The sequence below is a fragment of the Periophthalmus magnuspinnatus genome, chromosome 17 (genome assembly GCF_009829125.3).
Source record: "Periophthalmus magnuspinnatus isolate fPerMag1 chromosome 17, fPerMag1.2.pri, whole genome shotgun sequence".
In the NCBI taxonomy this organism is placed as follows: Eukaryota; Metazoa; Chordata; class Actinopteri; order Gobiiformes; family Gobiidae; genus Periophthalmus; species Periophthalmus magnuspinnatus.
In genome coordinates this window covers 10,716,785-10,771,368 of record NC_047142.1, presented here as the reverse complement: position 1 = coordinate 10,771,368, position 54,584 = coordinate 10,716,785, and the positions used below count along the sequence as shown (strand labels likewise).

The following is a 54,584-nucleotide window of genomic DNA, read 5'->3' as shown; positions in this document are numbered from 1 at the left end:
AATTTCTATTATTCATTATTGACACTTTGTATCTGATGTAATCCACATTCCCTGGGTGTGTGATGCTAACTGTAAGCACTGCTCTGTCTGAAGTTCTGTTACTCAAATTAGACTTTAATCTAAGCTTTATTTAAACACCATCTGACCATAAGGAACTGACTTAATTGGAACTACAACAGTTGAGCTGATTTGTGCTGTTAAACAAGTCCCTCTAGCATAAAATTACATTCCCAAGCTAGCTAGCATTAGACAACTGTTTTTCACTCTCACCTTTTTGTTGAAAGTCAAACACCTAAACAGCACCATAAATGCTCATATTGATCACAGGCTCTTGAAAATGTGTTGTTTAAATCTATTTTGCATTTTTTCATAAGTTTTCAGATTTAGCTTAAAACTTGTCTGGCAGTGTTTGCTAATGTGTCACCATAGGAACTGCTGAACATCTCACCATAGACATACATGTAGATGTGATGTGTGATGTCATTGCAAAGTATTAATTACCTATTGATCTGCATTGACTGGTCATGAACTGGTGTATTATTCATTTGTGAAAAAAACCCAAAGCTGTTAGTCAGTGGGATCTGACTTGGGCTGATTTCTGGAGTTTTTATAGTCATCTCATCTCCAAATATTCTCGGCATTTGTCCAAAGACCTACAAAGAAAATATGATTCACAAGTACTTTGATTTACTTACATTTTGCACATAACATCTTTACCTTTTTACTTAGGTTTAGAGTGAGCCTGTTTTGAGGCTGGACCACAGCTGATGGGGTAGGCCACACGCTGGGCATTTCAGTCTTAATCTTAGATACAGTTGACCTAAACAGACAACCAAATAATATATACCCATAAACACAGGTGGATAATACTCGGTTACATTTACTTGAGTAACTTCATAAAGTACTTTTCAGAGTACTTTTCTAGCAGCATACTTGTACTACTACTTGAGTAATATCTTTATTGAAGTAACAGTACTCTTACTTGAGTAAAAGTTGTGGTTACTCTTCCCACTGTGAGTAAGTCTACAAGTGATAAAAGCTTTATGTCGACAATATGAAATGATTTGAACATTTGTGTTTCTTGCACCGGTCCTTCAGATATAATGTAGTTTCTCATTTTTGGGTTTGGTTTTTTTTTGGAAAATACCAGATTTTGTGCAGGGTTTAGTTTTGTCCTTCCAATTATATCTGTGTAATCCCTCAGTCATCCAGGTGTGATCCATAGAAAAAGAAAAAATCAAATCTGTCAACTAGACAAAAAGTTGTGTAGGAGTGAAGACGCTGCTCATCCAAGCCGCTTCTTCAGTTGTGGTCAGATTACTGGTGGACACTGCCTTATAAGTGTCAAGTCTGACTCAGGCACAGTTCACATTTAGTGTTGTTCAATAGACCTCGTTCACAAACAGAAACTGTAAACAACAGGTGTGTTAGTTTCAGTGTAGTTAGCTACTCCCTTCAGATAGATATAAGGCAGTGTCCAGCATGAATCTGACAAGAACTGAAGAAGCGGCTTGGATGAGCATCGAAACATATTCACTCCTGCAACTTTTTGTCCAGTTGACAGATTTGAATTTTTCTTTTACTATCCTTCTACTATCCTGTCATTTACATGACAAATATTATTTTGAAATAACATTAGTCTTACTTGAGTAGAGCTTTTGGCTACTGTACCCGCCTCTGCTCATAAACAGTTGGTACTTAATTTATAATTTTTTTTTTTTACCTCATTGGTGTTCCATAAGATGACACACAGGGCACTGACGGAGCAACAAAACCTTGACAAACATGTATTTCATAAATGATAAGTAATACAATAATTTAAAAATGTTTATTAGTATGTACAACTATGAAAATTACCTGTCTTGTTGTACTGTACAGATGGGGCACAACCTAATGTTTCGCTGGCATTGACTAAGTTCTCTTCATCAAAGTCATCCCACTCATTTCCAAGGTCAAAGTTAATATTTGGAATTTGAGAACTTTGTTGATAGTATGGCTCCTGGCTGGGACCTGTTTTCGGCCATCTTGAGGTACTGGGTGTAGGAATGTAGGACTGACCCATGGTGACTCCTGGTTTTGAAGCAAAGCCCAAGGATTAAGGTTTAAGGTGCACTATGTAACTTCTGCTTGTCTCCATGGAGATATTGTTTTGCTTGGAATTGTTCACAGTATGGCATTACATTTATCTGGCTTGGATTTTTCTTCCATTACAGGTGTTTTTATTGCTCAAACATACCTTCAAAACATGCATTCTTACTGTGAGAGAGGGCAATTAATGCCATACTGTGGAACAGACAAAGCAATAAAATATCCATGGAGATAAGCAGGTGGCCGAATCTCCATCAGAAAAGTTACACTGTGCACCTTTTAAACAAGATTTAAATGACAACAAAATGGGTTAAAAGTGGCCTTCAATAATTTAAGCACCAAGTAAGACCAACTCTATGAAAACATATGATTTTGCAGGTAAACTATGCAGGGTGCAAGGACTTGAGAGCAGACTTTGCTTACAATACCACAGGCTCACAACTATTTATCTCACAAGTTTGGAAAACATCCTTTTTGAACATTTCTAATGGCACAGCAAAAACATATGAAGTATATTTATTTTTCAGTGACATCTAGTGGTGAAAGCAAGAAGGTGTTTTTTCATGAGTGCCTTGTTTTCTTCCTGAGTAATGGTGTTTTTATTTCAGTTTTTTAGAGTACCTTTGTGGTAAGTTTCATAAATGGGGTCCAAAGCTTCAACTTCTTCATGATCTTATAAAACAATACAAAGGAACATTATTAAATATAGATAATAATTTATGTTTTGTTAAATAGACCATAGAAAGTTACTATTGCAATTGAGCACAATATGAACATTAGGCTTTCTATACCGTCATAAGAATCCTGTGCCTGTGTCAAATCTACAGTCTCAATGTAAGGTCCTGGTAGGACCTCATTGTAACTTCTTTGATATCTTGAATTTTGTAAAAGAAAAATTATAATAAAAAATGACAATGTAATATTAAGGACACTTTAAAGTAGAGACTTGAGATTTGTAATGTACCTTGGTACAATCTGCATTTTGTCTCTGGGTTCATAAGCAAACTCCTGCATTCTAGAGAGCGGCTCCTCGATCTCCATTTTCATCTGAGAAAAAGACATGCACAATTTACTAGCAACACATTTGCTTGGTCATAGCTCATTTCCATAATTCTTATTTGCCTGTGTCACCTTGAGGCGTTTGGCTGGAGTTTGGATTATTGTGTCATATCTGGTCTTTAGGTCATTCAAATATGAAGAAAACTCCCGGTTTGCACTTGTCTCTTTGGAATGGTTACTCCTATTTTACCTAAAAAAAAACAAAACATTTTTCCAAAACTGCATGGGAGTTCTTGGGATAATAAAAATGGAGCACAACAGTGACCACCCACCCCTGATAATATTCCCATTCATTTTCCACATAGACTTTCCAAAAAAATACAAATAAAGAATTTTGCATTTTACATTTTGACTATACATCATAATCTAACTTCACTTACAGCATTCGTGGGCACAGAGCTCCTTGTTCTTGCAAAGGTGGTTGCACTCTCTCTTAATGCCTAAATCTGTTGAAAATAATGCAAACAAAATTACGTTCAGCACTACTGTTGTTACAACAATACAATTTCAAACTCGATTTCAATACAAAGCAATAGACTGGATACAAATTCTGATACCACAATGCTAATAAAAATCACACTTTCTTTAGACAATAGAATGTGATTTTCAACATTAAATCATAGTACTTTCTTTTATATTTCCATGTGGTCTTATATCTGTGTAGTTCCTCAGTCATCCAGGTAGGTTCCACAGTGGTTCATGGGTGCATACTAGTCTATATGATCTGATACTTGTTCTGATACAGCTCAAGATCATTCTAAGCTATTCAGGAGGTTCATTTCTGTCCTGTTAATGTGACTTTTTAGTACCGATACCTGCTCAAATGGTATCGAGTTTTTATACTAGTTTTAGTATTGATTAGTATCTGATTTTTGATAATTTTATCAACTCTATTATAAAATCAGAATAAGACCCAGACAAACACAGTATAACCAGACCTTGTGAAACGACATCATATACTCTCTGCTCTCTGGGCTCTTTTTTAACTTGAGTATTTTGTGTATCGCTCGGATTAGAAACATTTCTGCTGGCTCCTCCTGAGTAAAACACACTGAACTTGTGCTGAATGTCCAATCCCACTGAAAAAAGAAGCAAATTCACATTTTTTACACAAACCAGGTAAATGATATGTGATGTAATTTTCATGGCTAAATCAAATTTTTTTTACACATTTACAGATTTGCATTGAACTAGAGACAAAGCAGATTACGAGTTTTGCACTAAAATAAAACTGCATAAAAATAGTATGCCTCGTCAATATGGAAATTTTGATTACACATATTTTCAAAGGGTAATTCAAATTGACCCTTGGGAGCGTTGAGCCATGTTATAATGCTGTTACCTCCCCAAAAACATACCTGGAGGTTTGTTTTTTGTTTCATTCACACATGTTTGAGTAAGCCTTTATTATATGTCTACATCTCCAAACCTCAAAATGCTCTGTTCCACCTTGTGATGTCACAAAGTGGTAGTTTTCAAGTTAATAGCTCCCTTTTACCTTTAGTTCAATAGAGATTGGCAATTCCATGGCTAAAATTATCCAAATGTTCTAGTATTGAGTTTAAAAACACAGAGGCGCACTTCCTGTATTACCACATGACTTCACAAGGGGTAACAGAGTGTTTTCCATTTGAAAACAGCCTAAATATGCAGCAACTGTGTGTTAAACTTGTGTGAATGAAACAAAACACAAGTCCAGGTATGTTTTTGATGAGAACACAACATTATAACAAAGATTGCAAACAGCGTAATATGGGCCCTTTAAACAAAGCCCCAACTGTTGAATTTGTATAATTTCTATTAAATCTTAGACATGGTTGTTCTGCTCTCAGTACCAACTTCTCAGTATAATTTTTTATCAAGGCATCTTCAAAACTATAACTAAAATAAATATAGAAAGAAGCAGTCTTTCAAACTTTGAAATGACGGATCCCAAAGATTCATTAGTCTTAAGTCTTATCACTTATTATTATACAGGTCTTACCATAATCAGAGCTAATGAGGTGCACACTAATCTCTTGTCCTTTTGAGGCTCTGCTTAGTTCAACCCGCTTCGACCATAATCCGCACTTTAACAGCATCAAATCCCTGAAAGACACAGTGGTGGAATTATGTTATTTAAAGTGGGACTTAACACCTACATGTCCCACACAATCGCATTTGAAATAGAGCTGCTAAACTGGACAGTGCCTGAGGACTAAAGGGGAGAGTGAGGGGGGGAGGAGGAGTGGGGTCTTGAGGTATAAGGAACAGTGTGATTGGTTTAACAGGTATGTACATTTCAAACTCCACCCCCTGCAGCCAGGTGTTTGTAATCTGAAACACCTGGCTGTAATCAGGGTACTCCTGTGTGATGTCACCAACTACTGAAAATTGCAGAGGCCACTGAAGGCAGCACACATTTTTTTGTTCAACAGAAACGACTGAATCAATTTCAAATTTGTAGGTGTTTTTATTTGATTTTTTTTTTTTTTTTTTACAAACAATGAACATGTTAAAAATAAATGCCTAGGCCATTTTAGGAGGTCTCAAACTAAAGATCCAGTTTAAAAATATAGTGGCAAGTAAAAGTATCTACTCTAAAATGTACTTAATGTGGAACTCAACAGTAAATCCACTATTTTCTTTGCTGCTAAACTGTGTATACTGTGTTTTAATAACATTGCCTAATGTTCCTAGTCATTTTTTTTTTTTAGCAATTTTAGTGCAAACTAAGTAAATTTGCAGCTTTGTGTTCAAAAACAGTAAAAAATGGCCACTGTAATTTCAAGTACTATGTGACACCAAGCAGGACTGACCTGAGCTGCAGGGGCAGAGTTTGAAGCGCTTACCTGTTAGACCAATCATACTATTCTTCATACCTCCAGACCCTGCCCCTCTTCCCCCTCTCACTCTTTTCTTTAGTCCTCCAGGTATTACACAGTTCAGAAGCTCTATCTGAAATGTAGTTGTGGGTGTTGTTTAGGTGTTTAGTCCCACTTTAAGTAAAGTACAAATACCTCAAAAAAAAAAAAAAAAAAAAAGTTGAGTACTTTTACTTTTGCAGTTTGTTACTCTCCACCACTTTAAGAACATTCATTACAAGTGGTTAATATGTTTTTGAACACCAATCTTACGTGACTTTCTGTAGGTAGACCACATTGTTGTCTGCGTCTCCGATGATGATAGATGTGTAATGTAGGTCAGAGGCAGTTCTTTTAGTTTGCAACTGGGAGAGATTTTTAAGTTGACTTTTACTACTATCTCAGCAGTGGTGGGGCTGTACCGGGGAGCTGCAGACCAAAGCAAAATAACATGACGCAATATGTGATAAATAAAACTAGTGAATAAAATGAAAGAAAATTGTGTTGTGCCTGTTCAATGGTAAGCTCGTATTTAGGAAGGTGAATGACAGCTTCTTTTATCTGGTTTCCAAAAGGAGGTGTCGGTTTAAGATCTAAAAAAAATACATTTTAAAGAGAAACAATTCTTATTAATATAAGTACCATATTTATTACGGAAGATACAGATATGTTTTGGTATTTCGGTATTATTTTAAATTGAATTTTGTCAACTCGAAATGGGGAAAATTGGGGAAAAGAACTCACCAGTTCTATCTCTCTGGCATTAGTGTCCTCTATTTTACTAAAAGTTGGTGAGCCCAGCGTTACCATAGCAGCGGGACAAACTTGGACCTAAAAACCATTGTATGCAAACTTTAAATGAACTCATAATAATCATAATGTATCTGCAAGTCACTGTGAGAATAAACTTGATCATTAGAAAAGTGAAAAGATATTACGAAGAATTGATATTTTGCAGTGACATCATGCTGGGGGTGTTCTGTATGTGTCTCTACAGAGGAATGTTCAGCAGTTATCAAATTATCACAGACTGAGAGCTTTTAAGATAAGTCTGAAAACTCCAGAAAAATACAAAATGCATTTAAACAACACATTTTCAGGAGGCTGTGATCAATACAAGGGTCCACAGTCCTGTTTAGATGTTTGATTTTAAACAACAAAAAGGTGAGAGTGACTAACTGAAAAACTATTGGCTAAAGCTAGCTAGCTCCTGACTGTAATGCTATTTGAGAGGGACTTGTTTAACAGCACAAATCATCTCACCTGTTGTACTTCCAGCTAGTTCAGTTCTTTCTGGTCAGATTGTGTTAAAACAAAGCTCAGAGTAAAGTCTAGCTTGAGTAATAACTTCAGAATAGTTATTATGGGAATGTGGATGACATCAACTGCAAAGTATCAATATGCTGGGCAATAAAGAATATATAACTCATTTGACTTACCTATTTTCTCTAGTTGTTTGGAGACAAAGGGCGAGGTCTCCCACAGTTTGGCTTTGAAACACTTGGACAGGATGAGAGCTCCGAGTACAGCAGTAAAACCTCTCTTCAGCTTCAGGCTTAGAAATTCACACAAACCTTTCGACCCAAAAATAGATTCATACCAAAAATCTGATCATATTTAAATAATTTTGTCAATTGCATCTAAAGGCCCTGGAGCACAATTTTTTGCAGAAACATTTGTCTTGCAGTACAGATATACTGTATAAGCAGCTCTTGAGGTCAAAAGTCTGTTGTTATTAGCATGCTAGTTGTTGCCGCGACAGCAAACCTCCTCTATGGTCTCTTAAGCTCATTGTGGTGAATAATTTGGATGTTAGGGATACATTAGGTAAGTGAGAAATAATGTGAAACAAAGGAGCTCATTGGTCACCTATGATTTACAAATAAAATCTAATATATGTCACCTCAGATTAACAGACTTTTGTGCTTTGCTCATTGATTATGCAGAAATCCACAATGTTTTTCAGCCCCATGATATTTTTTTCCCCTTTTTATTTCTGTTAAGGACAGACCATGCGGGTCCCCGATTGGCTAATACCCCATTTTCAATCATGCCCATTTGAAAATGGGGGGGGGGGGGGACTGTGACTGGACTCACATCTTTAAATTATTATTATTAAATTATTGAAGAAGTGTGTGTTCTGGATCCCAGGTAAGAGCTAACTAGTGATTATGCACTATTTGCACTACTTAGACCACTAATGTTAAACATACATCTCCCAATGCGTAGTCCGTTTCTGAAGATCTTTGCTGTATCCTGGGTCAGGCCAAACTCCTGGATGGTGATGGAGCCCAGCTGAGCCTGGATCAAGCTATGAAAAAAAATATAAAGATGAAAGTGTGGAAAAACAGTGTACAACAATATAACATTCTGAAAAACAGACCAATTCACTTTCATGTCATTGGTTCGGATCTTTCCTTCCATTGGGAACCTGTAGAAAAACATATCATAGTCTTATAGTCATAGTTTTTATAACTAGGCTCTAGACAACAAAGTTAACCATTGACAACCATCTATAGCACGAGTGTCAAACTCAAGGCCCAGGGGCCAAATGTGGCCCAAGAGAAGGTAAATTAAAAGCCATGACTGTCATTTCTATGCTGCTTTAATGTGTACATTGACCATCAACTAATGGGTTTTTCTCAACAAGTGGAACTGAGAAATATTTGCAAATAATAATCCAAAAATTTTCAGGAAGAGGAAAATTGTAGGCATGGAAGGTAGTTTCAAGAAAGGTGAAGGTGAATACAAGTTTGTGCTTCAAGGAGAAAAACCTGTATGTTTATTGTGTTATGAGGCGGGGTCGGTACAATCTACATCAGCATTTTGACACCAAACTCGGAGCTAAGTACGCAAAAGTTGGCCTGCAAGAAAAACAACAAATTGTCCAAGAATGTGTGCTGTTTTTGAAGTAGTGCGGTCTGTGAGCAAGTGTGCCCCGATCAGATGCACACTTTTAAAAATGTGGCTTTATTAGGAGATTCCAGTTACACAGACATGTAATATTTGCAACTTGAATAAGCAATAAATACAGAAACAGTTGTTTAACAAGTTATGAAGTAGTTACATTTATTTACCATGACATTTGGTTACATTTAGTGACATTTATACTGCCTTACAGTTACATCTGGCCCTTGATGGCAACCATTTTGCTGATGGGGCCCTCAGTAAAAATGAGTTTGACACTCCTCATCTACAGTATCATTAAAGAGGGGGTATTTTACTTCTATGGGGTATTAATTGCTAACACATAACATATTTAGATCACCATGTTGCCTTTGACTGGTTTGAAAATGCAATATTCACTAAAAACAATGTTTAATAAGTTTCATTTTCATTTTTGACACTCTAAGTCGCCCCTCCCTTTGTCCTCCGTGCTAAGTCACTCCTTTGTGAAGTTGTAGTGCAATGTTTTGTATCCTGCTTTTGTGCATTTATGAAAATTGTCATGAGGGAGGATCTTGTGGGCTGAGCATTGGACAGAATTGTACTGCTAACTGTAAGCAGGGTTAAAATAGGGCCTGAGAGAGGTCGCAAGATTACTCAAACAAGCATGGATGACATATAAAACCACTACAGGCATGTTTTTGATGAGATAACATAAAAATCTCCAAAAAGTCAACAAACAGTACAAGTTAATGTATTTTTGCGTAATACTGACCTAATGGTGGTGCGATTCTTGTCCCTGTTTAAAGTATTCAACAACCTCTTTTCATTCACCCGCAGCTGGATGTCACTGAACTCTTTGCTGTTTGACACCAGCTCGGTCTAAAAAAACAGCAAATACAACAAATACAATGAGTGTACAGATGTATCTAAGTGTATAAGTAACAATACCAGGTCAGACAGGCTTTCTGTGCCTGAAATTTGGCTGAACTGTTTCATTGTCTTGAAGGCAACGCAGTAACGAGCCATCAGCCGGCCAGGCTCTGGGGGGATAGAATTAAAAAGTTGTATTTTTTATTGATGTAGTGTGCAATAGATTAAAAGGTCCATGTGTGACCTGTAGGCTTAATGTTGATATCTTCATCCATGTGAATCAGCTCGATGGATGACAAAGCGTTCAGGTTTTTGAGGCATAGTTCTGTACAAACAGAAGAGACAAAACTTGTTATATAAATATGTCTCATGAACGTCACTTTGAAACTGAAAGCATTAAAAAGGGTTGCACTTAAAGCCACAATATGCATCTTTTTAGCTAAGAAATAGATTAAAACAAAAGCATGTTTTTTTCAATTTGGTCATGTTTATAGCACTGAAAAACTGAAACTGAAAAACATACATCCTACTCTTAGTGGCTTGGGGAAGAGCCCCCTACTGCTTGTTTCCATGGAAATGTTGTTTCTTTGGCTATAACCTTCTACATTATGTCATAATATGTATCTATGCCCATGGACAATGTTCCAAAGTCTGGTTTTAACTTTATATTTCCATGAAATTATGTGGGTGATGTGCCACCTCCAGAAAGTTACATACTGTGCCTTTAAAGAAATGTCTCATTTTGAGTGTCAACATTTTCAATAGCCAAATCTTTTTTTGAGCAAAAAAAAAAAAGAAATTGAGCCATTCTTCTATGATCAAATCTTTAACTTTAGTGTCACTGATATGAATTGAGAAAAAAAGTAACAAAAAGAAAAACATTTTCAAACAGAGCTTAACTCAAATAAAACCTAACTCTAATCAGTTGTGTGTATTTTTTCATGCCTACCTTGTAACTTGGACTCAATCCCTTGTCTGTCTAAGTCAGCAGAGAAACCTGAAATAAGAGACAATCAGATATACAGTGTAACACATAATTACAAACATCAACTTACTTCTATTGTATTTAAGGCCCAAAAAATTCAGGGTAGTGTTGGCATATTTTAGAGAGCGAGATAGAACTGTACTAATTACTAAATTGATTGATTAAGAATGTACCATTGGGTTTTCTGAGAGTGAGTACAAACCATAGTGTTTGGGGTTCTTGAGAGCTCGTATGTAGAGAAATGTAGAGCGGATCCAGTCTAAAGCCATGTTGACATCACTTATGGTGTGGAGGACGATTTCAGCATTCAGGTGCTCCACCAAGTTCCCATGTAAACTGTGAAAAAAACAGTGGTTAGTTCTTTAAGGCAGACAGTTTATGTGAAAAGTTCATCTAAGAGTTGAGAAAAGCTGGCAAACCTGCTTTCGATAATCTCCATCCCATTCATTAGTGACATATACTTGTCTTTGGTTTGGTTCTTGGTCATGATCACGGCAGTCGCTGAAGTGTCAAACTCAGGGAAAAATTTATGTGTTAATTAAAGTTCAACTTGTAGCTTATTTATCATTACTCTACTTTTAAGCATCCCAAAATGTATATTATGCTATATATAAATATAGCTTCAGATATGTGTCTGTGCTCTAAACTGAAATGAAAATCTCATGAAAAATATATGTACATTGCTTTTCACAATACAATTTTTTTTATCTCACATTTGTAAATACAGTAGCTATACTTAATGAAACAAAAACTTAATGTTTTTGAAAATAATAGCTTAAAAAAAAGCCCTTTTTATAATATTGGTTACGTACCGCCTGATTGTGTAGAATGAACACAACATTTAGTAAAACATATACAAATATTGTAGTTATCTGGACTTACCTGTGGACGTCCAGCTCGACCAATCATTTGCAGCAGGTCGGCCTCGCTGTACTCCTCACAGGCTCCAGCCACATACTGCGTCGTGGACTTGATCACCACCAAGTGAGCGGGAAGATTCACCCCCATTGCTAAAGTCCTGGTAGTAACTACAGACAAATACATGCCTTTAAGCTACAATATTAATGATATTTAAATAAATATCTATTTTATGTATTATGTGTTAAGTATTTTGATACATATACACAGAAACAAAATTGTGATTTCAGTTGTTAATATTTTCACTAAGTATGTGTCTACAATATAAATTTTATTCAAATACATGCCATAGTAATATGACTGTACTGGAGTGCAACAGTATGACAAAATGTGTAAACAAATATCTTCCATTTAACACAACAAACTTAATTCATAATGGACAATACAATGTTTAGGAATGCTTTAGGCTTAGTAAGAAATTAATGAATATTTTATGTCAACTCCTAGATCAGTCCCCTTAATTAAACTGAGCCTAAATCATTTCATCTTAAAAAAAGTCTTTTTCAAGATTTATAAAGGGAAATTAAGGTGTACTTATTACTCTTATTTCTTACAAAGTACTGGAAGATCTCCCTCAATGAAGGCCATTTCAATCAACTTCCTGTCCGACAAATCTACTCCGGCGTGATGATAGCCCACTCCAAGCACCATCATGTCTGCAATGGAGAGGGGCCTTCAATTATGAACACAGCTTTGTCCTGTGCAAAAACAACTCTGTGCCTACCTCTTAGTTTGGAGTCCAGAATAGAGTTGGCATACTTCATCAGCCTGAAAACATGAGCAGATGCAGTTGTCGCTATAGCGATCACCATGCAGATATGAAGGACTTGAGACAAACCTCTGCTTGTGCTCCATGGTCATTATAAACCGCGCTTCCTTTGCCAGAACTGCAGCTGCCTGTTGGGCTCCTTTCCGAGTCGAGCAAAACTGACAATACATTAAATCATTTAAGTGCTGCCTGATGCATGACATTACAGCTAAAATTTAAGAAAGGTTTAAAGGTACACTAGATGACTTTTTGGAGGTGGTAGGTCACCTCTATGATTTCATGGAAATAGAAAGTTAAAACCATACTTCAGAACATACTCCATATAGATAAATATGTTTTATGCCATACTGTGGAATCTTCTAGCCAAAGGAAAAACATTTAGAAAACAAGCAGGATAAAAAAAAGGGTCAGATTTCGCTCACTTTATGAAAAAACATGCTTTTGTTTAATTTTTGGCTAAAAAGTTACATACAGTGGCTTTAAATAAATAAAGACAGTCAGTCAATGACTGACTAGTGAGGGCCCATTAAATGAATTTAATCTACCTTGTTTATTATTGTGGCTTTGTCAAAGCTTTCATCACATTTCACAGTGTAATATTGTAGTTTATAGATTAATTTCCTGATCCAGAAAATGGGAGCATTCAAATATCATCAATACATGAATGGGTGCTTGTATGGTGTATAGAAGTTGAGTACACACCACTAAGGTGGGCTTATGGTCCGAGTAGGTCTGGATGATGTTGGCCATCTTGTAGTTTAGAGTCAGGTCAAACCTGAACTCAGTCTGGCTTGGATTACAGGGAAAACCCAGCACAACCTTCCTCAGCTTCACTGGGCGGTGGCTCTCATCCATGTTCAGGTAAGTGGCCGGGCCGTTGTTGTCACACAACCAGTCAGCAATCTGAGCACACCATAAAAGCAGTCCATATGGCCTAATCAAATCTGTGTACATGTTGGAAAAACAATTATCCAAATTTCCTCAAACCACTCTGTTTCTAATATGTCCCATCCACTCACAGACACCATGGTGACCAAATCTAGGTCATAAGCAGATGGAGAGTTTAGTCTGAACAGGTGCTGTAGTATTAATAAGTAATAATGATTCATATATTTGAATAGGTTTTTGCATCATTTGAATTAGGGCTACATAATAAGAGAAAATATATATTCGATAACTATGTTTGCATTGAGATAACAATTTTATTGCGCTATTTAATACTTTTTAGCATAATAAGTTAATTTAAAACAAAAAAATCAACATGCCTTCATTTACTAGTCAAATAAGTCCAAAATCAAAATTTAACAAAGACAAAACCAAGACCAATAAAGTCTAATACATGGCTTCAATCTGTTTTTTGTCCATTTTACTTTCCAAAAACAGTTTGTGTTGTTGTGATATGCTTCTTTTATTGCAATATTGATTACTGCATCAGCCATTACTGCGATATTGATATTTTTGAAATATACAGTATTGTGCAGCCCTAATTTGAATGCTCCACCTCTGCCACTGCCACGCAATAAAATCCCTCTTACACATCTGTGAACTTAACCCTCTGCTTCCCAGCGTCAGGTTCTTACATCAGTGATGTTTGGGATTGTGGCGGACACAGCTACAAATCTCATGGACACAGCGCCCTCTGGGTTCTGAGCGCTTCTGTAGGCATTCACCGTCTTCATACGACTCACCACTACCTCCAGAGTGGCTCCGCGGGTTGCATCTTTCACCACATGAACCTAGGGCATTAGAATTAAACTAAGGATGGTATAATGGTTATCGGTAGGCCTGTCATCATAATCACTATATCAAACTGTCCTTCAATAAATAACAGCTGGAACAATATATATTTGGGGTCAATATTTATTGTGAGTACATTTTCTTTGCAAAAGTGGTGAGATTTTTGTCATTTTAGTTGTAATACGATACAATTTGAGCAGTAGAGGGTTTAATAAGTTACTTTTATGGCAAATTATTGCTTTCTTCTGCTGTTTATCTGTTGCAGCTCAGGCGGTTAAATGATATTGTATATTTAAAAATTGGTTTATTGGGATTTGTTATCATGACAGGCCTAGTAACAAACAATATCAGTGATATCTGGGGAAATCCTCCGATATTGAAAATGCAGCCGATATTCAGCACTGATATTTTTCGGCATGCCCCAAGTCTCTGTGTGCCCACGTCTCATTCCCAGTTTGTCCTCAGAGAATCAGATTTGGGTTTTTGAACAAACTAAATTAGTGAAAATATGAATTCATGTCCCAGATACATTTTATTACTATTTTTACAAAAAATATAACTTAATTTGTAAACTTGGTATCAGCAAATATGGGTTATCTGCCAGCAAGACAAATATCAGATATCGGCTCAAAAAACCCATATCGGAGCATCCAATTAGTTAATGGGAGACTAGACACAATACAACATAAACACACAGATTTTCGGACCTCATCAATAAGGAAAAGTCTGACCAGCTCCAGCAGACAGTTATCCTTCCATTTCCTTGTCATGCTGTCCCACTTTTCCTGAGAAACAAAACGCAGAAATCACCAAAGTCTAATATCTAAAAGATATAAACCTCTGCCTCTTATAGCATTGTATAACATAGGCCTACCTAAAAATACAGTTAGCATGGTGTAATGGTGTACAAATTAGAATTGTCAGAAGTATCGCAAATCAGTTAGTAATAGATATTGAAACTAGTATCGAAACTGGACACTCATTCAAGCATATATTGATGATTGATAAAAAAAAAAAAATCACATAACTGGATAAAATGTGACCTTCCTGAACAGTTTCACCTTGAGTTTCATCAGAACTACTGTAAGAGCACATGGTGTAATAAACACATTTATTTTGTGTTGAAAATTGCTGTAAAACTACTGAGGCAGTTCATTTGTCATCTCACAATTCTGATTGGTCTTGTCAAAACTGAGTAGTAAAATGTGATTTACGCAGTCGGGAAATTAAAACTGGTTAGAATGGAACGAATAACTGTTGTTATTAAGGGGGCAGAAAATATTAACTTTTACACGTCCATGATAACAATTCAATATATGTAAATCATGTAGGGCTGTGCAATCGATATGATGCTAATAGAAATTGAGACTATCATTTCATCATTGGTGATATGCTTGGGTCTTTAATGGAGTCAGTACAAACGTGCTTTAGGGAGTTCACACATTAGAGGAAGAAATGTGGCTTTTTTTTTAGTAAAACGGTAATGCTTAGATGCCTGTGCTGTAGGGCTGTAGTCTTTTAGTCATTCAGTCGATTAATCAGTTGATGAAACCTTAGTTGACCAAACTTTGTATTACTCGACTAAAATAGTTTCACTTATTTCTGTCTCCTCATGGAGAAATTTGACTTTGTTTGAACTCCAATGCAGGTGTAGACTTGTGAGTGCAGATCAGTTTAGCCACAACTAATCGATCGAAAAGGCGTCGACCAAGAATTTCTTTAGTCGACCGCAGTCCTATTATTTTTTGCTGCAAATTGACCTAGTTTGCACTAAAGTTGCCAAAAAATGGCTAGGAACAGTACACACTACTATTAAAACATCATATACACAGTTAGCAGGAGAAACATTGATTTAGTGTTTAGTTCCACTTCAATAATGAAAACAATATTCTTTTCAATATGTCAATAATTTTGTCAGATTTTCATTTTTCCTTTTGAGTGGTCCATACAGGAGTGGTTAGGATGATGTGTGAATCCTTAATCTCGAAGAAGTCGTCGATCTCTGTGTCGCCTGTCAGCTCCTTGCACTTCAGTCCCAGTGGGCCGAATTTCCTTTTCCAGTTCTCAAAGCACTGGCTGCACAGGGCCTTGATAGGTGCCACTGTAACAACAGCACATCTCGTAACACAGCTCTGTACTCTAAAACATGCTCTCGAAGTAGGGTTGTCAAAGGTATTGAATATCAGATACTAATCAATACTAAGGCTAGCATCAAAACTAGATACTCATTTGAGCAGGTATCAATACAAAGTCAAAGTCACATTCACAGGACAGAAATGAACATTTCCTGAATATCTTTAGAATGATGTATCAGAACAAGTTTAAGACACATGGACTAAAATACACACATGGACCACTATGGAACCTACCAGGACGACCGAGGGATTACACAGATATAAGGTCACAGGTAATATAAAAGAAAGAGTATTTTTAATTATCATTGTGCTATCAGTATCAGTACTGAATATCGAGATCATTATTAAATGATACTGGCAAGAGGGGTGGCAAGAGCCAGATTTCTCTATTAACTACATTGTATTTGCCATGAAATATAGATATAAGATAACTTCGTACATGTTCAAAATGATCATTTCTTTTAGTGACTAGACCCAAAGACTCACCTTATTACAATAAAAAGGTGCATTTTAACAATATTCATTTTGGCTGCCCCCATCTGTATTAAGAATTATTGGCCTATAAAATGTTCTGATCTCATCTGAAACACAGTAATATGTGATTCATGGAAAATGCTTAGATCCAATATCCTCATTAAGTCCTGATTTCTATCTGTTTGTACTACCAAGCAACCAAGTTAATTTAGCATCTGGACATAAACAACAACTTCAAGGTATCTACTGACAAAAAGAGCAGACAATTTACATCTGCTGTAGTCCTAGTTTATCTTAGTCCAGATTTAGATTTCATCCATTTCAGAACCATTATAACCTTAGGGTTTAGTCCTGTTTTAGACCAATCCTCAGAATATTTACTGTATACAGCCTTGAAGTCGGCCCATGGCTCTGAGGTCTCCATAAGCTGACGAATGATGGCCAGCTCAAACAACACAGTTTTCCCAGATCCAGTCGGAGCAGAGGCCACAAAGTTCCTCCCAGTATAAAAAACCTGAAAATATGGGCATTTTTATCAGTAAATAATGAGAAAAAAAACCTGAAGTGACATTTTGAATTAGATCTTACATCATCTAAAGCTTTGGACTGTACATAGTTGAAGAAGGGGAACTCAAAGACACATCTGAACTTGGATGCTGTTAAAAGTTAAGAAAATCATTTAGGTTAAATGTTAATTAATGTATTTGTAAGAAGAAATTGTAGATACTAGGACTTAGTGTAGTGTAGTTAAGGATACGTATTTCAGATACTGGTCTCAAAACTTCAGATGACCCTTGGAAAAAAGAAAAAAAAACAACTGATAGTTTAAATTCATTAATTAAATTGTAAAAGTGTATTTTCTAGAGTTGTCAAAAGTTTCAAAAATCAGATACTAAATCAAACTATAACTAGTATCAAAACTAGATAATCATTTGAGCAGTATCTAGTTTTGATGCTAGTTATAGCATCAAAACTACTACTAAAAAAGACAGAAATGAACCTTTCCTGAATATCTTTAGAATGATCTTGAGCTGCATCAGAACAAGACACATAGACTAGTATACACCCATGATCCACTATGGAACCTACTGGACGACTGAGGGATTACACAGATATAAGGTCACATGGTACTATAAAAGAAAATACTACAATTTAATGTTTAAAATCACATTCAATTGTGTAAAGAGTGTTTTTTTATACCATTGTAGTATTGGAATCGTTACTGAGTATCAAGCCTGTTCCTGAATATCGAATCAGAGTTTGAAATTTTAGTATCATGATAACACTAATATTTTTTGTTTTAGGGTCATAATAAGGGAGAGAATAATTTAAATACCTAAATTAAAGACCTAAATTTTAACACTTATTAAAATAGATTGAAATATTGGGAAAACCTGATCTAAAATGTTTTGTGTTTAGAAACATTAAATGGAACATTAACTGAAATTAAATAACTTGAGAACAAAACTAACAATGCCAATTTTTACTTCTTTTGACTCCTCCCATCATAATCCATTACATTAACAGTCACGGTAACCTCACTCAAACATATTGTGGCAGCTGCACTGGCTAGACATGTGCAACCCCATTACCACTAGCTCCAAAGATGCAACATGTTTAATAATCAGTGCTAGCAGCAAGTGAGCCCTAGTCAGACCTATGTAATGTAATGCGCTGTGGGGCACCTTGTATGCAAAGTGGCTGAGGTGTCATGGGCGGGACTAGCACTCTCTTGTCCCCGATCTCTGCTGCTGGTTGGAAGGGCGAGTCAGTAGGGGACATTGGGTGGACCGCCTGACTAATTGTCGTTCGTAGTGGCTGGAGCGGAGCTGTAGCCATGGCAACCTGACTGGGAAAAGTTTGAGGTCGGAATGCCATCTCACTGTGGCTACAGGTGTTTGACAAGTCACCTCCATCACCAGGCTTCTGAGACCTAAACAAGCTATATCAGGACAGAGGAAGAGAGATTTGTCTGGAGCTATTCTTCTTAAATATCACTTTAGTAATTAAAAGATACGGTTGATCTTGGAGAATTTTAATTAAGCATTTGTCTAATCTATCGTACATTAGTTCAAAATTACATGGAGGACAGATCAGAATTCTATGGCAAAATTTGCTGATATATTGTCGGACTTTATGATTAATATCTCTATAATTACTAGGCCTATCCAACTGAAATAAAAACTGGTCCAAAGTTCAATGACATTATCAATAAGCATCAATGTAAAAAGTGACAACCATGACGCACTTGAGTTTGAATAATTCCACCAATTAAAAGGACATTTCGGTAAAATATTTTTGAAAGCAAATGCTAATACATAATAATATAGGTTAGGTATTTTATTCAAATTGCCTTTGCTGCAAATGTATCTAGGCCCATACCCCCCATGCTATCACATACAAGAATAATGCAATTTATAGCATCTTTTATCTTGCAATGGGATTCGTTATATTTTTGTAACTGTCTGATGCAACACAGTGGAGAATTTTACTAACTGGCACAGCAGGTACCACATCAGTTTTATTTATGTTTGTGCTTGCCCTTGTTTAGACCTTGTTCAGTCAGGTTTTAGTCCTGTTTGGGTCCACATTCAGATTGAACAGAGTTTTGGTTTAAGCTCGTGGTCTTGGTGCAGGTGACATAAAAGGTTTTGGGAATCCCTGATACATGACATATGTGGCACACTTAAAAAGTACACTATGTAACTTTTTTGGTGAAAGGTCTTTCACCTACTTTTCTTCATAGAGATGTAATTGGTTTGCCTAGAATGATCCACAATATGGCATTATTATGTCTCTATTTCCATAAGATAAGATAAGATATGCCTTTATTAGATCCACAGTGGGGAAATTCCATGGAGACAAGAAGGCAACACCACCAGAATAAGTTACAGGTCAGATTTGTGGAGAGGCTCCCTTGCTCACAGTTAGAATGCTTGTTTTTTCAAGGTATTTGTGAGCAATAAAATATCCTTAATTAAATAAATGTAAAACTGTGTAGTTTAATGTCATACGGGGGAACATTTCAGGCTAAGCAATATCATCTCAGTGAAGACAATCTGGTAGCACTAGCTCCAGCGGAAAAGTTACGTAGTACCTCTTTAAAGTCCCATAAAAGAGTTATGACTTGCCTTTTTCGTAGAGGAGGGTTTTCACTGTAGTCCAGGGACATAATCTTCCGATCACCAGCGATACAACAAGAGGCCTGTGGGGTTACGGCTCTGGTTCTGCCAGCTTCAAAAAAATCCCTGAAGCCCTCACTTCCCCACAGATTGGCAGGTGAGTTATGGCCTTGGGTGACACTAGTCTCACTAGCTTTAGTCTCATGCTCATCAATGTTAAGATTGTACGAAAGTTTGCTGATTGATGGCAAGATGTTCAAGTCAGAAGACCTTTTAAAAGGAGGTACAAATTTCTTTTGCTGAGGTGCCTGTGAAAGACCTGCAAGAAATATAAAAAATTTGCATAAAATGTCCATAAAGTGTGCATTTATATAGTATAATATATATGAGGTTAATAATGAATGTATATTTAAGTAATTTAAATAATTGTTGAGCCGATTTCTGAAAACTGATACTGACCATCTCATATGAGTTAAGAAAAAATGAATACCATGTGAAAAAGAGAAAGCCTCTTCTTGCATGTCCTGAGTACCTGGGATCTGAGACAAAGACGGAGGCATCTCCACCTGCCATTGACTCGTCTCTTGGCGTAAAGGCTTTCTGTTGAAATCAAAATGTTTTCATTAATGAATACATAAAAGATATGTTGTATCATTATATTAATAACAATATTTTTCTCATACTCACACTTTATGGACAATAGGTTTCTCAAAAAAAAGATTGTCCTGGGATAACGTGCAGTCATCTGAATCCAGCATTCTACCATAGAATTATGGGTTCCTCACATCTGAAAGTGGCATAAAACCACCAAATAGATTAAAAAACAACCTATAATAATTTGCTCCATCTTAGTCAATCAACTGCTTCAAATGTATTTACAAAATTTCCCTATATAATATTTTAACTTTAAATAACTTTCTGAATAAGGAATACAATTGCACTACCAAATATGCAAACAAATAGATGAAAAGAGTAATTATCAGATTTTAATTCTACTTTAAAAGAAAAACCATAGGCTAATACAAAAGCTAGCATAGAATGGTAGCTAATTAGCAATTACCAAAATACAGTTTAGCTAGTAAATGTATGTGAACATTTTTAATAGAATAAGTTAACAATTACAGATATATTTATTAATAAATTGGTGTAATTTAACCGCGTTTATTACCTGTCTGCAAACTAGTAGGTCAGTTGAGGCCCCATGTGTACGTTTAGTAAACGTTTATTGGAGCAGTTGGCATTACCTTTGGCCAACACTGTTCCGTGTCTTTAGCTAATGGCTACGCGCTTTAATGAGGAAAGATGGAGAAAAAAAAAACTTGGGAGGTGCGGTGAGGAGAACTCCTTGTACCAAAATAAAATTAACCAAATTTTCTGACATACACTTTCTCATTTTCAGTGACTACCGCCTTATTAACATATGAATGAGAAATCACGTCTGTTGGGGTCTGAAACAACAAAGACCAAGTGCCATAGAGAGTGGGCACATCACCTCTTTGAAGGGCCAACCATCCCAGTCTTTTCACAATAAAGTTTATAGGGTGAATATAATCTTTGTCTGTAGAAAGATAATCAAGCAAAGTATCAAACCAAATACAATGTGGTTGATCAATTAAAGCGATGAGGAACCTGACAATGTGCTAACCTAAACCTAAAGCACAAGAGATGGTCATTAACTGGCTTTTTATGCCTCCTTTTTGGAACGTACCATTGTGTTGTCTGTGGGGGTGGGCGGCGCTAACATATTACAATACACGTGGATGCATAAAGCTATTTTGAGCATTGGGAATAACGTTTTAAGATTTATACCACATTTTATGGTGTGTAACGTCATTATATCATTGTGTTTTGCTATTGTATCCAAACTGAGACTTCTTTGTGCTGGTGTCTTTACAAAAATGGCTTGATCCACACCAGACCACCACGGAAAATGGCGACTGTGAAATAGATGGAAGACGAAAGTAAGAAATTATTCAATGCTGCATTTAAATTGTTCCTTGCCTGCATCCACACCGATCGGAGGTAAGGTGTAGTTGTTTTTCGCTGTTTCATCGGGGTGTACGTGGGTTGTGGCGTGAAATAATGGTTATTAGCTGGGTTTTAGCATGAGGAATAGGTTTTGGTGTGGAATGGTCTGCAGCTCCTGTAAGCAGCATCCAAAAACACGGGGTGATACACACGTTAATAACGTGTAATAAAGCCGGTACAGACATGCAAAAGCGATGTAGTTTGATCTGCACATTTAGATCTTTGCGGACACCGTGTAACTTTGCTTTGTACTAGCTTGTCCCAAACTACTGTGCTGAAAGTTGTTGAAGCACATATCTTTTTAATTTACAGCCATTTTCACATGGCGATCAAAAGGTCTACCTCTTTGTTTATCTGATTATACCGCGCAATGTTATAAAATACACATATGTTTTCTATTGCAGAGCATCCTCAGAATTTGACACTTTTATTGCCCTTCAAAGCCTTCTCATTCCTGCCACCTTGTTCTGATAAAAATGCCATTAATCCTGAAATGATGTGAGAGGGTGGCTATGTCTGTCTGATAGTTAGCCTACTCATTATTAGTATGAACTTTGGGGTTTTGCTGTAAACCAAACAGAATATGGGTTTTATCGTTATAAATCCCATTATAACATTTCATTATCACCCTTTCATCAAACTGTTTTATTGATAGAATTGGCAATATTATTATTTTAAGATTTTCATGGGAAAATATTTGTGCAAAAATCTGTGTTGTAGTACCACTCCAAACCTAGGATGGTAGTGTTGACATGTAACTATCATTGCCCACCCAAAATTCAAATACAATTTGAACTAAAGCTAGTCCATTAAAGCTGCACTGTGTAACTTTTCCTGTGGAGGGGGCTTCTCGGCTACCTGCTTGTCTGTATAGGGATGTGATTGTTTTGCCTAAAATGTTCCACAGTATGGAATTAAAGTTGTCTCAAGCATTTATTGAATGGAGCACAACAGTCCCAAACACTTCGAGGCCTGGAAGTAAATTTCCCGTTCACTATTGCCATAAACTTTTGGACAAAAATCCAGATATTAAAAGTAATCAGTATCCATGATGCAATACTTTTTTGTTTAAAAACATATCGAAAACTTGAAAATGTGTCTTCAGCACGTTTACCACATAGCTTATTAGCTCCCAGCTAATTAGCTGAAAATACCTTGAGAAACATGCACATTGATTACAGTGCACAGGGTCTCCTCTCCTCCTTCTTGTGTATGGTGGGTGAGGAAGGGTCTCAGCACCAAAATAACTGGGTGTAGCCTGGCCCGGCATCTCACTCTCAGGTTAATTTAGGTCTGCCTTCTATAAAAGTAATTTCTATGATGCCGTACTTGATTTTCTTGCAGGTCATGGCAGCAGAAATGTCATGTCTGACAGGTGTTGATGCAGAGGACAAGGATGCTGACCCCGAGATCAATGCTCTCATGCTCATGCAAGAGCCGCTGAGAATGACCTCCTGCACAGATGCCTTCAGCAAGTCTTTGGGCCAGCCAAACAGTGTCCTAGATGTTCTCTCCAGTGAAGATATGTTATCCCCTGTTGGTTTGGGGAATGGACCTTCTGTACATCAGCCAACTGAGGCCCATGAACTCAACAGCTTCTCCAATGATAAGGAGGAGGAAAAGAACATCACGCCACTTAAAACAGTGCAAGAAATTGGTGGGATGTGGGATTTTGATATAGACTCTCCTGAAGATTCCTCAGATAACTTTAATAGTCCTAGTAATATTCCTTGGGATTCTCAAAAAGAGCTTATGCAATTTTTGTGGGACAGCCATGGAGACTCTCCAGGCGAAGAACCTAAAGAGGAGGCCACTCCCCCTGATATCCCAAAGAGACGGAAACGGAAAATGGACATGGTTGTAATGGTAGACCCATCTGAAGAGCTGTTTCCATCAGAAGACCAAGAAGATGAAATTCCAGTCATAAAAGTCTGCAAACCGAGGATGTCTCCATCAAGGATGTCGCCCACCAGAAATGTTACCAAGTATACTAATGGCACAACAAAGCCCATCAAACATATTCTTTATAGTACGGCAACAAGTAATTCAAAGCAGAACAGTATAAATCATGAGCTCTCACCATTAAAAAGTCAATTCACAATAAACTCATATTCAGAGAAGCCTCAAGAATACACTTGCACAAAATGCAAAATAGTTTTTAAGAAACAGAACCTGTTGGATTATCATATGAAGTCGCATACACAGCAGTTGAAGCCTTATGTTTGTAAAGAATGTGGCAAGTCTTTTAAAAAGAGCGGATTTCTTATTGAGCACATGTCAGTACATAAACCCAAGACTGTAGATAAAAAAAGTAGCACCCCTCAGTGGCTTTACTGCCCCCAGTGTTCATTTGGAACCACGTGCCCCAATAAATTTGTACACCATGCAAAAACACACCAGAAAGATAAAAGAAAAATAGTGCTAAAATGTGAAAAATGTCAATTCAAGACTGAAGATGAGTCTGACTTTAGGAAGCATACTGTCATGCGGCATAGCGTTCCTATGCCAAAAAAGCATGAAGAGAAATCCTCATTTACTTGTAACATTTGTAGTTCATATAAAACATTTAGCAAACTTGTTTTCACAAAGCATTTACTGCGACGCCACGATCAATCTCTGGAAGTCTATGAAGCAAAATACGGTTGTCTTACATACACACAAAAAACCCTGACTGTACCCACTTCAAAAACTCACTTGAGAAATGCACAGTTTCCATCTAAAATATCCATTGGAAGCCAAAATTCCACTAAAGTGTTGTCGCACGATTCCAACAACATTTCAGATTTATTTAAAAATGACAAGGTTAGGAGAGGTCCAGGGCTATTTCAAATAGAATCAAAGCTTGACAAATCTATCAATGAACTTTTTTCTCGTCAAAAGAAAGGACCAGCGCCCATCGATCAAAAGAAGGAACCCAATCGCAATACCGGCGACAAAGACCCTTATGAGTTGCCTGAGTCACCTTTGTCTGAAAATGACCAAGTCCAATCAGAAAGCGATCTTGATCCTAGCTATTCCCCAAGAACTAGAATAGTAACAATTATTCAGAACAAAACCTACTCCAAACGCAAAACTGCCACTCCAATTCACAGCACATCAGAAGACTCAACTCAACCAAAACCGTCAAGTCCCAATGGTATGGAGGGAAATGAGGACGAATTTGAGAAAAGGGACTTGTCGCCATTTAGGGATATCGACAACAACCACGTAGACATCTTCAAACGACAAAAGCAAATCATTTACACATACAGTAGAAGAATGTCTATGAGGGGAGCCCTGCAGGCATCGAAAAAGTTATATGAGAAAATAAAAAGTGAGGAACAAGACCAGAGCGATGTTGAAATTAAAGACGAGGACACAGATGAAGATTTAGTGATTGAAAAAGAAACTGTCCAACCGCAAAACACCACTGAAGAGTTGCCAGATATCGATCTCAACCGCAAGAATTGTCCATACTGTCCTGCTGTTTTCGAGTCAGGTGTGGGACTGTCCAATCATGTACGAGGACATCTTCATAGAATTGGACTGAACTACAAGGCTCGTCACAAAGTGTCAGCTGAAGAGGTAGCTACCACTGAAGAGAAATCTCCCATTGGACCACGAATATCAACACTAATGAAGAAAAGAGGTAAGTTTTTCTCTACTCAATGTTGCCTCACTGTGATGTTATTCCAATTAGGCCAGTTTTTGATAGGACAGTTATTGTTTTTGGTGTTGGGCTTCTTTTGCATTCCAGGCAACTAGGGTGTTTGTTATTTCCCACCTCAGAGCATTCCAGCAAAATCAACTTATATGCAAGTAACATAGCAAATGTTAAAACAAGGCTAAGAAAATGATTCAAATGTCCTTTCACGTCACTTAAGATACATGTTTCCATGAGCATTACCATTGTTGTAAGAGTCACCATATAAGTCTGTATGAAGTGGAGGTTTTGACTATGCCCAAGTTTGCAACCCAAGAAATCATGGATATAGTCTGTCTTTTGGCAATTTTCCTTTGAAAAATAGTACATTTCTGTAAATAGGTAACCTTATTTTGTTGCAATCTATTTATTTTCCTGTGATATCCACAATTGCGTCAGCCAAAACTGCGATATAAATATTTCTGAGATATATTGTGCAGCCCTATGTTTTCTCCTTTCTGATGTTAGCCATATAAAACCATTATAATCCCATAATAATCTGTCAACAAATAACAATCTTGGTGGACTAAGACGAATGAATGACTTTTTCCATCTTTCAGAAGAACTGCAGCAGAACACGGACTCTGAGACTGTGAAGTTAGTCCATTCCTGTCCATTGTGTGGGGATTCCTTTGACAACAGGACAGGGCAGGCCAACCACATCCGAGGCCATCTCAAAAAGCTCGGGAAAGGCTTGATATCCAAACACAGATCGCCAATACTTCTACTCCGGGAGCTGATGCGCGACAAGAAAGAGTACCAGAGGGCACTAGAGATCATAGGAAAAAACAACCACGTCCAATACAACAAAGCATCGTCCAAACTGTCGGATTTTCGGACTTTTACACCACGCTTCATAGACTCTATGAAAGAGGACTGCTCTGATGCCAAACCACTCACACCCAAGCTCTCATTTGATGATATTGTTTCTGAAAAAGGACTGGAGACTAATTCGGACATCAAAAACAACTCTGCTTTGATAGGAATTCTCAAGAAAAGGAAATGTCAGGAAGACAGTGAGCAATATTCAGGATCAAGACTTATATCATCACTGCCACATTCAGTTACAGGTTAGTCATATACCTTATGAAATACTATTATGCAGCTAGACAACACATGTTTAGCAGCAGCCTTATGGTTGGCTGAAATGTGTGCCCACTAGCCTTTTCTTAGGCACCATTTTGAGTACTTTTCACCATTCACCTTTTCTTTTGAATTGTCAATTCCTATAGCAACAATACTGTGAATGGGTTTCAGACAAATGACTCATGGAAAAGAAATACAGTATTTTAATTTGAATTGTGTTGTGGCTATAATAATGGATGGCCATTGCCATAGCAAATCCTTTCCCTGAAACCCATGAATATGTTTATATCGGGGGTTTCAACTTTCTGTGAAATGCAACATTTTAAGTACTTTCTCCCCATTCAAAAGATATAAAAAAATATATATATATATTTCCTGGCTATGGCAATGGTACTAATTTATCATTCTGAAACCCATGGATAGAATAAAGGTATCCACAGGTAGATATGGGGATGTCAGTTTAAGGAGGCAATTTGCAATATCTTCAACAGTGAATATGAGACAACATCCTCTTTTGTTGTAGATGTTGTCATACATTTTGAAATTTGAGTTAAAAAATATTTGATCATCTTTCTCATGTTAAATCATGTCATGAAAATCGAAATACTACACTTTTTTCATGTTGTGCAAATGGTTAAGTGAGAGCACATGAAACATGGGTGTTTGCAGAAGCCAGGATTTAGCTGACCTGCCTGCATTTCAAAGCATTATGTTCTCACAAACTTCATTATTGGATGTATAATCACGCTAAAACCAATTAGTTAACTCTGTTGGATAAGATGAATTGTTTTACCGCTTCTGCTTTGTCCTGATCACAGAGAAAGATGGATTCAAAAGAAAGACTTGCATCCATTGTAATGCATCGTTTCACAGTGGAGTGAGCCTCTCCAACCACCTTCGAGCATGTGCCAGGCGCAAGAAGAATGGCCTACCTGATGGAAATGGTACTCCAGTTTTTCTGTTGTCTCTGACCATTAAGCTTGTTTTTTGTTTTTCATTTGGCATATCCCATTCCCTTTAGCCTAAACTTTGTCTTTCATGTGGCTGCTCTGCTACAGCAACTTGTTTTTGAGTAGTCGCTTTGCCTTCTTCTATAAATGTTCAGATGGTCAGATTCAAAACTTTTGAATGTTAAAATAATGTATTTTTAAAGCTAGTAAGAAGTATTTTGTCTTTCAGCTCTTGATGGTAAAGTGAGAAGACAACGAATGAGGCCAGGCCCAAAGAAGAAAATCTTGCCCCTGCCTCAAACCCCAGAGGAGATGTACCGACTCACCTGCAGGTAATTGTTTTAGCATACTATAAATGTAAACTAAGCTTGGAGTGCAGTTATATTAACTATATTATGCAGTACCTCTGGTTTTCTGTTTCTTGCACCTATATTTGAGCGTCTATGCATGCAACTCTGTCGCACCCATGTCACCCATTGCTTGCAGAGTTTGCATTATGTAGCTAACAGCTGTGCTGCTAAAAGCCCATTCTAACATGCATCACTCCCCATTGCTGCCAGAAGAGGGTGACAGATATCTACTGCATAAAAACATACCCACATACGTTTTATAAGTTATAAACAGTTTTACATTACTTTCATATGGTACGTTCATATCGGGGCGTCAGGAATGAGCTGGACGCCTCTAGTTGGACACATTTTGCATTTGAGGGCAGACGCTTCCGACGAGCATCTTGGATGCTCTGGACACGCGTCCAGGGCAACTTTATTACGCTAGCACTGGCTAGCCTAAAGGCAGGCAAATATTTTACTTCTCCAAAGTTGTGATAACTTACCAGACACACCAAGCTCCTCACTAAGCCTCCAGACATGGTTCTTTTTGTCCTGGTCTCTATCATCTGCCAATGTTATAAAGTTGTGGGCGCTGGCAAATGGCAATAATAAGTCTGTCCTCCATTTTCCGTGTTTGTGGCTCCCCGGTCTTCCGAATAATGACGTCGCTTTGTCACTGGAGTGTAGTCTCTGATTGGTTGACACCGCGCGTTGAATGCCAAAAAGTTCAGCTTTTTCAACTTTCGGACATGCGTCTTGAGCATCCGACGCCCGACGTGCGTCCACCATAGACTTTGCATGTGAACTCGACGCTCCTGACGCCCCAGTGTGAACGCACCATTCTGAACGCTCTGTGTGAAATAATCATATGTAAGTCAAAACATAATATGTCTGTGTAGACCCTCAGTCGTCCAGGTCTGATCGATGGCAAACAACGAAGTTAAATCTGTCAACTGGACAAATCTTGTAGGAGTGAAGACGTTTCGCTGTTGAAGAAGCAGCTTGGATGAGCAGCGAAATGTCTTCACTCCTACAAGATTTGTCCAGTTGACAGATTTAACTTCATTGTTTGCTATCAAAACATAATATATGAACTCAACTGATGAAGTTTGCCAGTTGTTTAGGTAGTTCAAATACTAGAAAATGCTGGGACAAGGGTGTTTTTTTCTTTTATAAACGTCTACATTTAAAACTTTTTTATTGGAATGTCTCCCAAGGATCAGTGCTAGGGACCTTTCCATTGACATACAGCCTTTGTGAAAGACGATGCAGAGGAGCGGGTGGCGTCCCCTGAAAAGGGACAGCTGAAAGGAACAGAAGATGAATGAAAGTGACTGCATGACCGAACATTTCATGACATTGCTTAGACCTCAGTGTAGAGTTATTAAGTGATGATGTCACTTTGGGTCCAACCAGAAATTTCACAGCTGATTTCTAGTTTTGTTTTTGTTATTTATTCATCAAACAAGAGACAATTACCTTTCAAAAGCATATGTTTAACCACAAATTGTCAGATATGTAAATAATAAGCATAATTGTAGTAATCTAGCATTACATTGGGTTACCAGTGTGTATCTCACTGCCACTCACCGCTAATGCTAGTTTTGCCTAGCTTAGCTTCTTACCTCAGCCACCCTCATACACTTTCTCTCACAGCTATAACTATAGATTCATGCTTATAACCTTGTTGGCTTTAAACAACTGCAATTTCTATTTAACATGAGATCGCTTAAAAGAGGAAATTGTAAACATGTTCATTGTTTTCAATCAGATGTCAGACCCAAAAGTGACATCACATTCAACAACTCTATAATGCTGCTGCTGCTGTTCTGAGGGTGAAATGTTGAAACTCACCCTGTGCTTGTGGTTCTTGTAGGTTCTGTGACTTGGTGTTCCAGGGCCCTCTGTCTGTGCAGGAGGACTGGGTCAAACACTTGCAGAGACACATTATGAACACTAGTGTGCCCCATACCGGCCTGGCCATGACGGAGGTCAGCTCTGTGCCCAAAGAGCCCTACACCAGGAAGTATGAGCAAGACAGCAGCACCGGCGCCCCCTGCTGAGGCCACTGGACCTGTGCGCTTAAGACTGTATGTGTATGTACATTGGATGGTCTTCACTTTTATTAGATTATGAATTCTGGCCAAAACAAGATCTTGAACTGCGGCGTCAACTGGACATATGTGACATTTTTTTAATAATGCCAATCTGTTACCAATCTGTTTTACATGTTTTTGGGGAGGGGAGGGTTCATCTGCAACTGAACGACTGTTTTGTTTTATGCAGTAAATATGTAGTGTGGATCCATTTTTAACAAGACAACTTTTACCTCAGATTTTCATGGACTGTCCAGCACTCTGCTCCGTATGAAATTCACATTTATAAAGATGTTAGTGAATAAAAGCCAAATCACTGTTTTAGACTGTAATCTGAAAGGAACTCTGCACAATGAGAACAAAAACTTGTTACATTGACTTTAGTAACAGCATTTTAATATAGATTCAACTCCTAATACGCACAGACTGCTCTTCATGTCACATATTTAATGTTTTAAATATACCTTTTGGATAAATTAATTTTCAAATGTACTATATCACAAAACATTTGTGTTGTTCTAAATAAAAAACAAAGAACATTTTGGATGTCTTTCTATTCTGTAAACATTAATGCGGACCACTAAGATGTAGGAAGTAACTTTAATAATAGCTATGCCATTTGTGATATCCATATCCTGTTGTTCTTCAGTTAAAAAGGAGAGGAGCAATGCTGCTAATGCAATTTATCAGAAAGTAGACCAGTTGTGTCCTACATGTCTCCCATGATGGTTAACACTGTTATCTTTTAAAGCAGCAGTATGTAACTTTGACAGAACAAAATAAGACTTAAAAAAGCCTTTTCATTTTTTATGTTTTTATTCCTCTAAAAAACATCCTTCCTGTGAGCAGGCTTGTATCTCCACAAACCTGACTCTTATTTGGTCTGGAGGTTCTCCTCCAGCTTGTTTCCATGGCCATAATCTTCCACAGTATGGCATACAATGTATTTATCTCCATGGAGAATGTTCCAAAGTATGGTTTTAACTTTCTATTTCCAGAGACTTCATGCAGATGACATTTTACCTCCAGAAAGTTACATACTGTACCTTTAAAGTCTTAAACAACATCAATTTGGTCTAAGTAAAAGGTTTATGATGGAGAGGCAATGAAGTCTCTCCTTAACTTTTATACTCAAAGAGTATTCACAAATGAAACACAAATTGTACTCTGAGAAAAGTTTTATTTAAAAAAAATACTAATTGTGATCATGGTTTCATTCCTCTTTAGGTTCCCAGTCATTCAAATGGACTTAGACCCTGTAGAAAAGAATATAAATTGTAATTGCATACATACACATGCATATCAAATAACATCAAATACTCTGGTACTTAATATAGACAAATGCTATCTAGCCATTGTTTCAATCATAGTGATGCACATTACCTATACAATTTAATTCAATCTAAGTATTTAATTGTGTAATAGAAGCAGTGAAAAGTTGTGTAATAAATACTGCATTCTCAAAATCACCAAAACAAATGAAATTACCTCCAATATAAAAATCAATAATAATTAAACAAATGATTAAACAATTTCTGTGAAAAAAATGACAGGGGTTGGGTCATTCTTTTCAACCTAGTAAAGTTTAGAAACTGTTTCAATTATCCTGATATACTCCTTCATTCGTTCGGGAAGGGTTCAAATCCTGATACAGTAAGTGTAAATCAAATAATTGCTTTGGCACATTTATCCTTCATTAGGTTAAAAAAAAATACCTTTACAAAAGACTGAAACTGTGGGGTGAGCTCCTTCATCATTGTGCTGGCTTTATTCACGCACAACCGTCTCTGTCGATCTTTGAACTTCTGACAAAAATGAAAAAACAGTTGTGTTTTGTTTCATTCACACATGTTTGTGTAACGCTGTATAAAGGCAGCGGTAGTAGTTTTAAAGGGGACAACTATTTTCAGCCTCAATTGAACTCACTTACTTAAGTTAAGGTTATTTTAGCACACTAAAATAACCTTAACTTTTTTTTTCTCTACAATATCTTTTGGTACATAGAGAAGTGAAGAAGTTTCAACAAGGCTAAAACAATAGCTGTAGGTTCAAAGTTCTTCTTGTATTACCACTTAATGACATCACAAGATTTAGCAGAGTGTTTTCCCTTTGAGCCTAAATATGCAGGGTTTGTGTGTTAACCATTTGTGAATGAAACCAAACACAAATCCAGGTCTGTTTTTGATGAAAACAACATAACATAGACTAAATATTACAATAATAGGCCCCTTTTTGAATCAATAACATTTGTATTAAACCAGAGTTAGCAGCAGCAGTATTAAGTGCTACCTTTGTGTTAGTGATATGTCCTTGTGTGGTGATGTGATTCTGAACAGCGGAGGCACATGTGGGGACAAAGGCGTTACAGGCCGCACAGTGAAACATTTCCACCTTGGTCATGTGATCGTAGTCCTGCAGAGCTGAAAGACACAACATGCATTTTGTCACTTAAAAATACGGTAACATTAAAAATAATTTCTGGGGTAAGTTAAGCCATGGGCACATAGTAAAATGATGGACATTACTAAATTTACTCACCTTGAAGTGCAGTGTCTTCAATTGCACGACTACACTTTCGGCTTTTGTACAGCATCACATCCTGGAAAAATATCACTTTTTAAAATAGTTATTAATTAAAATATTAATTCACTCACAAATGACCTAAACAAATGTATAAGTTGATGTGATTGTGCAGTGTGAATACTAAAGGATATAAATTACTACCAGCCGCTACTAGTTTGGAGAAAATCAGACAATTTATGCACAAGGAAGGCATTGATTTAGAAAATATCGGCCTTCTCATCCGCCTTTATTACTGTAGTCTAATCATAACTATTGTGTAATTTAGGTTTTGACCCTTGTTAAATGCTTGGTAAAAGTTAGAATGACCTCTACATATGCCATATCTACTGCCATTGTCCAACCAGAAAGTAAAATTATTATTATAAACTTAGAAGGAACTAGAATTATAAACTTTATTAAAATTTAAAAACTAGAGGAAAATCAACAAGATTTCTAGTAAAATGTAGATATGTTTTGGTGACATGAGTAGTCAGTAGTCAGTAGTAGTAGTAGTTCTATTGTCTAGTAGTTTCAGTGCACAGTGGCGGTACCTGGAGGAAGGCTATGACCATGTCGTCGTAGTTGTTGTGCTTCTGGATAAACTCCAGTGTGTCCCAGTGCGTCTTACTGTCCAGGTGCTCCTCCAGCTCCTGCCCATTCGACACCTCCACTTCACACAGGTCACAGCTTATCAGGTTACTATAATTCAAAAGGATTAAATACAAATTCAAAGCTGCTCTCCATTTGTACAGAAAGACATGTTTTTTTTTAGTATTTCGTACAGAATTGAGGCCCCACCTCTTCATAGTGGCATTTTTATTATTAAAAATGTGACACTTTTTAACCCTATATGCATAACCTAATGACTGAATTTCTGGTGTAAGTGAAAACCAAAGTTATGTTTGTAACTACGGTTCTATGAATCCTGGATGACCACCAGAGGCGGAGCTTCAAGCACTGAATGATCACTCTTGCACGTGCTTGAGGCACTGTCACTGGTGGTCAGAAGGGATTAAATAGAACAGAAATTTTCTGAACAGTCAAGATAAATCCAATGGATTACTCAAATGCATAAAACTCAACTTTAATTTACTGAAGAGGAAACACTGTCATAACCTGGTTTAAAGCTCATAAACTTTCATAAGCTATTAAAGCTCTCCTTTAATAAAGATAAATAAGCAAAGTGAGCCATTGTAGTTGGTTTTATTCCTCTGTGACAGGTGGCTGGAGCCTACTATGAGACATATGAGACAAATACTGTGTGCACAAATTCCAACTACAGCAAAATAAACATTCTCTTGGCAAAAGTGGCACACAAACTAATCTGCCTGACTGAAAATTAAACTAGTAACAACACTGTAACATTGTGAGCTTTACTGTAATAGCATACTTGACACTTACTTATCAGTTAGTAATTCATTTTTGTCGGTATCGTTAACTTCTGGTCTGGGAGGTGGCAACGGATCAGGTCCTGTAAAAAACGTGTCGAATGAGTTAAATGAATGAGCAAATTTCATTACAACAAAAACACATTTTATGCATATTCACCTGAAAATCCAGACGACTGTTTGTAGTCACGTTCTGACAGTAGTTGTGGTGGTGGTAGTTGTTGGGGTGGCAGTTGTTGGGGTGGCAGTTGTTGGGGTGGCAGTTGTTGGGGTGGTTGCTGTTGGGGTGGTTGCTGTTGGGGTGGTTGCTGTTGGGGTGGTAGCTGGTGGGGTGGTTGCTGGTGCGGTGGTAGCTGGTGCGGTGGTAGCTGGTGGGGTGGTAGCTGGTGGGGTGGTAGCTGGTGGGGTGGTAGATGGTGGGGTGGTAGATGGTGGGGTGGTAGATGGTGGGGTGGTAGATGGTGGGGTGGTAAAAGTGGGGGTGGTAGAAGTAGGGGTGGTTGTTGTTGGTGTGGTAGAAGTGGGGGTGGTTGTGGGGGTGGTGATAATGGAACCGTAGTGGCAATCTTAGAAAAAAACAAACAAGTCAAACGTCAGACGGTATTGGTAGGCAATGTGACAAAAATGATCATTTCTTTGGAACTACATAATGACGTTGTATGTTTTTAAGTTGTTGTTTTGGTTTTTTGGGGGGTTTTTTTTTCAGAATAGCAGATCAGAGTTAGATATGGCATTCAGTGCATTGTCCTTATACCCTCGATGTAACCTAATTAAAAATATCAATAGGTAGTGTTCACTTTCCATAATCTGATGATGTATGTATGGTGGGTGTCAGGTGGAGGGGCCTTTATAACCTTATGGGAGATTTCTTTTTTTGAAAGAAATATATATATAAATTGAATGAATGAAATGAATTTGATCATTATTTATGTGGGATTGGCTCCATAAACGTGCCATATTTATCTTATGGTTTAAAGTCCTTTCAATTGACAACACTTTTTGAAGCTATTAAGAGAAAAATAATTTCACTCTTGTTTACTTCCTCCAGCTCAGTGTTAAACTGCAGGGATTTTAGGATGTTGTGAGGTTACATGACCACAGCCTGTACAATTACCTCTGGTCTGTGCTCTGTCGCCCTGTGCTCTGTCGCCCTGTGCTCTGTCGCCCTGTTCTCTGACGCCCTGTTCTCTGACGCCCTGTTCTCTGACGCCCTGTTCTCTGACGCCCGCTTCTCTGACGCCCGCTGCCTCGCATCGATATCCCAGCGGCTACGAGACTTCTTGCTTTCCTCAGGTGGTTCTGGGAATGGGTGATCATCAGAGTCAGACTTGATGGGTTCATAGGGGTCATACAAGTGAGACCTGAAAAAATGTGAGAAAGAATGTGTCTAAATTTAATGTTGTCACACACAAATGTCTATCCATCCATCCATCCATTTTCTTCCACTTATCCGGGGCCGGGTCGTGGGGGCAGCAGTCTAAGCAGGGACTCCCAGACTTCCCTCACCCCGGACACGTCCTCCAGCTCCTCCGGTGGGACCCCAAGGCGTTCCCAGGCCAGCCGAGAGACATAGTCCCTCCAGCGTGTCCTGGGTCTTCCCCGGGGCCTCCTCCTGGAGGGACAGAACACCTCCCTAGGGAGGCGTCCAGGAGGCATCCTGAGCAGATGCCCGAGCCACCTCAACTGGTTCCGCTCGATGTGTAGGAGCAGCGGCTCTACTCCGAGCTCCTCCCGTGTGACTGAGCTCCTCACCCTATCTCTAAGGGTGCGCCCGGCCACTCTGCGGAGGAAACCCATTTCAGCCGCTTCCGCTATCCGTGACCTTGTCCTTTCGGTCATTACCCAAAGCTCATGACCATAGGTGAGGGTAGGAATGTAGATTGACCGATAAATCGAGAGCTTTGCCTTTGGACCCAGCTCCTTCTTTACAACAACGGACCGATACAGCGACCGCATCACTGCAGACGCTGCACCGATCCGCCTGTCAATCTCACGCTGACACACAAATGTGTCCTCTGCATTTTGACCTATCCTTCAATGCCATGGAGCAACCACAAATCTCGGTCTAGTCTGTCTTCACTTTTAAACTTAGAATTAGCTATACTTTTTGTCAGACAGGAGCGTTTGTCTGTTTCCCCTACATATGTTTTGTTGTATGATAGACATGGTATCTCATATATGACGTCATATTTGTGTACTGGTTGTATTCTTCCCCTACTGTCAAGCAAGACAAGACGCGTCACTACACCATCATGTGACGCTTCTGAGGAAGATACAGGAAGTAGCCAAAACATGTAAACAGGTAAACAAATGCTTCTGTATGAGAAAAAGAAGAGCTCATTCTAAGTTTGTGATTCTTTTGACAACCAAAATTTAATGTCAATATTGATATTAACTATACCGTAAAGTAACGGAACAAGAACAGCTAAATTAGCATTTCTTTAGATATATTATTTTTATAGAACATTTACCTGGGTCTACTTCTGTCTGGAGAGCCTCTTTTGTCACAGCTGCTTTTCGTGCCCTCATCATCTTCATTGACTGTTGTGAACGACGATTTCCATTTGTTAATCTCTGGGCCAACTGTAAGGCAAAACAAGCAGTCTCATGATTAAATCGAGCCTGTTTCTTGTGATTTTAATATTAGTTATCTGTTAAAGTAACTCACGTGTTTTTTTAAGTGCTGGTGGTAGATTTGGAGCTTGAGGTTGATTGGATTTGCCTGCATCTTTATTTTGAACATGTGGTGGTGGTACATTCTTTCTGAAATCTTCTGGTGCCCTGAAACATCATGCAACAGGTGAGATGATTTGTGCTGTTAAACAAGTCTTTCTTACAGTCATAAGCTAGCTAGCATTAACCAACAGTTTTTCAGTCCCACACGCCCTTTTTGTAAAAAACACCTAAACTGGACCCATGAATCATTGAATTATTGATCACAGGCTTCTGAAAATGTGTCGTTTAAATCCATTTTGGATTTCTGGATCCATTCCATTTTCTTGAATTTCCAGACTATCTTAAAACTTTTTTGGTGGTGAACATTCCACCGTAGAGATACACGTAGAACACCCCCAGTGTGATGTGACTTTACAATTCTATCTCCACAGAGACAAGCTGTAAAATTACAGGTCAGATCTGTGGAAAGGTGACCCCACTCACAGTAAGAATCCATGTTTTTTAAGGCTTAAAAAAAAAAAAAAACATGCGCAATTGAATGAATGAAATAGAGATAAGTTTAATGCTATACTGTGAAACATTACTACTTCATGGAGACAAGGCAGGGAGTAGACTATCGACCAGAAAAGTTACGTTGTATACCTTTACTCATTTGACACTGGGGGAACAAAAATAGAGCACTAAAACTTGAAAATAAAATGCAACAACTCAGTAAAATGTACATATGGTAAAGAGTCAAAACTTAATAAACAGTAACAATGAAATCGTGGGATGAAGTGCACTTATCATTTAGTTTGACCAATGCTGTTGGGTGAATGAATTAGTAAATAGGCTAGCATTGTTAGCTTAGCCACTTTTGCTATTTGCTTAGACTGCACCTTTTACCCATTTTATTTCACAAACTAATGCGTCTATTAGGTCCAAATATTGTAAGTTAACGCACAAGGCTCAACACAAGCTCTAAACATAACGTGAATGCTTATGTGCACTGAATTCTTCCATGGTAAGCTAATGTTTTGCTAGCATCCCATTAGCTCCCACGCGCCTATTTGTTTATACTCGTTACCTCCCGCTATGTCCGGGTCCAAAATGCTGTCCTCTGTTTGCACCAGGTGGGACGTTAAAGCGCGGGTTATTTGGCCGGTACATTGTTAAAAAAATAGACCAAATATAGTCGCAATATTACTGTAAACGTCTTCCCACTAATGGCTGCAAGTGAGTTGATTATTGGTTTGTCCAGTAGATGGCAGCATTTAGTGTTATTGGTTGTACAGAGCAGCTCAAAGGTGAGACGAGCCAAAACATGTACTGAAATAAGAGTAATGTTACTTCAAATTAATATTGCTCAAGTAGAAGTACAAAGCGGTGGTCCAAGAGATTACTCAAGTGTAAAATGTATCTGGGATAACTACTACTTAATAAGAGTAATACAAGATTTACTATAATTAATAAGATAATGTAATTTAAAGAACAAAACATTAAATAATGCACAAAATTTGGCATTTTCAAAGGATGGACACAATAACAAAATCATATCTGAAGGAGCGGTGCAAAAAACACAAATGATCAAATTATTTTGTACTGTCGACGTAAAGCTTTTGTCATTTACTCGAGTAAGAGTACTGTTACTTCAATAAAAATATTACTCAAGTAGGTGTAGGACTATGCTGATAGAAAACTACTCATAAAAGTAGATTTTATTTAAAAGTTACTCAAGTAAATGTAACTGAGTAAATGTAAATGAGTAGCCGACTAACTACCTCACTTTCAAAACTTTACTCTTCATGTTCTTGGATCAAATCAAGTTGACAAATAAACACATGAATGATAAACTACCTCAAATTATGTTGTTATGTTTAATCTGTCAGAGAAATGCGCTCCTTAACATGTGATTACATTGTTCCTGCATTTTGGATGAAATTTGTGAGGAAAAAAATAAGATAGATCCCTGGATAGAACATATGATAGAGGATTTCTTTTTAGAACTCCTTTGTGTTAAATGCTTCAACTTTTTTCAAATTTCCTTCACAAACTGTCGCTGGACTGATATAAAACTCTGATTTATCCCACCAAATGAACTGATAACCAAGTTTGCAAATCAAAACCTGTCTTGTGCACTTTAAATATCCACTCAGTGAGCATTGCACTGTCTTGTCTAATTCAAGTTGCCAACAGGACTATTTACGATTCCCCGAAAAGAAATCTGTAATCTAAAAATGTCCTGACATGCAGAAGAAGGGATGTCAGTAACGCTTTAAAGCTGCATCATTCAGAATAGAAAGGTTTTTATTGAGTTTATTAAAGCGATAGCCCATGAATCAATGCACATGCAAGCAGAGGTAAAGATAATCTAATAATATTACTCAAGTAAAAGTACAAAGTAGAGGTTCAAGTGATTACTCAGGTGAGAGTAAAAACGTATTTGGGAAAAGTACTACTTAAATAAGAGTAGCTTAAAGAGTAACTGTCAGGACTTATCATCTGATTTATAAATTTGAAGTTAATGTAATTTGAAAGACAAAATATTAAATAATGCTCAAAATATGGTATTTTCAATGGATAGAATGTCTGAAGGAGCAGTGCAAAAAACAAATCACAGTAATGTTCAAATGACTTCATATTGTCAACATAAAGCTTTTGACATTTGTAGACTCACAACTAAACCAAAACTTTGACCCAAGTAAGAGTACTGTTACTTTAATAAAAATATTACTCAAGTAGGAGTAAAAGTATGCTGCTAGAAGAGTACTCTGAAAAGTACAGTTTCTTTAAAAAGTGACTCACGTACTTGTAATTGAGTACTACCCTCCTCTGTATGTAAGTGTTTATGTAAATATAGACAATTATGTTTATCGTTGTCTATGTGTTTTCCTGTTTACTGTAACGTGATAAACTTATTCAAGGAGTTATCCAGTACATTTATAGCTCAACATTTATGTTTTTATTGTGCCATAAAATTTGAACTTTGAGCGTAACATGAGCTCAAAGTATAGCCTATTTTTACACATGATTTTCTATAAATGCTCTAGCTGATGAATCACACTTGCTGTATTTTGTTATGAATCCAGATTGTGTAATTATAGGCCTGTGTTTACTGTGCATATGACAGGTTAGAGTACTTCTTCAATAAAACATAGTTAACATCGTCATACAAAAAATTGTACATAGTTTTGTCTAATTTTCTTTTTTTCTGGTGTAGTTTATTATATTATTTCCTGGTTGGATGTGGGCAGCAGATATGACATATGTAGAAGTATGTTACCTAGCAGGGCCAGTTCTAGCCTGCTGAACATGGGTGGGCAGACAAAAATTTAGGTAGGGAAATATAAATGTGTATTTGTGTTAGGTAGTAATGTTGATGGAGTGAATTGAAAAATTGAAGAATTTTATTTGAGTGGATAATGCTTTGTGTATAGCTATACCAGGCCCTGTTACCTAGCAACCATAATGTTTACAAGGGCAAAAATATGTATAAATTACACCATAATTATGATTAGACTCATACAAATAGAGAACAACAACTTTACTTTGTTAAATCATTGGTTGTGGTTACGTACACACTTCCTAAATCTCAGATTTTGCTGGGCATGTAACTGCAACCGATGTTTAATCTGTCACAAAAATGTGTTCCTTGTCTCAGCATTTTGGATGAAGTTTTCAATTCTACTTTAGAACTCAGCGCTACTTACTATATTTTTGTACTTTTCTTCTCAACTTTCTTTTCCACAAACTGCCCCTTGACTGATGTAAAACTATTATAATTTTTTACCACAGGTATTATCCCTAGAACCAAGTAATGAGAAAAATAATAAAACCTGTCATATGCACTTAAAGTGCATCAATATAAGCCTTCCTTGTTATTAAAAGCATCTTGTCTCTGCAGGGCTAACAGCTTTTAAATGCACACTGTAATGGAATTGTGCTTGTTTTTAGAGTGAAAGGTAAAAAATACATCAGAAACATTATTTGGAGACAATTTATTATATATATATATATATATATATATATTTTACACAATTAATAAGAAAATCAGTACTATTCATTTCTAATGCTGTCATACATTAAAATGAAAAAAAAAAAAAAAAGTTTCCCTTTTGTTGCTCACACCAACCTTGGACAGGCCTCATCATGACATTCATTCTTTATAGTGTGCATCTTTATTATTACAGGCTTTAGTTTACAATCTCTATTCAAGAAGTGCTTTCTCTCCTCAGTTTGACAGTCTGATAGAAGGTTCATGCTAAAATGTCAGGTCTGGAGGGACGGTATGCTGTGGTTGGTCATTTGAAGTGAAGTTTTGAAGCTGGGTTGTGTTTTTTAAGCTAGTAAATTAGTTAGTATGTTTAAGGTTGGAGTTATTAAAGGTTTAAGGACCTATATTATGCTATTTATCGTTTTTATATATCTATGTTCTAATGTTGCATCCTCATCAAAAACATACCTGGAGTTGTGTTTTGTTTCATTCACACATGTTTAACACACAAACACTGCATATTTAGGCAGAGTTATTCTCTCAAACTGAAAACACTCTGTTCCACCTTATGATGTATTATCATGTGGTAATACAGTAAGTGCTCCACTGTCTTTTTTAAACTCCACACACCTTCACTAGAATCATTTCGATAATTCCAGCCTTGGAATTGACAATCTCTACTGACGAAACAGCAAAAGGTAGCTGTAAATTTGAAATCTACCACTGCATAACATCACATGCAGGATTACTCAGGCCTGTGTAAATGAAACAAAACACAACTCCAGGTATGTTTGTGAGGAGGTAACAACATTATAACATGACAAGCTCACAAGAGTCAATTTTGTGTTTAAGGTTAGGGTTAGGAAAATCTTTTGGGGTAGTTAACAGGTTAGCAGAAGTAACAATTTTATCACCTTCTAGCCTTATCTCAACTTACACCATAAAATAAAACATAAAACTGTCAAAAAACAATACAACATTTTATATAGCTGTTTATAGCAACACATTACCGTGGGAACTAAAGCTACGTGATCACTTGCGTCCCTCCGGACCCAACTATCTTGCACTAACCCTGACAAAATAAAATGTGTCATGGATTCTCTCCCGCAGTGGGAGGAAGTTCATTCTGATATTGAAGTATGGCGTTTTTGTAATACTCCTTTTTTTTGTCAAAGAAAAGGTAGCAGCGGTTAAGGCAAAAGATTGTTCCCATGGTGTGCGTTGAATACCTGAGTACCTATAAACAGTGTGACAGTGACAATGGAGCAGTTTTGGTCGTACAAGCAGTGCAAAGCTAGTTGTCTAATGTTAAATACTGTGCACATAAAAATATAACACAAAGCAATTATTATTAGTGATTATCAAAAAAATGATTAAAGATTTAAAATCAAATAAAAATACAAGATAACAATACAAATACAAAAATTAAAGATTTCCATTTTTTTTTTTCATGAGAATCTACCCTGCTGGCCTGACCACATGAACACCACCATAAATGGATTGCTACATTTAAGTTGTAGGACACACATAGATTTACAGGATAGCAATAGGCTATACTATTAATTAACAATTAAGACTGAAGGAGGATGACACTCTTTTAAAGAGTCCTTTGACTCCTGATCAGTGAAATCCGTCAAAAGTTGAAAATGTGAGTGTGGTGTAGGGATGCACCAATAGTGATATTGGTACAGAATATCGTTGCCGATACTGAAAATTTTCCTGGATTGGGTATCGGTTCCATGATATTGGTTAAGTCAATATCCTGGTTGGGCCTTTAATTGGATGTAATGAGACTATTTACAGGTTGATTTTGGCCTAGAACGTCTCATATTATTTGAACTTTTATTCATATGAAATTCTTCAGTAGTCATTTGAAAGATAAATAACAGTTACATAACACATCTCTTGTGTAATAAGTCAACTGTGTTTTAAGTGTTATTTTCAGTCCCTACATTGGTATTGATTAATATTGGGTATTGGCAGGCACTTAAAGCCACAAACATCGATATCGGAGCTGAAAAAGATGAATTGGTGCATCCCTAGTCTGGTCACTGGTGAATCTCCCCGTTTTCAGATTGATGTGATTTACAAGTGATTTACAGCAGCCATTATGGCTGTTTACAAGGAACAAAGAAAGGAATATTGCAAGAGACTGAAAAATTATGGATTTCTGTAGAATCAATGAGTGTGTATGATCAGTTTGGTCGAGCTTGAGATGTAACGGAGCATATGGGCATAAAAAATACAGAGAGATATTTTGGATTTGCCAGACAATGTCTAAGATGCTCCTAAGTTCACTTCAATGTAAAGGGATGTGAACTTTTTGAGAGTTGAGAAACCGGGCTGTTGGGGTTCATCATTGTCACAAAATGATTAATCAGATCTGTGATATTACATTCATGAAATATACCATACCAAAATCTCTATATTGATGCTATAGATTTCCCTGCCCTTCATCTCAATTTAAATTATTTATAATAATTATATTTAAATAATTTCAATTACGGTGTCATCTGAAATCAAGAAGAACTACAGAAGAAGAAACTACACTAATATAAATGATCATGATCAACATATGTGGGTTTTGTGAATGTGACACCATCACAATCTAGAATCTAGAAAGTCCCACTACATAACATTTCCGCCAAACAATAAATCAAAATGTAATTATTAAGGGTGTTTTGTGATCTTGCTGTCCACAGACTTGTAACTTGGCCTGGTGTCGGGCACACAAGCTGCTTGTCTCCATGGAGGTGTTATTGCTTTGCCTGGAATATTGCACTGTATGGCAATGTATGAAGTCTAATTGTTGAAAGTATTGCTTTAACTTTCTACCTCCATGGAGTCATGTAGGTGGTGTGCCCACTACCAGAAATCTTACACAGTGCTGCTTTTAGTTCAAATTTGTTTGTATTACACCTGCAAGCCAAAGTGTTCTTCCATTTTTACTTGAGATTGACCAATATGGGATTTTTCATGGCCAATGCCAAATCCAAAGCATTTTTTGGATGATATTTATTATTTTCCCCAAATTATGTAATTTATGTTTACTACAAACTCATCCATAGCCCCTCTTAACCACAAACCTTTCAGAGAGCAGTGTAGTCACATTTTGTATAGTTATCTCTTCACACTAAAACAATCAAATAAAGCTTTATGTGCACTCTTTAGGCAGCAGGTCGGCCAAAGCAAAACATCAGCCTGTGGCGGAGATTTCAGGTTGACAGCTGATACACTAAAAAGTGCAAATATCAGCCAACTGATATATCGGTCTATCTCTAATTTTTACTACAAGCCGCTGGTAAAAGACACATTGGTCTCCCTGCTAATGCTTTCTTTCACCTCCAGGGGCAGTGTGTCAAAGAGATGGTCCTCCACCACCAGTCCACTCTTCCGGAGCAGTCGGCAGTTTCCGAGTGCAGCTGGAAGCCTGTCCAGACAATTCCCTCGGAGCTCCAGTTGAGACAGTTGAACCAACTGTCCCATGGTTTCCGGGAGAATGGTGAGTGCGTTGTGGGCTAAGCATAACACTTTTAGCTTAGTACATCTGAACAATTGCTTGGGTAGCACTTCAAGCTTATTCATATTGATGGCAAAGTATTGGAGGTTGTGAAGGAGGCCAATGTCAGGGGGTAGTACCGTGATGGAGTTGTGACCCAGATCTAAGTGGCGAAGCTTGGGTAGAGTGAACAGTGCAGGGGGTAAGGACTCCAGCTTGTTATGATTAAGATGGAGTGCTTCCACAGACTTGACTTGTCCAATTGATGAGGGAATATTGGTGATTTTGTTGTGCCAAAGTTTCAAACAAGCTAGTCTCTTTAGATGTTGAAAACTAATGATCTCTTCAATAGTCCGGATGTTGTTTGATTTCAGATCTAGCTCTTGCAAGTTGGTCAAGCTAAAAATAGCGTGAGGAATTCGTTCAAGTTCGCAATTGTGAAGCTCCAATTCAATTAGACTAGTCATTTTCTTTAGGCTATTTAAAACCAGTAATTTCGTGCCATCATTGTGGATAAACAGTTTGATCAAATGTGGCGAAAGTTCTGTGATGTTTGTAGGCATTTTTGTGAGGTTGCTTTTCAAACATAAGGTCTTTAGGTGTCTTAAGTCCCGCATAGATTCTAGTCCGATCATTTTGTTATTTTCCGAGTTCAAATTTCCAACGAGATTTAGCTCCCGCAAACTTCTCAATAAGTAAACCCAAGCTGGGATCTCGGCAACGTCAGTGAATTTGACATGAAGGCACCTCAAGTGATCTCGAAGAAACGCAAAGCCCGTCTGCTCCACTTTTGCGGGACAGTGGCATAGATGCAGCTCTAGTAGACTTGTCATTTGCGACACTTTTGCTGTGAATCTTGCATCGGGAATAAGCTCTAGTTTAAGTACCTCCAAATCTGTGAGGTCAAAAACAGCATTTGGTAAACCAGAAAGCATGAACAGATGTAGCTCTTGTTGGTCTTGAGCATTGCGGGTCACAAGTTGTCTTAATTTTTCAAACGTCCATTCGTGGTTTAAGCTAATCTCTCTCAACTTGTTCTCGCTAACTTCGGATAAGAAAACACCAAACCTTTTAGAGTAGAGCTGGTCGTATTGGTCGACCATGTGTAACAGGAATGCAAAGTCGTTCTTGACGTCTGGAATGTCACTGAAGCTACTCTCTTCGCGAACTTTTTCGAATGAGTACTCCTTCAGCGGTCTACGAAACACCCAAAACAGTGAATACAAACACGTCATCCCATAGATCAAAATCAGTGCCATGTAGCTAATTAACAGCTTGTTGAGCATAAAAGCCATGTTGTGCGTGCAGTAAAATCTACTGTAACCTGTCAGATGCTGAATATCTGGTTTACATTCATGCTTGAAGTTGATTTTAACCAAAAACGTTGATGTGTAGGACAAAATCAAAATAAACTTGGCTGTTTTGACAATGGTTTGAGCAACGTAAAGCTTGTAAATGAAGTCACTGTCCTCCACATGAGCTCTGAATTTCCGAACCTTCTCAAACAGCGCCTTGGCTTGCTCTCCATCCTTCTTGTCCAGGATTGTCATAGTACTTGGAACCTCCGTGATTTTGTCAGCAGACACTTTCACCCCTAGCATTGGCGTACTGGGACTTGGAACACCACTGTCCTCTCTTTCTTCTAGTGATACTTGCTTTGGACCGGATGCCGCATTGGTTAGCCTCTGCTTGTTCTCCTCTGAGTCCTCACAAGCAGTTTCGGATAAAGCTTTTGTCGTCCAAGGAGATTCGAAGCAACGTCCCAGAATGGAGACGAAATGTTCAATCTTTGAGCTAGTTTTGGGATACTTGAACCAAAAGTTGCTGCTAACCATCAGTATGATTGTATGGATAAGGGTCAGATATGGGAAATACTTGGAATACCAGGGCAAGGCATCATGGTAACAGATTTGGTTGATAAAAACATACTGCTGAAAGTCTAGGTTGGTTTTCTTGCCTGTTGGTTGAGGTTGAGTGGTGTATTTGCTTGATTCTACATGGGTGTTGTGGATTTCGTGAACAGCTGAATCCGGTAAGTCTTTAGTCTCCATAGAAACAGGGGTGACAAGGGGGGCAGTGGTGGCCGGTGACATTCCCTGTGGCATGGATGGGGCGTGTGGGCTGCTCTGAGGTGAGCTCTCGGAGTCCTCCAGGTAAGGCAGACACGCCACCTGGTCCTTGGTGATCTGCATGGTCATAGCAAAGATGGCCAGCATGAGCATGACCAGCCCCAGGTAGTCCATGAACACATCCCACCATGGCTTCAAGATGCGGTAAGTGGGCTGGATGTCATTCAGTGAGGCCACCTCCGTCAGGGTGAACATCACTGAAACAAACAAACAACAAGGTTATTTTTGGGACAGCGAGTGTGACTCAGGATAGTTCATTTTCTATTAGGGTTATTAAAAGTATCGAAAATCAGACACTAATCTATACTAAAACTAGTATTGAAACTGTATATTCATTGCAACAAGTATCAATACTAAAAAAGTCATACTTAATAATAGAGCAAGAACAAGTATAAGACACAGACTAGTATACACCCATGGACCACTATGGAACCTACCTGAACGACTGAGGGATTACATAGATATAAGACCAAGAAAAAGAAAATATTATTATTTAATGCTGAAAATCACATTCTATTGTCTAAATACAGTGGGGGGTTTTTTATTATAATGGTGGTATCGGGATCAGTGTGCAGTATCTAGTCTATTCCTTAGTATCAAAATAGAGTATATAGAGAAAATGTATTATTGTGACAACACTTTCTAGTAAGGCAGCTAATGACTAAAAACTAATGGAGGTGGTGACTTTACTTTAAACTCTTAGAGCTCTGGATTCCATAAGGTAACCATTTTGACAATACCTCTGTGCCCACATTAACACAGACACAGGTCATTAGCATCTTTATTTTAAACCGTTTTATAACTAACCACCTGTTTTACTTTTTAGCTTGATGATACATAACAGATATTTATAGCTGCTAAAGCTACTCATGTCTAAATAACTACTACTACCACTGGGTGTGGGACACCTCCATACTTTACCTGAAATACACTTGAGTATGTTACAGAAAAAGGAAAATGATGAATATAATTTAAAAAAAAACTGTTTCTTTCCCCTCTAGTGAAAGATTCAGTGCCTTTATGTTCCATGGTACTTCTAGTGTTTATCTCATGGTATTTACAATAGTTTTTGTTAAGTACTTACAAACTGCAACACAGAATAGCACCACAGTGCCACAGAACCAAAGGGCAGTGTTAAAGAGCAAAGAGCACATGGCAAGACAACAAGAATCCAGCCCAGCCAATCCAATGTCTAGTGACTACATTTTAGAGATAAATGACTGTACTACACTTACCAGAGACTAGTGTCACAATACTAAAATTTCAAACTTGATTGATATCTGATTGACACTCCATACTAATTTCGAGACCATGATGATGATACATTTTATCATCATTGTGGTATTTTATTTACACAACAGAATGTCATTTTCAACATTAAATAATTTACTCATACCCAGTGTTGGGAAGTAACTGAGTACATGTATGGAAAATATGTGTTATGAATACTAATTTTGAGTATCTGTATTCACTGGTACAGTTAGCTTTTCATTTAGTAGTATTCAGAATATAGCTACTTTTCTAGAAATGCTCACACAATTTAGGCTTCAAACTGCTCCGTGTTAGTGAAAGATATAGACAATGCAGCTTTTGTGGTGAGTGCAGTTTTCCTTCTCCAATGGTAGACAAATGCAGAACAAATAGTGAAACAAACACAAAGCTGTGGTCTTCCTCAGAGGAGGAAGGATACAAGAAGAAGCTGAAACATGTAAAGCAGCCAACCCTCCTGTCTGACAAAAAATATCACTAATTGTAGCTTTAGTATCTATTAGAGTCAAATTTTCAATACTTTAGACAACCCTACAGAGTAACATCAACTAATGTCTAGAGACTGCATTTTATTACCAGGGACCAAAATTAGAGCCTGTTATAGATCTTTCCCGTTCCACTGTAGGACTTTGACAAATGTCGCAAACTGGCAGAGAGCAGAGACGTGGCGCCTAAATGTGTAAGGCGTAGATACAGAATAGAAGAGTCATTGTTGTCATTATATATCATCGGAATGTGTCTACATACTGCCCCATTGAAGAGGTCATACCCCAATACAATGGCATGCAGGATTAGAGGTGTGTGAACCAAATCCACATGACTCCACTCATTCTGAACATATTAGTGTCAAAAATTGTGTAATTCATGAGTTGGAAGCAAGTGTGCTGCTGCTGTGGTCAAATCCCCATCTTGTAAAAATGGATGGATTTGCTTAAAAATCTGTAAATGAAATTATATAAAGAGGTGAAGAGATTTTGTGCTTAGTTAGCAACAAATGTGATTTCCATGGGATCAGCTCTATGTTACTACATTTTCTGGGTTGTTGGGTTATGGTTAAGGTGAGGCCTAAGGTGGGGGTTATGGATTTACTTTCAAATATCTTTTAAATGTGAGAAAACAGGACCGTGGGAACATAGAGCTAGGATAGAGAGGATAGGTACACTCTCATTGCCACATAGAAGTTTTCTGGTGGTGGCTCTCCACTTGCTTGTCTTCCTGGAAATATATATACATGCTTATGTTATTCTGCTGTATGGCATTAAACATACTATTTTACATTTATTCAATTACATTTGTGCTATTGCTAAAACATACATTCTTACTGGGGGGAGGCTTGCCTCATTGCAGATCTGATCTGTAACTTGGCCTGCTTGTCTCCATGGAGATTGATAAATTTAATGCCATACTGTGTTACTGTGTAGTTTCTCAGGCCAAGCAATAGAAAAAAAATCAAAGGTATATTGCCAAAACCAGACTCAGAGACACTTATTCATTCAATTATCTCCAGTAGGTTAGACTACTGCAACGTCCTACTCAATGGCCTCTCCAAACAAGCCTTAAGACAGAACAGTACATCCAGAACACTGCTGCTCAGGTTCTGACTAGAACCAGGAAGTATGAGCACATAAGTCCTGTGCTCAGGTCTCTGCACCGGCTCCTGTGGCTCAGAATACAATTTAAAGCAGCTCTGCTTGTGAACAAGTCTCTCCATGGCCTAGCACCAAAGTACATCTCCCACATGTTAGTGTCATATGAACCATCTCACACTCTGAAGACTTCAGGGACCGGCCTCCTGCTGGTGCCCACAGTCAGGAATAAACATGGAGAATCAGCGTTTCAGTTTTATGCAGCTAAAACCTGGAACAGTCTTCCTGAAGATGTGAGACAGACCTCTACTTTGACACTTCTGTTTGGCTGTGCATATGACTGAAAGGCTTTTAAGGCTTTTCTGAACTCTTCTACTTTAATGTTAATTTTATAGTGATTATTTGTGATTATTTATGTTTTGTTTTATTGTATTGTGACTTTAATATATTTTTATTCTGTAAAGCACTTTGAATTACTTTGTGTACAAATTGTTCTATACAAAAAAACTGGCCTTGCCTAGAAAAAAGTAAGAAAAAAATCACCACACAAAGGTTACAAGTGGTTAGCGTGCGGCTTTTCTACCCTGCATTTGGGTTTCAATTGTTCAAACTATGGACTGTGCTTTTTTTGTCATTATTACAAGATTAAATCACCACTTGTTGAGTCTAGAAATGCAGTTTTATGGGCCTGAAGTGAGGTCTCTATAACTATTTGTACACTGCTGCTTTGACAAGATGATTTCAAACAGGAAGTCATCATTGGAAGCTTATAAAGAACTTGTTTTATCCGGGCCAGTCAGCTGTGATGGTTCACTTCCTGTCTCCGTCTGTCATGTTATATTCGGTTAACTCTGTCCTCGTGTGTCTACCCATTACCACGTGTTACATAAATGTTACACAAATAGTGCACAGGCTTTGGCCAACTGTTGAATCTGGCTATGATGCTAACATGGTTTAACTCCAAACACAGTTAGCTGCCTGCATCTAGTGTGTCAGAGTGATAAGGTTACTTTTTGGTTACTCTTTTTAATTTTAATATCAGTCTTTAAATACAAAAATACTCTGACGGTTTGTGTGTTTAACTAATTGTATTACTGATCTAAAATTGGCTTAGTTTTTCTAAACCAGGTTCAGCTTAACTAGAATTTGAAGGGTGAGGTTTGGTTAGAGAAAATGTAATGCAACTAAACAATTTGAAATGTGAAATTAGAGCTGCACAATTAATCATTATCAATTAAAAATCGCAATTTGAATAGATCACAAAACTGCAATTTTTGAAGTACGACAATTTCCCACAAACTACAAACTCTCCTGTTTTAATCTGCATAAAAATTGTTACCCCTGTAGTTTCCATCAGTACAAACATGGTCTGAAATGTGATTCTTGTGTTAGTTTGTCATATTTCAGTTTTTGTCAATTCTTCAAGACACTTAAATCGCAATTAGATATTTTTCACAAATCGTTCAGCCCTATTAAGCCTGCTTGAAAACAATATCATAATCAATCAAAGGCCACATGGTAATATAACAGAAAGGACAATGATTTAATGTTGAAAATCACATTCTAGTGTCTGCAGAGCGTTTTTATTATCACTGTAAAATGGAGTCAGTGTTGAGTATGTAGTCTATTCCTTATAGTTCCTTTTTCAGTCTGGTTATTTGTTTTCACCTGGACTGGTTTAGTCTTTGTTTAGAGAATAGAAACTGGTAAAGACCTGGTTTAGTCCAGTTACTGACTCCAGATGGTAAAAAAAAATCTTTCCACACTATTCAAATCAGAGAATCCACATCCAGGCCATAACAGTGAACATGAACCTGGGCCAGTCCTATGTCTCAACAGCTGCTGACTTCTCCAATTATCATCTCCTTTTGTGCCCTCGGGCCGCCGCACCTTTATCTCCTCCAAACCCTTTGTTCTGGGCTCGTGTTAAAGACTGTTTGTGGTTTAGGGTGGCCCCCGGAAAAAGGCGGGGACAAAGTCACAGAGGCGCGGGTCCTAAGTCCTTATTAACGAGTTATGACTACTTTACACATTTTACGCACGCACAGAAACTCGAGTAGATGCGGAATTGGTTGGAACAAATACTTTCTTCTGCTGATAAAAGGCGTATTTTAAAATTCCTAGCACATTTCTTATGCGTATTTCTTTTCCTTATGAAGAAAGATGCTATATTCCCTCACGTGAACGGCGCAGCGGAGTCAGGTGACTTGTTGAAACATGTGAAACTGGCAAGAACTGCTTTGTCTAGCGTTAAACATTGACACTGGGTACCCATTTTCTATAAGCACTAAAACCTGGTTAACATAGGCCTGTAGGCTAAAAGAATAGGCTTCAAATGTGAAAAAAATACGAGCCCAACAAGAAGATAATATTAGAAACGTTAGAAATGTTATACTCACTGCCTCCGTGGCGTTATCTCAATCCAATTACTCCTTCGGCCCGCATGCCACTTTGTATGCTCTCCTCAGGTGCGGTAAACCTAATTCACCACCCTCTTCAGCTATCCAGCCGTGGTAGGTGAGCTTTCCTTGTTCATAGCGGCATCACTGGCTCCCTTCGCCGCGAGGCAGAGCCGGTGCGTCGGCCCTGACTGAGCTACCGCTATCTGCGCACCAAGAGCGTAAGGTGCTTCCAAGAAAAGTCAACCAACATGGAGCTAAGCAACCGAGAGTGCGCTCGCGGGGGAGGGGGGGCGGGGCGGGGCTACCGGCACAAGGGAGCGCTGTGATTGGTGGAAGAGGTAGAGAAGGCGTGGCTGGCAGATTATAGCGTGCTGCGTTTACGTCACACGGAAGGAATCGGGTAGCAAAAGTTAGACCTGATAGGCCTTGGGAAAAATGAGGAGTAAAAATAATGTTGTTTATCAATTGTAGCCTATTTTCATGAATTATTTTAATTATATAAATTATGAGACACTGACCGTATGTCTTTGTCATTCATTGTTGAACTTGCACCAAAAAATACTTCAGAAAACAATAGCCTCGTTATCTCAGAATCCTGAATCTAGGGCAAACTCATTCACAATCCTCTACTTTATGGCTTAAGTTGTACGTTTTGCCGCAGTTAAAGCATAAAATAAATAACACAGTAAACAAAGTTGGTGCCAAAAGTAAAATATGCCAAATGCATGAATTTCTATTGGCAGCAAATTAAACAAAGTTAAATTCATTGTAATTGCCTCAGATAGCAGGGGGACTGTAAAAATGAATACAGGAAAAAAGGAAAAGAAACATAACCCTTGACCCTGCCTGTCATCACTTAACACACAGTGGTAGAGTATTAGTTCTTATAGTTCCATGCCTTACTTCTTACTTCTACAACAACAACAACAACAACAACTACTACTACTACTACTACTACTACCACTACTACTACTACTACTACTACAACGACTAGGCCTACTACTATTATTGCTGAGCCTACTGAAGTGACTGAAGTCTTTAGTCATAAAATGAAATAGAATTAATAAACTGTATTACTACTCCTATGTTTACTGATAATGGCAAAGCACCTCCTAAAACTCCTTAAATAATGTGCATTTTTAATTTATGCCAAGTTGATCACTAATAATTTGCTGAATTTTGAATCTAACCCTACTGTTGGTATTACAGGAATGTGTTTTGCTGCATTCCGCTCTGGAAGCCAATTATATTTAGCACCTGTTTCTGTAAATGTATACGTTTCCTCTGGGTTCTTCATTTCCCACATAAAAACAAGTTCAAGTTTCCTTAGTAAAATTACTATCGATCAAACAGGGACTTTTCTGTTTAAATAAAAGTCAAATAAAGTGTCAACAAAATATTGATCTTGATGTTATGGTTTCACATGATAGTCTATGTATGAAGCATTTTCTAAAACATGAGGATGTCCAATACATGAATAACCAAAATGTTTGTATGCATTATTTGTTTTATTTTGTACTAGTGTTGTCACGATACACAAATTGACTTGAAACCACAAAAACACTCTTTCTTTAGACAATTGAATGTTATTTTCAACATTAACTGTTAGTACTTTCTTTTATATTACTATGTGGGGTTATATAATCCCTGAGTCGTCTAGGTAGGTTCCATAGTGGTCCGTGGGTGTATACTAGGCTATGTGTCTTATACTTGTTCTGATACAGCTCAAGATCATTCTAAAGGAAAGACTAATTTTTGTCCTGTGAATGTGACTTTTTAGTCTCAATACCTGTTAAAATGAGTTCCAATACTAGGTTTAGTATTGATTAATTTCTGATTTTTGCTACTTTTGAGAACACTACTCCAAACTCCAAAATTACATACTTTATTTTCTCATAGCACACATATCCTGGACAATGGCTTCTGCTTACCAAAAATACGACTTCTGTTTTATAGGACCAGTTTTACCCCAGTCCTGTTATATTTTTTGCTGTTTTAGGAAAAAACTACGTAATACAGTTTCATTTCTGTATTTCCAAGCAAATGTATGGGTGTCATTGAGTACAGTCAATTCATGGTGTGCTTTTTCTTTGTAGGGACCAAAAATCTGGGTTAAGGTAGGGTTTATAATTACAGAGGTAGTATTGCAATTCTATGGGGTATTACTTGCTAACACATGTTACCTTTTACTGTTTTGGAAATTCTATATTCACCAAAAATCAATGTATTAACATACATCACTTTTGTTTTTGCTTCCCACGATAAATTACCCCACCTTCAGAGCACTATTACAACACAATCAGTGTGCATTTTGCATATGAAACTTCTGCATTGCATCAGGTTTGTGAAGTTGTTTTGTATCATGCTTTTGTATGTATATGGCAAATTGTCATGGAGGAGCATGGGTAATGTGGGCTTGTGGGCTGACCACTGGACAGAATTAACCATAAGAAGGGTTAGAATATGGCCTGTGAGAGGTCAATAGATAACTCAAACATGCAAAGATGATGCCTTAAATCTCTTCAGGCATGTTTTTGATGATAACATGGTAGAAACCTCCAAAAATTACATTTTGCAGAATACTCCCTCCTTAAGATTAAGAAAGTAGACTTCAGGAAATGAATGTAGGTCAATGAATGTGTGTGTACGTGTAAGTGTGCGTGTGTGTGCGCGCGCGCGCGCGTGCACGTGCAGGTGTGTGTGTGTGGGGGGGGGGGGGGTGTGTGTGTGTGTGTGTGTGTGTGTGTGTGAAGATGCAGATGTAACCAAAGACACCCTTGAAAACAAAACCATAAAACAATGGACCCCACTTTAGTGCAGTAATAATACAGTTTAGGCTACACGTTCATTGGATCTTTTGCGTTGGTTACACTTGTTTTCCTGTGGCCAACAGAGGGCAACACATGAAGAACCAAGAGTTCTTTGTCAACGTAGGAAGTAGGGCTGGATGATATATAATATAATAATAAATATTTTGCAACAACACAAAGTTGGACAAAAGAAATTGGAAAAAGTTTATTTTGACACAGTTTGACGA

General features: G+C 37.6%; 4 protein-coding genes across 8 annotated transcripts; 1 reads left to right on the top strand and 3 right to left on the bottom strand.

The window, feature by feature from the left end:
• Positions 1-1,719: 1,719 nt before the first annotated feature.
• On the bottom strand, positions 1,720-20,647 carry hfm1 (helicase for meiosis 1). Its single transcript, XM_055228620.1, is given in 38 exon segments — positions 1,720-1,775; positions 1,858-2,070; positions 2,710-2,760; positions 2,880-2,962; positions 3,053-3,135; positions 3,220-3,311; positions 3,501-3,593; positions 4,086-4,226; positions 5,132-5,235; positions 6,264-6,375; positions 6,378-6,421; positions 6,502-6,583; positions 6,731-6,779; positions 6,781-6,821; positions 7,430-7,564; positions 8,204-8,301; positions 8,374-8,421; positions 9,652-9,758; positions 9,828-9,919; positions 9,994-10,074; positions 10,699-10,746; positions 10,937-11,070; positions 11,154-11,248; positions 11,617-11,762; positions 12,207-12,308; positions 12,377-12,420; positions 12,491-12,579; positions 13,124-13,324; positions 14,002-14,157; positions 14,866-14,943; positions 16,108-16,259; positions 17,149-17,281; positions 17,356-17,423; positions 17,525-17,560; positions 18,453-18,700; positions 19,899-20,208; positions 20,380-20,489; positions 20,577-20,647. Coding segments are annotated over 38 exon segments (4,026 nt in total).
• A 1,058-nt stretch (positions 20,648-21,705) lies between these two features.
• Positions 21,706-30,583, top strand: znf644a (zinc finger protein 644a). Of its 5 annotated transcripts, none has more exons than XM_055228481.1 (6): positions 21,706-21,850; positions 23,262-25,545; positions 26,160-26,669; positions 27,504-27,629; positions 27,865-27,967; positions 29,185-30,583. In XM_055228481.1, the coding sequence occupies exons 2-6, from the start codon at positions 23,265-23,267 to the stop codon at positions 29,225-29,227; spliced, it is 3,063 nt and encodes a 1,020-aa protein (XP_055084456.1). In that variant the 5' UTR covers positions 21,706-21,850; positions 23,262-23,264; the 3' UTR covers positions 29,228-30,583. The 5 variants fall into 5 exon arrangements, with proteins under 5 accessions (XP_055084456.1, XP_055084455.1, XP_033837758.1 ...); XM_055228480.1 differs by having other exon boundaries at positions 21,706-21,911; positions 29,185-29,451; XM_033981867.2 differs by having other exon boundaries at positions 21,707-21,911; positions 26,163-26,669; positions 29,844-30,583.
• A 643-nt stretch (positions 30,584-31,226) lies between these two features.
• LOC117385585 (uncharacterized) lies at positions 31,227-37,927 on the bottom strand. The gene is made up of 11 exons (XM_033982876.2): positions 37,756-37,927; positions 36,682-36,794; positions 36,485-36,596; positions 35,128-35,374; positions 34,174-34,579; positions 34,027-34,096; positions 33,177-33,324; positions 32,602-32,662; positions 32,353-32,483; positions 31,779-31,868; positions 31,227-31,319 (listed from the first exon to the last, which is right to left on the bottom strand). Exons 1-11 carry the CDS (start codon positions 37,836-37,838, stop codon positions 31,299-31,301), a joined length of 1,482 nt encoding a protein of 493 aa, XP_033838767.1. The 5' UTR covers positions 37,839-37,927; the 3' UTR covers positions 31,227-31,298.
• A 2,800-nt stretch (positions 37,928-40,727) lies between these two features.
• Positions 40,728-51,827, bottom strand: lrrc8da (leucine rich repeat containing 8 VRAC subunit Da). The gene is made up of 2 exons (XM_033981868.2): positions 51,545-51,827; positions 40,728-46,487 (listed from the first exon to the last, which is right to left on the bottom strand). Coding segments are annotated over exons 1-2 (2,538 nt in total). The 5' UTR covers positions 51,546-51,827; the 3' UTR covers positions 40,728-43,950.
• Positions 51,828-54,584: the final 2,757 nt, after the last annotated feature.

Excerpts from the sequence above, each read along its gene's own strand:
- znf644a (XM_055228478.1), top strand. The coding sequence starts at position 23,265 with ATGGCAGCAGAAATGTCATGTCTGACAGGTGTTGATGCAGAGGACAAG. Across the intron at positions 26,670-27,503 it reads ACTGCCACATTCAGTTACAG|AGAAAGATGGATTCAAAAGA; the intron begins GTTAGTCATATA and ends TCCTGATCACAG. Across the intron at positions 27,630-27,864 it reads TGGCCTACCTGATGGAAATG|CTCTTGATGGTAAAGTGAGA; the intron begins GTACTCCAGTTT and ends TTTGTCTTTCAG.
- LOC117385585 (XM_033982876.2), bottom strand. The coding sequence starts at position 37,838 with ATGTACCGGCCAAATAACCCGCGCTTTAACGTCCCACCTGGTGCAAAC. Across the intron at positions 33,325-34,026 it reads AATGAATTACTAACTGATAA|TAACCTGATAAGCTGTGACC; the intron begins GTAAGTGTCAAG and ends TTTGAATTATAG. Across the intron at positions 32,484-32,601 it reads TGAAGACACTGCACTTCAAG|CTCTGCAGGACTACGATCAC; the intron begins GTGAGTAAATTT and ends TGTGTCTTTCAG.